Raw genomic sequence first — 72,089 nt, forward strand, 5'->3', positions numbered from 1 at the left:
GCTGACGGCACACCCAGCAGAAACACATGCCTGGAAGTAAGGCCCTGATTTGCCGTGCAGAAGCGGAGGCGTGCAGCAGTTTCCATGAGCCGGTGGCCTGTGCTCTGCGTGCCTTTAACGGCAGCACGGTTCTCTGGACACCTAGGAGGCTAGCGTGGGCACCCTGTTGCCGGCAGGAGCACTGAGTACCCCCAGGCGCACCTGGGTCTGCTGAGCAACATCCAGTCCCGTAGCCCTTTAGAGCCCCTCTGTGCATGCCGAGCATAGGGAAACGCACTGCACTCTCTTTTGAAGCGTCTTAATTTCCTCAGCCCTCGGGCACGTTCACAAACACCGTTCTGGCCAGTCCCACACGGCGTAGAAGTCTTGGGCGTTGCCTTAGTCTGAGCCGCACTCAGAGTAACCCTCGGCTTCGCATTCCATCTAGGACCTCCTGCCTGAAATCACCGTGCCTCCTAGAGGAAGTCGGCTTGCGTTCTGACTGCACTTTCAGTCCTGTTCTTCCTGTGGCACTGCAGGCTTCTGAATAGCCACAGGCCCAGGGGAGCAGCTACGGCGTTCCTTGGTTGAGGCAGTTCGCCTGATGCAGAACACTCTACTTCGAGAAGCTGATTCAGGGAAAGACACACCGGGTAACCTGCGTCTCTTTGGACTTGTTAGAAACCACAGTGGGGTATGCTGAGTGTGCCCATGGAAAAGGGGGCCTGCTGGAACTAGCCTTGCTTTCCCATTTTGAAGGCTGCATTCATGCTGCCTTGAAGCTGCCTGACATCCCCTGCACTTGATACGCCTGTAAACCCTGTAGGAACGCTTCTGGGGAGAAAATGAATTTGCTGTCTAAACCAGGTGCTTCCGTGACTGCGGTGTGGTCAGCCTGACAAGCTCTAGCACTAAAAGGAAACTCAACGTGCGAACTTGCCTCCAGTTCAGGCCCTTAGTACCCATGTAGATACGGAGGCATGCAGCTCTTTCCATGAGTTCCTAGTCGCTCATATGCTTTATTATAAAGGAAGAACCACTTCTGAGGACTCCGAGTCCTCTCGTGTATGCATCATTTCCCCTCCAAGTTCACTGAGTACCTCCAGAGCCCTGTGCGCCGGCTGCGAAACTTCGAGGAGTCCCATTTGTTGATCCCTTGGAGGCCCTCTGTGCGTGCCGAGAGACGGGCAACACACTGTACGTTCCTTGAGGAGAGCTACATTTCCAGAGACCTCGACCGGCCTCAGGACAACATTGCTGCCGAGTGCCAAGTGCTCAGGAAGACTTTGTCATGGCCCTTGTGTGAGCTGCCATGTGCTAACACTCTGCTTGGAATGCTTCGAGGCCCTCGTACCTGGGGTCACTCTGCTCGAGGAGAAAGTCAGCATCTTGCCGTGCGGTGTCGCTGACGGCACACCCAGCAGAAACACATGCCTGGAAGTAAGGCCCTGATTTGCCGTGCAGAAGCGGAGGCGTGCAGCAGTTTCCATGAGCCGGTGGCCTGTGCTCTGCGTGCCTTTAACGGCAGCACGGTTCTCTGGACACCTAGGAGGCTAGCGTGGGCACCCTGTTGCCGGCAGGAACACTGAGTACCCCCAGGCGCACCTGGGTCTGCTGAGCAACATCCAGTCCCGTAGCCCTTTAGAGCCCCTCTGTGCATGCCGAGCATAGGGAAACGCACTGCACTCTCTTTTGAAGCGTCTTAATTTCCTCAGCCCTCGGGCACGTTCACAGACACCGTTCTGGCCAGTCCCACACGGCGTAGAAGTCTTGGGCGTTGCCTTAGTCTGAGCCGCACTCAGAGTAACCCTCGGCTTCGCATTCCATCTAGGACCTCCTGCCTGAAATCACCGTGCCTCCTAGAGGAAGTCGGCTTGCGTTCTGACTGCACTTTCAGTCCTGTTCTTCCTGTGGCACTGCAGGCTTTTGAATAGCCACAGGCCCAGGGGAGCAGCTACGGCGTTCCTTGGTTGAGGCAGTTCGCCTGATGCAGAACACTCTACTTCGAGAAGCTGATTCAGGGAAAGACACACCGGGTAACCTGCGTCTCTTTGGACTTGTTAGAAACCACAGTGGGGTATGCTGAGTGTGCCCATGGAAAAGGGGGCCTGCTGGAACTAGCCTTGCTTTCCCATTTTGAAGGCTGCATTCATGCTGCCTTGAAGCTGCCTGACATCCCCTGCACTTGATACGCCTGTAAACCCTGTAGGAACGCTTCTGGGGAGAAAATGAATTTGCTGTCTAAACCAGGTGCTTCCGTGACTGCGGTGTGGTCAGCCTGACAAGCTCTAGCACTAAAAGGAAACCCAACGTGTGAACTTGCCTCCAGTTCAGGCCCTTAGTACCCATGTAGATACGGAGGCATGCAGCTCTTTCCATGAGTTCCTAGTCGCTCATATGCTTTATTATAAAGGAAGAACCACTTCTGAGGACTCCGAGTCCTCTCGTGTATGCATCATTTCCCCTCCAAGTTCACTGAGTACCTCCAGAGCCCTGTGCGCCGGCTGCGAAACTTCGAGGAGTCCCATTTGTTGATCCCTTGGAGGCCCTCTGTGCGTGCCGAGAGACGGGCAACACACTGTACGTTCCTTGAGGAGAGCTACATTTCCAGAGACCTCGACCGGCCTCAGGACAACATTGCTGCCGAGTGCCAAGTGCTCAGGAAGACTTTGTCATGGCCCTTGTGTGAGCTGCCATGTGCTAACACTCTGCTTTGAATGCTTCAAGGCCCTCGTACCTGGGGTCACTCTGCTCGAGGAGGAAGTCAGCATCTTGCCGTGCGGTGTCGCTGACGGCACACCCAGCAGAAACACATGCCTGGAAGTAAGGCCCTGATTTGCCGTGCAGAAGCGGAGGCGTGCAGCAGTTTCCATGAGCCGGTGGCCTGTGCTCTGCGTGCCTTTAACGGCAGCACGGTTCTCTGGACACCTAGGAGGCTAGCGTGGGCACCCTGTTGCCGGCAGGAGCACTGAGTACCCCCAGGCGCACCTGGGTCTGCTGAGCAACATCCAGTCCCGTAGCCCTTTAGAGCCCCTCTGTGCATGCCGAGCATAGGGAAACGCACTGCACTCTCTTTTGAAGCGTCTTAATTTCCTCAGCCCTCGGGCACGTTCACAAACACCGTTCTGGCCAGTCCCACACGGCGTAGAAGTCTTGGGCGTTGCCTTAGTCTGAGCCGCACTCAGAGTAACCCTCGGCTTCGCATTCCATCTAGGACCTCCTGCCTGAAATCACCGTGCCTCCTAGAGGAAGTCGGCTTGCGTTCTGACTGCACTTTCAGTCCTGTTCTTCCTGTGGCACTGCAGGCTTCTGAATAGCCACAGGCCCAGGGGAGCAGCTACGGCGTTCCTTGGTTGAGGCAGTTCGCCTGATGCAGAACACTCTACTTCGAGAAGCTGATTCAGGGAAAGACACACCGGGTAACCTGCGTCTCTTTGGACTTGTTAGAAACCACAGTGGGGTATGCTGAGTGTGCCCATGGAAAAGGGGGCCTGCTGGAACTAGCCTTGCTTTCCCATTTTGAAGGCTGCATTCATGCTGCCTTGAAGCTGCCTGACATCCCCTGCACTTGATACGCCTGTAAACCCTGTAGGAACGCTTCTGGGGAGAAAATGAATTTGCTGTCTAAACCAGGTGCTTCCGTGACTGCGGTGTGGTCAGCCTGACAAGCTCTAGCACTAAAAGGAAACTCAACGTGCGAACTTGCCTCCAGTTCAGGCCCTTAGTACCCATGTAGATACGGAGGCATGCAGCTCTTTCCATGAGTTCCTAGTCGCTCATATGCTTTATTATAAAGGAAGAACCACTTCTGAGGACTCCGAGTCCTCTCGTGTATGCATCATTTCCCCTCCAAGTTCACTGAGTACCTCCAGAGCCCTGTGCGCCGGCTGCGAAACTTCGAGGAGTCCCATTTGTTGATCCCTTGGAGGCCCTCTGTGCGTGCCGAGAGACGGGCAACACACTGTACGTTCCTTGAGGAGAGCTACATTTCCAGAGACCTCGACCGGCCTCAGGACAACATTGCTGCCGAGTGCCAAGTGCTCAGGAAGACTTTGTCATGGCCCTTGTGTGAGCTGCCATGTGCTAACACTCTGCTTTGAATGCTTCGAGGCCCTCGTACCTGGGGTCACTCTGCTCGAGGAGGAAGTCAGCATCTTGCCGTGCGGTGTCGCTGACGGCACACCCAGCAGAAACACATGCCTGGAAGTAAGGCCCTGATTTGCCGTGCAGAAGCGGAGGCGTGCAGCAGTTTCCATGAGCCGGTGGCCTGTGCTCTGCGTGCCTTTAACGGCAGCACGGTTCTCTGGACACCTAGGAGGCTAGCGTGGGCACCCTGTTGCCGGCAGGAGCACTGAGTACCCCCAGGCGCACCTGGGTCTGCTGAGCAACATCCAGTCCCGTAGCCCTTTAGAGCCCCTCTGTGCATGCCGAGCATAGGGAAACGCACTGCACTCTCTTTTGAAGCGTCTTAATTTCCTCAGCCCTCGGGCACGTTCACAAACACCGTTCTGGCCAGTCCCACACGGCGTAGAAGTCTTGGGCGTTGCCTTAGTCTGAGCCGCACTCAGAGTAACCCTCGGCTTCGCATTCCATCTAGGACCTCCTGCCTGAAATCACCGTGCCTCCTAGAGGAAGTCGGCTTGCGTTCTGACTGCACTTTCAGTCCTGTTCTTCCTGTGGCACTGCAGGCTTCTGAATAGCCACAGGCCCAGGGGAGCAGCTACGGCGTTCCTTGGTTGAGGCAGTTCGCCTGATGCAGAACACTCTACTTCGAGAAGCTGATTCAGGGAAAGACACACCGGGTAACCTGCGTCTCTTTGGACTTGTTAGAAACCACAGTGGGGTATGCTGAGTGTGCCCATGGAAAAGGGGGCCTGCTGGAACTAGCCTTGCTTTCCCATTTTGAAGGCTGCATTCATGCTGCCTTGAAGCTGCCTGACATCCCCTGCACTTGATACGCCTGTAAACCCTGTAGGAACGCTTCTGGGGAGAAAATGAATTTGCTGTCTAAACCAGGTGCTTCCGTGACTGCGGTGTGGTCAGCCTGACAAGCTCTAGCACTAAAAGGAAACCCAACGTGTGAACTTGCCTCCAGTTCAGGCCCTTAGTACCCATGTAGATACGGAGGCATGCAGCTCTTTCCATGAGTTCCTAGTCGCTCATATGCTTTATTATAAAGGAAGAACCACTTCTGAGGACTCCGAGTCCTCTCGTGTATGCATCATTTCCCCTCCAAGTTCACTGAGTACCTCCAGAGCCCTGTGCGCCGGCTGCGAAACTTCGAGGAGTCCCATTTGTTGATCCCTTGGAGGCCCTCTGTGCGTGCCTAGAGACGGGCAACACACTGTACGTTCCTTGAGGAGAGCTACATTTCCAGAGACCTCGACCGGCCTCAGGACAACATTGCTGCCGAGTGCCAAGTGCTCAGGAAGACTTTGTCATGGCCCTTGTGTGAGCTGCCATGTGCTAACACTCTGCTTTGAATGCTTCGAGGCCCTCGTACCTGGGGTCACTCTGCTCGAGGAGAAAGTCAGCATCTTGCCGTGCGGTGTCGCTGACGGCACACCCAGCAGAAACACATGCCTGGAAGTAAGGCCCTGATTTGCCGTGCAGAAGCGGAGGCGTGCAGCAGTTTCCATGAGCCGGTGGCCTGTGCTCTGCGTGCCTTTAACGGCAGCACGGTTCTCTGGACACCTAGGAGGCTAGCGTGGGCACCCTGTTGCCGGCAGGAACACTGAGTACCCCCAGGCGCACCTGGGTCTGCTGAGCAACATCCAGTCCCGTAGCCCTTTAGAGCCCCTCTGTGCATGCCGAGCATAGGGAAACGCACTGCACTCTCTTTTGAAGCGTCTTAATTTCCTCAGCCCTCGGGCACGTTCACAGACACCGTTCTGGCCAGTCCCACACGGCGTAGAAGTCTTGGGCGTTGCCTTAGTCTGAGCCGCACTCAGAGTAACCCTCGGCTTCGCATTCCATCTAGGACCTCCTGCCTGAAATCACCGTGCCTCCTAGAGGAAGTCGGCTTGCGTTCTGACTGCACTTTCAGTCCTGTTCTTCCTGTGGCACTGCAGGCTTTTGAATAGCCACAGGCCCAGGGGAGCAGCTACGGCGTTCCTTGGTTGAGGCAGTTCGCCTGATGCAGAACACTCTACTTCGAGAAGCTGATTCAGGGAAAGACACACCGGGTAACCTGCGTCTCTTTGGACTTGTTAGAAACCACAGTGGGGTATGCTGAGTGTGCCCATGGAAAAGGGGGCCTGCTGGAACTAGCCTTGCTTTCCCATTTTGAAGGCTGCATTCATGCTGCCTTGAAGCTGCCTGACATCCCCTGCACTTGATACGCCTGTAAACCCTGTAGGAACGCTTCTGGGGAGAAAATGAATTTGCTGTCTAAACCAGGTGCTTCCGTGACTGCGGTGTGGTCAGCCTGACAAGCTCTAGCACTAAAAGGAAACCCAACGTGTGAACTTGCCTCCAGTTCAGGCCCTTAGTACCCATGTAGATACGGAGGCATGCAGCTCTTTCCATGAGTTCCTAGTCGCTCATATGCTTTATTATAAAGGAAGAACCACTTCTGAGGACTCCGAGTCCTCTCGTGTATGCATCATTTCCCCTCCAAGTTCACTGAGTACCTCCAGAGCCCTGTGCGCCGGCTGCGAAACTTCGAGGAGTCCCATTTGTTGATCCCTTGGAGGCCCTCTGTGCGTGCCTAGAGACGGGCAACACACTGTACGTTCCTTGAGGAGAGCTACATTTCCAGAGACCTCGACCGGCCTCAGGACAACATTGCTGTCGAGTGCCAAGTGCTCAGGAAGACTTTGTCATGGCCCTTGTGTGAGCTGCCATGTGATAACACTCTGCTTTGAATGCTTCGAGGCCCTCGTACCTGGAGTCACTCTGCTCGAGGAGAAAGTCAGCATCTTGCCATGCGGTGTCGCTGACGGCACACCCAGCAGAAACACATGCCTGGAAGTAAGGCCCTGATTTGCCGTGCAGAAGCGGAGGCGTGCAGCAGTTTCCATGAGCCGGTGGCCTGTGCTCTGCGTGCCTTTAACGGCAGCACGGTTCTCTGGACACCTAGGAGGCTAGCGTGGGCACCCTGTTGCCGGCAGGAGCACTGAGTACCCCCAGGCGCACCTGGGTCTGCTGAGCAACATCCAGTCCCGTAGCCCTTTAGAGCCCCTCTGTGCATGCCGAGCATAGGGAAACGCACTGCACTCTCTTTTGAAGCGTCTTAATTTCCTCAGCCCTCGGGCACGTTCACAGACACCGTTCTGGCCAGTCCCACATGGCGTAGAAGTCTTGGGCGTTGCCTTAGTCTGAGCCGCACTCAGAGTAACCCTCGGCTTCGCATTCCATCTAGGACCTCCTGCCTGAAATCACCGTGCCTCCTAGAGGAAGTCGGCTTGCGTTCTGACTGCACTTTCAGTCCTGTTCTTCCTGTGGCACTGCAGGCTTTTGAATAGCCACAGGCCCAGGGGAGCAGCTACGGCGTTCCTTGGTTGAGGCAGTTCGCCTGATGCAGAACACTCTACTTCGAGAAGCTGATTCAGGGAAAGACACACCGGGTAACCTGCGTCTCTTTGGACTTGTTAGAAACCACAGTGGGGTATGCTGAGTGTGCCCATGGAAAAGGGGGCCTGCTGGAACTAGCCTTGCTTTCCCATTTTGAAGGCTGCATTCATGCTGCCTTGAAGCTGCCTGACATCCCCTGCACTTGATACGCCTGTAAACCCTGTAGGAACGCTTCTGGGGAGAAAATGAATTTGCTGTCTAAACCAGGTGCTTCCGTGACTGCGGTGTGGTCAGCCTGACAAGCTCTAGCACTAAAAGGAAACCCAACGTGTGAACTTGCCTCCAGTTCAGGCCCTTAGTACCCATGTAGATACGGAGGCATGCAGCTCTTTCCATGAGTTCCTAGTCGCTCATATGCTTTATTATAAAGGAAGAACCACTTCTGAGGACTCCGAGTCCTCTCGTGTATGCATCATTTCCCCTCCAAGTTCACTGAGTACCTCCAGAGCCCTGTGCGCCGGCTGCGAAACTTCGAGGAGTCCCATTTGTTGATCCCTTGGAGGCCCTCTGTGCGTGCCTAGAGACGGGCAACACACTGTACGTTCCTTGAGGAGAGCTACATTTCCAGAGACCTCGACCGGCCTCAGGACAACATTGCTGCCGAGTGCCAAGTGCTCAGGAAGACTTTGTCATGGCCCTTGTGTGAGCTGCCATGTGCTAACACTCTGCTTTGAATGCTTCGAGGCCCTCGTACCTGGGGTCACTCTGCTCGAGGAGAAAGTCAGCATCTTGCCGTGCGGTGTCGCTGACGGCACACCCAGCAGAAACACATGCCTGGAAGTAAGGCCCTGATTTGCCGTGCAGAAGCGGAGGCGTGCAGCAGTTTCCATGAGCCGGTGGCCTGTGCTCTGCGTGCCTTTAACGGCAGCACGGTTCTCTGGACACCTAGGAGGCTAGCGTGGGCACCCTGTTGCCGGCAGGAACACTGAGTACCCCCAGGCGCACCTGGGTCTGCTGAGCAACATCCAGTCCCGTAGCCCTTTAGAGCCCCTCTGTGCATGCCGAGCATAGGGAAACGCACTGCACTCTCTTTTGAAGCGTCTTAATTTCCTCAGCCCTCGGGCACGTTCACAGACACCGTTCTGGCCAGTCCCACATGGCATAGAAGTCTTGGGCGTTGCCTTAGTCTGAGCCGCACTCAGAGTAACCCTCGGCTTCGCATTCCATCTAGGACCTCCTGCCTGAAATCACCGTGCCTCCTAGAGGAAGTCGGCTTGCGTTCTGACTGCACTTTCAGTCCTGTTCTTCCTGTGGCACTGCAGGCTTTTGAATAGCCACAGGCCCAGGGGAGCAGCTACGGCGTTCCTTGGTTGAGGCAGTTCGCCTGATGCAGAACACTCTACTTCGAGAAGCTGATTCAGGGAAAGACACACCGGGTAACCTGCGTCTCTTTGGACTTGTTAGAAACCACAGTGGGGTATGCTGAGTGTGCCCATGGAAAAGGGGGCCTGCTGGAACTAGCCTTGCTTTCCCATTTTGAAGGCTGCATTCATGCTGCCTTGAAGCTGCCTGACATCCCCTGCACTTGATACGCCTGTAAACCCTTTGAACGTTGACAAGGATTCAGTAAGTACAGCAAATAGATGGGACTGATCCTCAACTCTTTATGGCACTGTCTTCTCTGATTGCCTGATGCCCATATCAGACTGGTTTGAGTTTGAATATCGTGATAGACAGGGGGTAACCAAAGAGTATATATTTCAAATTAATGGGGATTCTTTCTGTGAAGTTGTTTGGATGACAGGATAGTAGAAATTTTAAAAATAACAACGGTAAATTCATCCTAGAAGTAAAGTTTAGACTGAGAACGAGTCAGTCACCAAAAAATTACCTAAAAAGGAGCTTCAAATAAGCAATAAATGAATAACTGAAATAAAATGCATTAATCTGTAGAACTCCAAATATTCATTTTGACTGAAGAAAAAATTTTAAAACTATGGGGAGATAGAGTTAAAGCCAGATCTATAACTTTCTCAAACCATGAAAATATCAAAACCAGGCATGAAGGAACATTTAAGAAAGATCCATGTCTAACTTCTGACCAGGGTTCTGGTCTAAGGCAATCTTCTGAATTTAACATTCATTCTTGATTCTGTATTATTGACAATTATCCTTCTCTCCACCTCTGTAACTTCTAGGAAATTGAGAGGACTCAAGGTTTGTTTGTTTGATTGATTTAACTATGTATATAATGCAAACAGTAGGCCTTTCTGGAACTGATTTAACTCTCCTTCCCCTGCTTTCTTTCTCTCCAAAGTACTTAGCAATGCTTGAAATTATATCTATCTATTTATTACACTTATATACTTATTTCTACTTATTTGTAAACCCCCTGAGAACTGGGATACTTTGGCTCTTTCATTCTTGGGCCTGTAACCCTAGCATGTAAAACAGTTCCTGGCATATAGTAGATACTCAAAAAATATTTATTGAATGAATTCAGAAAGTGACAAGTTATCAACTATTAGATACTTTTATTTTAAAAAAATTATCCATTTACCGTCACTCATGAGGATAAGTACAGGAAAAGAAATGTCTTTCTTCTCCCTTACATTTGTGACTCAATCTTTTGAGACAAGAATCCTTTGAGAATTTCATAAAAGCAATGGTTCTTTTCCCTAAAAACATACACTTTCTTGAACACACGCAAAAGTGTGCATGCAATTTCGACTTGTGGGTCATCCTTTTAGGGCAGAGGTCTGTGAATAGAGAGGACTGAATCCAGAGAGCCAAACTTGGATGGGAAATAAAATTACATCTCAGTATTCACAAATCTCTAACTAAAATCAGCACTTCCTTCCATTATGAATGTAGGCAACAAACCACAGTCGATCAGCAGTATAGTTTATTTGGTCCCCAATAGAAATCACAGGTCATTTCATATCATGTATATGCTGCAGATACCTCGAAATATCATTTATTCTCACCACTATCCTGGAGTTATAATATTTATTAGACCTACCACTCTATCTTGTTATTTAATGTGTTAAGAGCAGCATATATACTATTGTTTCACTACTTTTAAAAATATTCTGAAAACTCTTTCAATATATTTGTTCTCCTTTGTTTTTGTATATATTTTGACTTATTATACATTTTAAAACACTATTCCAAGAACATAAGTTTCTGCAGCTTGCCAAAGAGGTATACATGGGGGAGCAGGAGTGAGGTTAAGAAATACTGCTTTGGGGAACCACTGACCTCAAGTTAGGAACCTCTGCTTATTAGGTATAAACCTCAAGCTGAATTAGAAATCTTCAAACCTTACCAGACTCATGTTATAGTGTATCGCCTCCCAAACACATGCTTTTTAAAAACTAATTTTTTAATTTCAATTTACTTTTTAAAAATATGTGATATATATTCACATCTCAAAATTCCAAAAATATGTAGAACACAATTCAAACTTTTTCTCTTAACTCTGTCCCTCAGTCTACCACCCAGCTCCACTCCCAGAGGAAATTAAGTTATCTATTTCTTGTTCCAAATGATATTCTTACAAGTTTGGGAAATAAAATCTCCAAGTTACATACTATCATGGGAAATATAGACTATATATAGTATTTAGGAAATCTGTAAATTAAAAAAAAATTGCCTGGCTCTAGCACTTTTTTCCTTACCAATAAGACATCAGACTAAGGAGGGGGCATCTCTTTAAGGGTGGCCATAATACCTGTTTTTAGATTGATTGTTATGTGTTTTATTATTAATTTAGAAGTCATTTATGACTTGTCTATTCAAGATGAACTAAGGATATGACCAGAGACTGTCATGAAAAATTACTTTGAATGTTTTTTTCCAAAATCACTTATGTATTTAAAATGACTTTTTCTACAAATCAATAAAAAAAAATAGTAACAGAAAATTGGGCAAAGGACAGACAATTCAGAGATAAAATACAAATGTTCAGTAAACATATAAAGATATTTAAAGTTCACAAGTAATAAGAAAAGCTGAAATTCAGATGGGATCCCTTTTATTCACCCGTCAGTTTAGAAAAAAAAAAAAAAAAGGGAGAGGGCTTCCCTGGTGGCGCAGTGGTTGAGAGTCCGCCTGCCGATGCAGGAATCACAGGTTCGTGTCCCGGTCCGGGAAGATCCCACATGCTGCAGAGCGGCTGGGCCCATGAGCCATGGCCGCTGAGCCTGCGCATCCGGAGCCTGTGCTCCGCAACGGGAGAGGCCACAGCAGTGACAGGCCCGTGTACCGCAAAAAAAAAAAAAAAAAAAGGGAGAATATCCAGTGGTGGAAGGCTGTGGGGAAATGAATGTCATCACAGCATGATGACTGGAGTATAAGCTGGCAAAACATTTTTGAGGGCAATTAATATTTTATATCTAAATAGTCTTCACCCCAACAATCCCATTTGTAGATAACTATTCTATAGAAATAAATGACCAGGCTCACAAAAATGCATGTACAAGGATATTCATTGCAGCAATGCAAATAACAAGAAAACTGGACAAAATCTAAACATCCTTCAATAGGGGTATTATTAAACTGTGATACATTCATACTATGTAATATTATGCAGGACTTTAAATGAATGGGGTAACCCTCTATGTACTGGGAAGGAAAGAAATCTAAGACATATCATGAAATGAAGGAATCAAGTGGCAGGATATTCCTTATGCAAAAAAAAAAGATAAGAAAAACACACAAACCTATTTTGCTATCTGTAAATATGTATGTACTCAAACGTATGGAAAAGAGTCTGGAAGGATTAATACAAAACTCAAAGTAGTGGGTGGGGGATTAGGGCACAAGGAGGGTTTTCACTATATCTGTTATTTCATTGTTATATATTGAGAATATAATCATGTATTACTTGTAAAATGGAAAATAAGTTTAAATTGTCTCTACTGATTTTCAAGAGGTCCTACCAAATTTCATTTTTAAAATAAACACAGAATTTCAATCATTAGGTTGCTTTGGGATATGGAAGGGGAAATACCTTTTCTCACAGGTATTGACCTCAAAATTCTGGACCAAGAAGGATCTTACAAGGCAGTTAGCTTTTTGTATTCGTATTTGGGGAGAGTATACCCACAGCCTCTCAGCCCAGCGGTATGCCTTCCATATACTTTCATCAATGTAAGAAATAGAGTTTCCCTGGAAATTTCTGTGAAGAACCACAGCTCATATGCTTGAATAGGTAGGAAAAGAATGTAGAGAAGGAGGAAAAGAATCATGGCCACCTTGTGGGGAATATTCAAATGCAGAAAAGACCAGCTTTCTAATTCCCACAGCTCATCAGCTTCCCAGTGTGCATAATTAATAAAAACATACTGTGAGGCCACTGGCACAAACAATGAGGCATCTTCCTATCTGTCCAATTTCTTGGATACATAATGCCAATTACTTATTTTCCAAAATCACTTATGTGTCTAAAATGACTCCTACAAATCAATGAGAAAAATGGCAAACATTTATCAATATCAGCAAATAAATATAAAGAAATCCTATGCCAGGCAACAACAAAGCTTAGGCTCAGTGCCCTCAGAATCTCTCCAGGTGTTAAAAGGATATGGGCAATTAGAAAATAGAGGGACTAATACAAAAATATCTCTTAAACATATTGCATAGGGAAAAGCACAAGTCACTGAGCAAGGAGTAAAGTTATTACCTCATTAGGGGAACAAAATGCAAAGGAAAGAGATTGGAAGGAAGGACACACATCAAAACAGTAACAGGAGTTACCTTATTGGCGGTACGGAAGGTGGGGTGGAATTTTCACATTTTATCCTAAATACTTCGGTGACATGTCTTTTATTAAGCAGTGAGAATGTATCCATGAATTAGACATGTTTAAGAGAAGCTGTTAAATGCCTGAGGTTCAATTTCAACCACTAAAGCAGTAGATGACTTTGAATCTTAAATTTACCGTTGTCCTCTTCCCTCAGCAATAATGTAACTATTCAGTTTATAAGCACATTTCTCACGGGAGTCAGAAATAGGTCAAAATGGATACCTGTCTACCAATCTGACTGAGGGACATTTCCACTCAAACAGAGCCTTCTGGTTGCTTTATGCTCACCGATAGAAAACGCCTAAGACTGAACTCATCTCCCTCAAACTGACTCTGCTTCCCAAATGCTGTATTTCCACCTGTTATACCACCATCATTCTGCCCATCAACACAGGTGAGTTTTCTCTTTCCTGTACTACAATCCCCCAACTCTAGTCAATTACTACATCTTGTCAGTTTTTCCTCTGTAGTACTCTCAGGTTTTTCTTTCTACTACCATCACAACCACTCTAATTTGGCCCCTTCTCACTTCACTCCTAGAATTTGCTAAAGCATTCTATTTGGTCTCCCTGAATCAAGATGTCTTCTCTAGATCACTCTACATATGAAATTTAAAATAAGCCCCTTGTTTTAATCATTTGTCTCTCTTGCTTGAAAACTTGCAGTGATGAAAAATCTGAAAGTGAAATCAAGAAAACACTCTCATTTACCATTGCAACAAAAAGAATAAAATATCTAGGAATAAACCTACCTAATTAGACAAAAGTCCTGTATGCCGAAAATTATAAGACACTGATGAAAGAAATTAAAGATGATACAAATAGATGGAGAGATATACCATGTTCTTGGATTGGAAGAATCAACATTGTGAAAATGACTCTACTACCCAAAGCAATCTACAGATTCAGTGCAATCCCTATCAAACTACCACTGGCATTTTTCACAGACCTAGAACAAAAAATTTCAGAATTTGTATGGAAACACAAAAAACCCCAAATAGCCAAAGCAATCTTGAGAACGAAAAACGGAGCTGGAGGAATCAGGCTCCCTGACTTCAGACTATACTACAAAGCAACAGTAATCAAGACAGTAAGGTACTGGCACAAAAACAGAAAGATAGATCAATGGAACAGGACAGAAAGCCCAGAGAAAAACCCACACACATATGGTCACCTTATATTTGATAAAGGAGGCAGGAATGTACAGTGGAGGAAGGACAGCCTCTTCAATAAGTGGTGCTGGGAAACTGGACAGGTACATGTAAAAGTATGAGATTAGATCACTTCCTAACACCATACACAAAAATAAGTTCAAAATGGATTAAACACCTAAATATAAGACCAGAAACTATCAAACTCTTAGAGGAAAACATAGGCCGAACACTCTATGACATAAATCACAGCAAGATCCTTTTTGACCCACCTCCTAGAGTAATGGAAATAAAAACAAAAATAAACAAATGGGACCTAATGAAACTTCAAAGCTTTTGCACAGCAAAGGAAACCATAAACAAGACCAAAAGACAACCCTCAGAATGGGAGAAAATATTTGCAAATGAAGCAACTGACAAAGGATTAATCTCCAAAATTTACAAGCAGCTCATGCAGCTCAATAAGAAAAAAACAAACAACCCAATCCAAAAATGGGCAGAAGACCTAAATAGACATTTCTCCAAAGAAGATATACAGACTGCCAACAAACACATGAAAGAATGCTCAACATCATTAATCATTAGAGAAATGCAAATCAAAACTACAATGAGATATCGTCTCACACCAGTCAGAATGGCCATCATCAAAATATCTAGAAACAATAAATACTGGAGAGGGTCTGGAGAAGAGGGAACACTCTTGCACTGCTGTTGGGAATGTGAATTGGTACAGCCACTGTGGAGAACCGTATGGAGGTTCCTTAAAAAACTACAAATAGAACTACCATATGACCCAGCAATCCCACTACTGGGCATATACCCTGAGAAAACCAAAATTCAAAAAGAGTCATGTACCAAAATGTTAATTGCAGCTCTATTTACAATAGCCCGGAGATGGAAACAACCTAAGTGTCCATCCTCGGATGAATGGATAAAGAAGATGTGGCACATATATACAATGGAATATTACTCAGCCATAAAAAGAAACGAAATTGAGCTATTTGTAATGAGGTGGATAGACCTAGAGTCTGTCATACAGAGTGAAGTAAGTCAGAAAGAGAAAGACAAATACCATATGTTAACACATATATATGGAATTTAAGAAAAAAAATGTCATGAAGAACCTAGGGATAAGACAGGAATAAAGACACAGACCTACTGGAGAACGGACTTGAGGCTATGGGGAGGGGGAAGGGTAAGCTGTGACAAAGCGAGAGAGAGGCATGGACATATATACACTACCAAACGTAAGGTAGATAGCTAGTGGGAAGCAGCCTCATAGCACAGGGAGATCAGCTCGGTGCTTTGTGACCGCCTGGAGGGGTGGGATAGGGAGGGTGGGAGAGAGGAAGACGCAAGAGGGAAGAGATATGGGAACATATGTATATGTATAACTAATTCACTTTGTTATAAAGCAGAAACTAACACACCATTGTAAAGCAATTATACCCCAATAAGGATGTTTAAAAAAAAAATTTAATCGTCACAGTAACCTTATGTGATAGATATATTACCCCATTGTACAAATGAGGAAACTGAGGCACAGAGAAGTTACATAACTTGTCCTAACTCATCAAGCTAGTTAGAAGCAGTGCTGGAATATGAACTCATTTCTGACTCTAAAGCCTGTGTTTAACCTGAATGAAAAAAACAAAAATGGGGGATGTTTAAAACATCTGTTACTTTAACCTTAATTTTGAGAGCACTAAATATAGCTATACCTTTTCAGACTTCATCTACCCATCTGGAAAAGCCTCTATGAGAATTATATTTTCTCTTTTTATTTATTTATTTATTTCTCTTTTTACTTATTTTTTTCTTAATAATCTCCCATGATAAATATTTAATTGGCCTATGGTCATTGGGACTTTAGATATTTAAAAAAATATTGAAGGTAAATCAGTAAAAATGATGGGGGAAGGACATCTGAAAATTCATCCCTCCGTAGAAGCAACAATAACAAAATCAACAACAAAAACGGCAAAACTGGCAAAAATGGTCAGAATCAACTTTTTCTGAACTCTGGAAATTTAACCAACAGACTAGCAGCAAATTGGGCAACAATTTATTCAAAGAAAACAAATTAATTTCTGTAAGAACAATGAGATCTGTGTTCCTTTAACTTGTCCTTGAACTTTGTTCTCCATGCCAGTAGTAGCCTTGAAAAACAGCCCACATCCCTGGTACCAGAAGGAGCAGCATGGACTGAGAGGTCCTTCAAAGCCTCATTCCCAAAGAACTGTCATTGTTTTACATGTCTGTTGGTCCCCTGGAAGACCTCACTTGAAAGGATTGCCTTTGACCTGACTGAGAGCTGTCTAGTGAGAAAAGCCTCTCCTCAGGTGACATTTCTGGAAAATATTTTCAAGCAAATATTTTAACATGGCAGTTACATGAGGCAATGGATAACAGTTTGGGGCAAACAACAGCCCAACCGAAAAGCTTAAAAAGAAAAGCTGAGGAATGAGATGTCCACAGAGACTTTGAAATGTTCCAATGTATTCCTGGGAAACTGGAAGACCACAAGACATATTCCTGGGAATCTAGGAAAATAACTGTTAGCATTAATAAATGAGTTCAGCAAGGTTGTAGGATATAAGATCAATATTATTTCTACACACCAGCAATGAGTAATCCAGAAAAGAAATTAAGAAAACAATTCCTTGTGTAATAGCATCAAAACAAATAAAATACCTAGGAAAAAATTTAACCAAGTGCAAGATTCACACTGAAAAGCACAAAACTGTTGAAAGAACTTGAAGAAGCTCTAAATAAATATAAAGACATGCTGGATTCATGGACTGGAAGATAATTTTATTAAAATATCACTACTTCCCAAATCAACCTATGGTTCCATTGCAATTCCTATCAAAATCCCAGCTGACTTCTTTCCAGAAATTGCCGAGCTAATTCTAAAATTCATATGGCAATTCAAAGAAAAAGAATAACCAAAACAATGTTAGTAAAGAACAAAGTGGGAGGATTCACACATCCTGGTTTCAAAACTCAGTTCAAAGCTACTGAAATCACAGTGTGGTACTGGAATAAGAACAGACATATAAATCAATGGAAAAGAATTGACAGTATAGAAATAAACCCTCATGTTTATGATCTATTGATTTTCAACAGGGTGCCAAAACAATTCAATATGGAAATAACAGTCTTTTCAAATGATGCTGGGACAACTGTACATCCACACACGAAATAATGAAGCTGGACTCCTACACTACAAACCATATATTAAAATTAAGTCCAAATGGATCAAATATCTAAATGTAAGAGCTCAGCCTATAAAACTCTTAGAAGAAAACACAGGAGTAAATCTTTATCACTTTGCATTAGACAACAGTTTCTTAGATATGATACCAGAAGCACAAACAACCAAAGGAAAAATAGATGAATTGGATTTTATAAAAATTAAAAAGTTTCTGCTTCAAAGGACACTATGAAGAAAGTGAAAAAGCATGTAGAATGGGAGAAAATACTACAGGTGGGAAGAATAATATGCAGTTGGGAGAAGAAAAGTATAGTAATTTCTAGATGTGACAATCTCAAACTTTTGAACTATTACAAATAAAACAGCCACCATGAATCACCACAAAGGGCAGACCCAAGTTATTTTTGTTTTTAGCGTTTATGTTTTTCTAAATCTGAGAAGCTGCCAGGATTCTAGTACATAGCAAAAAGTGATGACAACACCCTCAAGTGTGTAAGCTTCTGTGTGTACATAGCTATCTAAGGGAAACCAATGCTAGTTGACTGGGGGAGCATTAGGGCAGCTCTGTGACCGCAGCTCAATTTGCCTTCATAGTGTGGCCACACATCCCTCACTGGTATTCACAACAATAGGGTAAATAATTCAATAGGGATAAGGCTTTGATTTTCCTCTTATTCTCTCTTAAGCTTATGTTCTTGGTATAATATTGATGTATCACAGAAAAGCCAGCATGTGAATGTGCTCTGTCTGGTTAAGTTATAAAGCCTTTCTACATTGTAGAGTCCTTCAGTTTTTAAAATCATGGAGCTTGTATTGTTAGAACCAATGAAGTGACTAAAAGCATTTTAAAAAATAAGCCATCAGTCTGGACCTGCATAGGTGAATGAAGGAGAAACACATTAAAGTCAGAAAAAAGAAGTATACTTAACATTTAGGATTATCAACACTGCTGGTTTTCCATAATATATTTCATTCCTGATTTTATATGAAAGAGATATGATTACTACCACCATTCAAAAAGTGGTACTTTATTAATTAATAAGCTCTTGGCTCATCTTTGAGGTAGATTTCGGATTTAAAATAGACTACCACACGGCTAACTACTTCACCTGATGTTTGTAAATAACATAGAGGCTTCATTCAAGAAACCTACTGACTTATAATTACCTGAAACCCAGTGATAAATCAATGTTTTGTGGGGCCTGAACCTCATCTACTTTGGGAAATCCTGTCTAATCAAAACATGCAAAGTTATGAATACAAAAATCGCTAGGACCCCTCTCAAGACCTTGCCAGGGACCTATGTAAGTGAGGAACCCTGAAGCCTAAGCTTCATTGTATTCATGATAAGTCCACCTCAGCTGGGGCCCTTTTCCAAACTTATTTAATGCAGGCAACTTATAAACACCCCAGTAATATGTCATTATAGGTAGTAAAATGACTTAACTCGAGGGTGGCATCTTCCCTTGGTGGCTTGCCTTTGGAAAGTGTTGCAAAAAAGTGTATATCTCACCATGGAAAATGTTTCCTGAAGCAAATTAGCTTTGTCTATTAGAAAGACTTAGTCCAAAACAAAGACTTACTACACTGTGACAATCTTTTGAAAGTAACTGTGAATGAGTTTTAGGAGTACAGTACTAATTTATTTCCAACACCAGATAGTTCTGATTCTTTCACTACCTTTTTCTGTCATTTAAGAGGAACACAAATTCCAAAGGAACAAGTTGGTGCCTCTTACATTAGAAATCTTTTCTAACCTACCACCCATTTTCTACTTCATCACCCCCCTCCCTCACCTTGTTATACTGCTGCATAGATGCTAGAATGGCTCATATATATGCTTTCCCATCAACATCCATCTTTCTCCTTCTAGTATGAAAGCTTCTTGGGGACAAAGTCCCTGCCCTATGCATCTTTGTATCCCCAGCAGTTAGTACAGTGCTGACACACAGTGGGCATGGCACTCAGTGAATGTTTTTGAATGAATTCATTAATTTTTAAACTGTGATTGATTGATTGATTTCCACAATGTATTTTCCTGTGTTGCCTACATAGCTATAGTGAAACTCTGATTCTTATAAGGAACTCTTGGTGTTATAGCATGTTTAGGAAATGTGGTTAGTTTAAGACATTGTATTGATGCTACTAAAACCTCCTGGTGAAGGGACTTCATGAGCCTGCTCTCCAGTGTGCTGGCAAAAGAAAAACTGACCCTTGGTGCTCTCTGCCCAAGGTAGGCATCAGCAAACTAACAAGGGAAAGGAAGGAGGCCGCTAAACATAGGCATCTGCAGGAATTGCTAATCCAGCTCCAGACACAGCCTCAACACCTTCATTAACCCAAAATGTGTGAACTATGTGAAACTGGATTTCTGAACCACAAGACAGGTAAGAGAGTCTTTTCCAAAGCCAGGTGTAGAAGAGCTCTTTACCTTGAGTCTAAAATCGCCTTCGGGCCTTTGAACGTACCCACTATCATTTCCTTGTGTCATGAGAAATCACAGAATTTTTGAGCTGAAGGGGTGTAAAACCCACACTTCTCATTGAAGAGTAGTCAGCAAAGAAAGTATATTGAATTAGGCTACAGCAATGTATTTTCTTTATATTTTCACACACAGCTGAACACAAACAATGTCTTTTTCCATGCCTAAAAAGTTCCCATTGGCCACAGAAAATTCACTTCAGAGATATATGCTTTTTGAAGAAGAATGTTCTGCGTGGCTGGGGAGAGCCCTGTGGTGGGTGTTCAGGAATTCTTTCTGCTTTACCATTTAAAAGAGCTAATAATGGTTGGGGAAACACCCACACCTTTTGCTCCCTGAAGAATTCGGTGCTAAACAGTTATTTGCAGCTCTGTGTTGCATACATTTTAAGCAGTTAGGAACTTTGCACATGAGCAGGAGTCAAAGATAAATTCAAAAGTGGAACTTCATGGACCATTCGCATATTGGAGAGGCATCAGTGGGATTCCATGACAATGCAAATTTGCGTGGTTTTGCTTGGTGCCTTTTATTGCCCGTGCCAAAGATCAGTATTATGGAAACCACAGCGTTTCATATATATGAGATACTCAAGTCTCTTGGCCTCTTTGTGCCTTAGTTTCCTCATGTGAAAAAAAAATAAATGGCTCTCAAGACAGATTTTCCAGAATTCATACTGGGCTTACACCCAGTTAACCTATGACTGCATGATGTTTCTACACACAGTTTTTTACATGCATTCATCTTCTATATCACTTAAAACTTGTGTAAAAACTGCATTCCATGCCAGGCCTGAAACATTCCAAAGCTCAGTTCTGTGAGTAAATTGCAGCCAAGGATACTACAAAAAAAGACACAAGCAAAAGAAAAAAGATATTCTTTCAGAACAGTTATCATTTGGCAATAATTCTAATTTATATATGATGAAACATAATATCACTACTCCCTCCATATTCTAAAGAAATCTCACTGTGGAAGATATTATGATTTATACTTTCATGATTATATATGTGGTACAGTAGATTCAAAATAGTAAATACTCATTAAATACTTGTGTTAAGTGATCTTTATTTCTCTAGAAAGGCGGCACTATTGACATTTTGGGCTGGATAATTCTTTGCTGTGGGAGGCTCTCCTGTACACTGTTGGATGTTTAGTAGCATCTCTGGCCTCTGTCCACTAGATGCCAGTAGCATATACAGTTCTGACAAGCAAAAATGTATCCAGACACTACCAAATGTCACCTGCTTGCAAAATCACGCTGCTTGAGAACCACTGCTCTATAATGATTCACTCTGATCTGTGTAATAATTCTCACATTAATCTTTGCTAGAGACAAAAAGGATTTGCTACAAAATTTTAGTAGTAGTTTTAATCATATTTCAAAATGAGTAACAAATTAATTTTATAAAAAATCAAGGTTTATAAAAATTCCAAATAAAATGAATTTATATTTGTAACTTACATAAATTGCAAAAAAGTAGTGGTTCAAATCTACATCTTTCGATAAACTGTCTTTTATTGCAGGATAAATCTCCAGGAAAAGAAAAAGGAAAATATTGCCTCAATTATCTATTAGATATCTAATTAGTAGGAATAACTAGTAGAGGTTAGAATGATAATAATAAAGAGGAAGCTTTTGTCTAAACTCCAAACCTTAGGAATTTTTATTTAAACCTTCCAGAGACCTTAACCCTGTCTTCACCTCTCTTAAGAGTCTCACCTTCAGGATCTTCATAAATTAAATATACAACTATAGAACTTGATAGATTTTGAAGGTAATCTTTCCTGAGCACAGAAGCATTGATTAGATTCCACCTTTTGTGGTCTCTTCAAATTGTAGATTATGAGTTCAAAGTTTTTATCTCTATATATCATTATAATTTCTAATATTAAAAGGAATATTCTTATATTTACACACTTCCCAGTATAGTTCTGTTTTGCTAGGCCAATTCATTAGAAGAAATAAAAGATACCCTTTCACACAACTTGAAAGGAAATTACTCCTCTCATTAATATATAGCTTTAATTCAGTAGTACACTTTCTATCATATTGACTTTTATTCAAAAATACCTACTCTTGACTATAGCTGACTATCTTATTTCCATTGATTCCAGCTTAGTCTCTCATTTCAACTGGTTGTGTATCACTGTCTTCTGACTAGTGTTTCCATCTCTACCCTCTCCTTTTCTAAGCCATCCTCCACGCGATCACCAGATTAACTCTCCAGAAGTGGTTCTCAAATACCAGCATCACTTGTGAACTTATTGAAGATACAAATACTCAGCCTTACTCTGGACCTCTTGAATCAGTAACTATGGGGCTGGAGCTTGTATTTTCACAAGCCCTCCAAGTGGTTGGCTCTGTTGCAGGCTAAAGCTTGTCCTAAAGCACTGCTGTGGTAGCTTGGCATGTTATACTTGGTTTGGCCTCCAAAGCCCAAGATGATCTGCCTCTCATCTCCTACTCTTCCCACTTGTACTCTACAGGTACTCAGAGAATTTTTCCTGTGTTTTGTCTTTCTCCCACGTTCCTTTTGCAAGCTTACTCTTCCCAACATGTCTGTCATTGATACCCAATGGCCCTTCGAGGTCCCATTTAAACAGCATTGCTCTAGTAACATCTTCCCTGATCCAATTTGAAGTCTTTTTTCCCTCATTTGTGCTGCAATCCCCACTGATAGCTCTCATTGCCCATATTCATTTCTTTCTTTAAATATAGCTATGTTTGCAACCCATTTCCTCTGAGCATAAACTCCTTCAAAGTATGGACTAGATCCTGCTTATGTGAATCGTTTATCATACTTAAAGCCAACACCTGGACATAAAGCAAACTCAAATATGTATAAAATCAAGAAATAGCTGGGGAGTGGATAGAATGAGGAAATGACTCTTTGAAAAGAAATGTAGTTTTATTACTTCATGGAGCCTCCACAGCACTTTGTCCTTGTGGTTTGAGCTTATATGTTTATTTTCCCTGTGAGATCATGAGTTGCTAAAAGGAATCCTGTCTTACCCATCTTCATGTTTACAGCACTAGGCACACTGCTTATTAGCATATTCTTTTTTCGCTTTTTTATTGATTGGCATTTTTTTTAAAGAATGAGAATACTTATGCTAACATGAAATAATCAGATTATAAATTATTTCATAGTAGAAGTAATGAAGGGCCTAGTCCACTGAGCAGTTATCTTATTTCTGTTTCTCCAAACTGTGTTTGTAAGGTTTGGAGCCCAGATGGCAGAGAAGAGACTACTATAAAGGTGATTGCCCCTTAAAACTTGGAAGGTTTGATAATTAAAAGAACTATTTTTAGGGTCATTTGAGGCTCTTTATACCCACTTCCCTTAAGCCTTTTATATTGGCAAGAAGAATCTATTTGCTACAGAGGGTCACTCATTGGCTTAATAAGGATTAATGGCATACACAGCTTTGGATGCCATGGACAAAGGACAAAAACTGAGCTTTTATAGCAGAAAACACAGTTTTCTCCTTATCCCTAAATAAAAAGAAATACTAGGCAAGCATTTCCTCTTTGATAAAGAAGCTGGAGAGGGAATTCCCTGGCAGTCCAGGGGTTAGGACTCAGCACTTCCACTGCTGGGGACCTGGGTTCAATCCCTGGTCGGGGAACTAAGATCCCTCAAGTCGTGTGGCGTGGCCCAAAAAACAAAACAAACAAACAAAAGAACCAGAAAAAAAAAAGGCTGGAGAGATTTTTATTAGGGGCATTTCTGATATGCTTATTTAATGTAAACATTTCTGAATATACCACTTAACCATCATCTTAAACATTCTTAATATTGGCATCACAATTCCTGCCTTGAAATCCTTAACAACAGTTTGTTTTTTTGGTAACTTAATGTGTTCTTGACAATACTGATTTTGTTTTTAAGATTTTTATTTTTTTTTGAAATAGACCATTTTTAAAGTCTTTATTGAATTTCTTACAATATTGCTTCTTTTTCTTTATGTTTTGTTTATTTGGCCATGAGGCATGTGGGATCTTAGCTCCCTTACCAGGGATCGAACCCACACACCCTGCATTGGAAGGCAAAGTCTTAACCACTAGACCAACAGGGAAGTCCCTTGACAATACTGTTTACATAATTCATCTGCTTGAATATTTAATATTTAAATGTTAATTTAATTTAGATTAAATTATCAATGCTATAAGTTAATGGCATTCATATTAATGTAATTGTTCTCTATTTTCTTTCCTGTAGGTGACAATTTGAGGTTAACTTTAATTTCTCTCATTTCACTAAACCAACTTTTTTAAACCTTTTCTGTAAAGGCCAGATAAGTAAATATTTTAGGCTTTGCAGGCCACATACAGTCTCTGTCGCATATTTTTCTTCATTTCTTTTTTTTCTCATTTACGGCCCTTTAAAAATCACTTTTAACTTATTGGCTGTATAAAAATGGACTGTGGGCCAGATTTGATCCATAGGTCATAAACAAAATATAAATACAGATGGAGACTATATGAACACTTATATAACAAAGTTCATATGGGAGTCTATAATTGCTCAGACCTCATTCCCACTTTTCCTCTACAACTAAAGTGTATTTTTCTATCTATACCTTGTCTGTATAATTAAAAAATTAAAAATGAATAGGAGATATTTAGCGCTAGTGATGGGCTGGGGCCCTACACAGACTTACAGAATTGTAGAATTTTATTGCTAGAAGAAATTAAAAAGATTATCTAACTTGAAGCCCTTACTTACTTTATAGATAATCTACTTTATAGATAAGAACTCATAAATAAATATGATTAACTTACAAATATCGGAGGGATAGCAAGCCTTCAAATGAGTCCTTATGTAATTCAGCCAAATAATTTTCGCTGAGAATTCTGAAAAATGAAAAGGTTATTTCTGGATCAAAATGCAAAATAACTACAACTATATACTACATAGGACTAACTCCAATATGTGGAGGAAAGCTGGGTAATGGTGCCACCTAAGCAACCTAATTCTTATTTAATTTAGGGATGGTGATTTCTGCTCTGTTTTCCTTTAAACCTTCTTTTCACTTCCTCCTTTGTGTCTATTTCTCTACATCATGCATGTGCGCACACACGCGCACACACACACACACAAACTCACAACCCACCCACTCTTTCCCCCAAATCATATAATTAATGCCTACTCTCTAGATCACGAAGTCTCTGTTATAAACCAGCTCTGGGTGGCACCAACGTTGCAGAGCTGCCCTTCCCTCCTCTCTTTCCCCAAACCCTATTGGGAAGTCCCACACAGCACTGTATCAGGGCAAATGAAGCCATCTGTTTTTACCCCCATTAAAATTTTTTGAAAACTAAAATGTGCATAAAATATACATAACTGTTCAATAATTCAATTGAACAACTGTTCAACTGTTTAATAATTACAAAACAGATCCCCACGTAACACCATTCATGTCAAGAAAGAATCCTGCCAGTATCCCAGAAGCCCCCCGTGTGCCATTTTCCAATCACAACCCTCTCTCTGGCTTCCAGGAGCAAACTACTATCCTTACTTTAATAATAATTTCCTTGCTTTTTAAATATAGTTTTGCCTTTTCTCTATCAGTCATAAACAACACAGTTTAGTCTTGCTTCTTCTTGAACTTTATATAAGTGGAATCATATTATATGTATTATATGCCACATTACTTCTTTCATTCAACATTATTTTGTAAAATTATTTTATTTTTGCCTGTAGTGTTGCATGTGTTTTGCCTGTAGTGTTGCATGTCCAACTAAATGAGGCTTCTGAGTATTTGAAAGTGGCTAATGTGACTAAGGAGTTGAATTTTTAATTTAATTAATTTCAATTATTTTGAAATTAAAATTTAAAAAAACTGATACTAAATGTAATTATTGGAGAATGTTTTGGTTAGCAACAATTTGTATATGTGATACTACTTTTTCGACTGTAAATTTTATGAAATCTAAATACCAATCAAGTATTTGTAATAAAATTTAGCAACCAAATTGTGATTTCCAAGAGTTAGTATGGGAAAAAAATCTAGATTCTCTCATTAATTTTTATATTGATTACATGTAGATATGGTAATACTTAGGATATTTTTAAATACTTAGTATTAAAAAAATTAGAATATCTTATTAATAATGTATATAATGATCACATGTTAATATTTTGGATATAAGGGTTAAGTAAAAGATAATATTTTTTCATCTGTTTCATTTTACTTTTATTTTTAAGTGGCTACCAGAAAATTTAAGATTACTTATGTGGCTTGCATTATGTTTCTGATGAAGTGTATGACTTCTAAGTATGATTATACCACATTTTAGTCATTCAACTGTTGGTGTATACTGAGATTTTTCTAGTTTTTATTTATTAAAAACAATACTGCTTTGAACGTTCTTGTATTTGTATCCTGATACATATTTGCCTGAGTTTGTCTAGGATGTAATAGGGATACAAAATTGTTTCCCAAGAAGTTGTGCTATTTCAATTTAGCAGATTAAAACATGTCAAGTCTCCACCCCTTCAACCTCCAACAAAATTCCTAAGAATGATAGAAAAGATATAGCTTAAAAAATCACAACCTTAGCTCGATGTGTGGGAGAAGCTACACAAATGCTCCCCTACCAGAAACATCCTGGATCTACCTACAGGGTGATCAGCTGGAATAGTGCGGTAGGAGCAGCCTACAGCACACATCAAACCCACATCTTCCCTCCTTGATCCAGGCAGCAAAATGTGTATTCTTCTGGGCAGGAGCAATTGGTGTTAGAAAGGGGGCAAGGTCCCAGAACGCTGGAAGAAAGTTATGCACTCCCTGACTAGCCACCAGAAGGCACCTTCCACCTCTGCCTTTTTCTCAAGGCAACCCATTGGGAGTAATAAGCCCCAAAAGCTCATTTCACTTCATCCCTAAAGCTGTGAAACAAAAGCAGCAGAATCTCCACTAGAAAGATGAATTACACTCAGGAATGACCAAACAATGTGAGAAAGCCTACTCCATTAAGGACAGAAAACAAAAACAAACATAAGACCTTATAGCCAATGAATAAGAGTTAACAAAGCACAAGACCTTAGGATAGCACAATTATTACCCTCAGGCAGATGTAAGCAGATAGTGCATCCATTAGTCAACTCAGGAATATACGAATGAAAAGTGTTAGCAATAATAATAATAATAAAAAACTCAGTGTATGAGCAGCAGAAATGACAGTTAAAGAATAAATTAGGAACCTGAGAGATCCAGCCAATGACTTCTCCAGAATGCAGAATCAAGGGAACAGGAACATTCACAGTCAAGCCTGACGCCTGGGTCTGCCTGAGGAATGTTAAGCCCTTTGCTTCCGCTGGTCTCACAATAAAGACTAGGAACATGCTGCGGGGAGGAGGGGGTGGTGTTTTGCACCTGTTTCTTATATCTGATAAGCAGGAAGGCACATAGCCAGTATCCCATGAGTGGAGTGAGGGAGTGGGAGAGAGAGGCAGTACAGAAGAAACTCTATAAGATGTCAAAGGTAGCTTTCTCTTGCCTGGAAGAATCCCCTTCCTTGCAGGTAATATTAACAGTGGTACATCCTTCAGGAGCCTTGGGGATCTGAGCACAAGCTATGTTGCCTTGTGAAGCTATTTCCATTGAGTTCTGCATTTAAAACGTCCTGCTTTTTACTCACAGTGTCTCTTGATCACATATTTATATTAATTCCATCTCATAGCTTAATTCCACCTCATAAATTAATTCTTTACTCATAGCTTATGAGAACTAAAATATTACTACCTGGAAACTCTGCAACTCAGTTATTAAGGTGGTTCATATTATACAGAATATAGTCACACACATTTTTAAAAGATCACTTAAACAAAAACAGAAAAGACTTCAATTACCACAAAGAACTCTTGGAGCCCTGAGCATGCTTCAGAGACCCTGACCTCAAATTGAAATTCACCATGTTAGAAGGAATCGCAGTGATAGTCAGAACACATGTTAGGGGGAATGGTCAACAGATGGTGCTAAGATTGATTGTTTTCTCACCTCTAAGTAGTGGTTTCATATTTCCATGGAAATGATGCAAAAAGAAAAAAAACAAATCAATATGTCCAAGGACATTTATGGTAACGCTTTTCATACCTTCCAAGGTAGGAAAAAACTCTACCCCCCCATATCTCATAACAAAACTGTAGGTATACATCAAAAATGATATACAAACGTCACAGGAAATGCTGGCATATGAAAAAAAGCTACACAAAAGTGGAACTCATATATGCTAATTATAACTTTGAACGTTGACAAGGATTCAGTAAGTACAGCAAAGAGATGGGGCTGCTCATCAACTCTTTATGGCAGTGTCTTCTCTGATTGGCTGATTCCCATATCACACTGGTTTGAGTTTGAATATCATGGTAGGACAGGGAGTAACCAAACAGTATGTATTTCAAATTAATGGGCTTTCTTTCTGTGAAGTTGTTTGGATGACAGGATAGAAGAAATTTTAAAAATAACAACGGTAAATTCAGCCTAGAAGTAAAGTTTAGACTGAGATTGAGTCAGTCACCAAAACATTACCCAAAAAGGAGCTTCAAATAAGAAATAGCTGAATAACTGAAATAAAATACATTAATCTGTAGAACTCTTTCTTCTTGATCGAAGAAAAAATTTTAAAACTATGGGGAATCAGAGTTAAAGCCAGATCTAAAACTTTCTCACACCAGGAAAATATCAAAAGCAGGCATGAAGGAACATTTAAGAAAGATCCATGTCTAACTTCTGACCAGGGTTCTTGTCTAAGGCAGTCTTCTGATTTTTACATTCATTTTTGATTCTGTATTATTGACAATTATCCTTCTCTCCACCTCTGTAACTTCTAGGAAATTGAGAGGGTTCAGGGTCTGTTTGATTGATTTAACCATATATATATATATAAAATGCAAACAATAGGCCTTTCTGGAACTGATTTACTCTCCTTCCCCTGCTTTCTTTCTCTCCAAAGTATTTAGCAATGCTTGAAATTATATCTATCTAGTTATTACACTTATATACTTATTTCTATATATTTGTAAATCCCCTGAGAACTGGGATACTTGGGCTCTTTCATTCCTGGGCCTGTAACCCTAGCATGTAAAACAGTTCTTGGCATATCGTAGATACTGGAAAAAAAATTATTGAATGAATTAAGAAAGTGACAAGTTATCAACTATCAGATACTTTTATTTAAAACAAATTATCAATTTATCGTCACTCATGAGGATAAGTACAGGAAAAAAAATGTCTTTCTTCTCCCTTACATTTGTGCCTCAATCTTTTGAGACAAGAATCTTTTGAGAATTTCATAAAAGCAATGGTTCTTTTCCCAAAATACTGCACTTTCTTGAACACACGCAAAAGTGTGCAGGCAATTTCGACTTGTGGATCATCCTTTTAGGGCAGAGGTCTGTGAATAAAGAGGACTGAACCCAGAGTGCCAAACTGGGATGGGAAATAAAATTACATCTCAGTTTTCACAAATCTCTAACTAAAATCAGCACTTGCTTCCGTTATGAATGTAGGCAACAAACCACAGTAGATCAGCAGTATAGTTTATTTGGTCCCCAATAGAAATCACAGGTCATTTCATATCACGTATATGCTGCAGATACCTTGAAATATCATTTATTCTCATCACTACCCTGGAGTTATAATATTTATTAGACCTACCACTATATCTTGTTATTTAGTGTGCTAAGAGAAGCATATTTATTACTATTTCACTAATTTTAAAAATATTCTGAAAACTATTTCAATATAGTTGGTTTTCTTTTTTTTCGATATATTTTGACTTATTATATATTTTAAAACACTATCCCAAGAACATAAGTTTCGATATATTTTGACTTATTATATATTTTAAAACACTATCCCAAGAACATAAGTTTCTGCAGCTTGCCAAAGATATATACACGGGGGAGCAGGAGGGAGGTTAAGAAATTCTGCTTTGCGGAACAACTGACCTCAAGTTAGGAGGTTATAAGGTATAAACCTCAAGCTGACTTAGATACCTTCAAACCTTACCAGACTCATGTTTTAGAGTATCGCCTCCCAAACTCATGCTTTTTAAAAATTAATTTTTAAATTTCAATTTATTTTTCAAAAATATGTAATATATATTCACATCTTAAAATTCCAAAAATACGTAGCACACAATTCAAACTTTTTCTCTTACCTCTGTCCCTCAATCTACCACCCACCTCCACTCCCAGAGGAAATTAAGTTATCTATTTCTTGTGCCAAATGACTTTCATTTTTCTTACAAGTTTGGGAAATAAAATCTCCAAGTTAGATACTATCACAGGAAATATAAACTACATATAGTATTTAGGAAATCTGTAAATTAAAAAAAAATTTCCTGATTCTAGCATTTTTTTCCTTACCAATATATATCAGACTAAGGGGTCACCTCTTTAAGGGTGGTCATAATACCTGTTTTTAGATTGACTGTTATGATTTTTTATTATTAATTCAGAAGTCATTTATGACTTGTATATTCAAGTTGAACTACGGATATGACCACAGACTGTCATGAAAAATTACTTTGAATGTTTTTTTCCAAAATCACTTATATATCTAAAATGACTTTTTCTACAAATCAATAAAAAAAATAGTAACAGAAAAATGGGCAAAGGACAGACAATTCTCAGATAAACTACAAATGTCCAGTAAACATATAAATATATTTAAGTTCACAAGTAATACGAAAAATTCAAATTCAGATGGAACCCCTTTTATTCACTCGTCAGATTAGCAAAAAAAAAAAAAAAAATGTAGAATATCCAGTGGTGGTGGAAGTGTGTGGGGAAATGAATGTCATCACAGCATGGTGACTGGAGTATAAGCTGGCACCACTTTTGTGAGGGCAATTAAAATTTTATGACTAAATAGTCTTCACTCAAACAATCCCATTTCTAGATAACTATTCTATAGAAATAAATGACAGGCTCACAAAAATGCATGTACAAGGATATTCATTGTAGCAATGTAAGTAACAAGAAAACTGGACAAAATCTAAACATCCTTCAATAGGGGCATTATTAAACTGTGATACATTCATACTATGGAATATTGTGCATGAGTTTAAATGAATGGGGTAACCCTCTATGTACTGGGAAGGAAAGAAATCTAAGACATATCATGAAATGAAGGAATCAAGTGGCAGACGTTACTTATGTAAAAAAAGATAAGAAAAACACACAAACCTATTTGCCTATCTGTAAATATGTATGTACACAAAAGTATGGAAAAGAGTCTGGAAGGATTAATACTAAACTTAAAGTAGTGGGTGGGGGATTAGGGCACAAGAAGGGTTTTCACTATACCTGTTATTTCATTGTTATATATTGAGAATATAATCATGTATTACTTGTATAATGCAAAATAAGTTTAAATTGTCTCTTACTGATTTTAAAGAGGTCCTGCCAAATTTCATTTTTAAAATAAACACAGAATTTCAATCATTAGGTTGCTTTGGGATATGGAAGGGGAAATACCTTTTCTCACAGGTATTGACCTCAAAATTCTGGACCAAGAAGGATCTTACAAGGCAGTTAGCTTTTTGTATTCATATTTGGGGAGAGTATACTCACAGCTTCTCAGCCCAGCGGTATGCCTTCCATATACTTTCATCAATGTAAGAAATAGAGTTTCCCTGGAAATTTCTGTGAAGAACCGCAGTTCATATGCTTGAATAGGTAGGAAAAGAATGTAGAGAAGGAGGAAAAGAATCATGGCCACCTTGTGGGGAATATTCAAATGCAGAAAAGACCAGATTTATAATTCCCACAGCTTATCAGCTTCCCAGTGTGCACAATTAATAAAAAACATACTGTGAGGCCACTGGCACAAACAATGAGGCATCTCCTCAGAACTTGAACTTCCTATCTGTCCAATTTCTTGGATACATAATGCCAATTACTTATTTTCCAAAATCACTTATGTGTCTAAAATGACTCCTACAAATCAATGAGAAAAATGGCAAACATTTATCAATATCAGCAAATAAATATAAAGAAACCCTATGCCAGGCAACACCAAAGCTTTGGCTCAGTGCCCTCAGAATCTTTCCAGGTGTTAGCAGGCTACGGGCAATTAGAAATTATAGTAACTAATACGAAAATATCTCTTAAACATATTGCATAGGGAAAAGCACAAGTCACTGAGCAAGGAGTAAATTTATTACCTCATTAGAGGAACAAAATACAAAGGAAAGAGATCGGAAGGAAGGACACACATCAAAAGAGTAACAGGAGTTACCGTATTGGTGGTAGGGAAGTTGGGGTGGAATTTTCACATTTCATCCTATATACTTCTGTCACGTTTCTTTTTTTAAACAGTGAGAATGTATCCATGAATTAGATATGTTTAAAAGAAGCTGTTAAAAGCCTGAGGTTCAGTTTGAACCACTAACTCAGTGGATGACTGAATCTTTGGCTTTAGCATTGTCCTCTTCCCTCAGCAACAATGTAACTATTCAGTTTATAAGCACATTTTTCATGGGAGTCAGAAATAGGTCAAAATGGATACCTGTTTGCCCATCTGCCTGAGGGACATTTCCACTCAAACAGAGCCTTCTGGTTGCTTTATGCTCACCAATAAAAGATGCCTAAGACTGAACTCATCTCCTTCAAACTGACTGTGCTTCCCAATTGCTGTATTTCCACCTGTTATACCACCATCATTCTGCCCATCAACACATGTGATTTTTCTTTTTCCTGTACTACAATCCCCCAACTCTAGTCAATTACTACATCTTGTCAGTTTTTCCTCTGTAGTACTCTCAGGATTTTCTTTCTACTTCCATCACAACCACATTAACTCAGCTCCTTCTCACTTCACTCCTAGATTTTGCTAAAGCATTCTATTTGGTCTCCGTGAATCAAGATTTCCTCTCTGATCGCTCTACATATGAAATCTAAAATAAGCCCCTTGTTTTAATCATTTGTCTCTCTTGCTTGAAAACATTCATTGGCTCCTCATATCTTACAGCATAACTTTCAAACCCCCATTGTCAGTAGTCAAGGGTTTTCATAATCCTATCTTTCATTGTTGCCTAACCCAATTCTTTACAGCCAAACTAATCTATTAAATTCTGATCATCCCTGCAGTCACACCGTTGCCTAGACTGTACTGCCTATTATTTCTCTGACAAATCACAGCCAATCTTTAAGTCCCAGCTGAAGATTTAGCTTATCCATGCAGCCTTCCGTGACCTCCATACCCCTGTGAGTACAGGTTCTGGTGAAATACAGCACCTATCTGTATTTCTTTTAATAATTATATATTACCTCCATTTTAAGGCATATCCCCTTTCTTCCCACTTGTCATTGTCATGTTCTGGAGACAATACCATATACTTCTGTGGCTCCCACAGTACTTAGCCCTGGGTTGGGCACAAAATGGGTGCTACATATAGGAAGCCAGGGAACAAAGATGAGTTCTAGATATAACTGAGGGATTGAATAACAATAATAGCTAACACTAAAATATATGATAGGCACTGATAGAAGAGCTCTACCTATATTAACTCATCTAAGTCTCCCAATGAGATTGTAGTCATTAGGAGAATTAGGAGTCATCCTATGAGACGATGACTACCATAATCCCCATTTTACAGATGAGGAAATTGAGTCATAAAGCTAATAAATGGCAGACCTATGTTAAAACCCAGGTAGTCTGGCTCCGGAATCTCTACTCTTAACCACTTTGTTGTATTACCACCAATGAGATGGGGAGAGGGACATGTTGCTGTAAAGAGGATGGAGTAAAGATGGGAGAAGAGTAGATGTTAAGGAATTAAATAATGGGGTAAAAAATAGAGAAGGAAAAAATAAGGGCAATTAAAAGTAAAAGACTGGAGGAGAGGGAAAAATAGTAAGAAGGAGAATGAAGATAAGGAATCATTGACAAACAAAAGGTGGAAACAGAAAGTCAGTCAATGTGGATTGGGGAGATAAGGAGGACCCAGGAAGACCTGAAGAAAGGCTGCCGTGTCAGGAAGGATGCAGAGAACAAACGAGGAAAGGGGATTCTTACATGATGTTGAAAGTGCCTATGTAGGCATTAGGCTCTGGCTCAGGCACTCTATGGAGCTTCTGCTTTGAGCTGAGACCGACACATGACAGCATCTCATTTTTGAAGGTACAGAGCTCACATATGCTGATGTTTGTGGTGGCATGCTGTTCTGGCTGCTTCTTTTCTGGGGTATATTTTACACCAGGAAGACCTGTGGATACTGAATACTGAGTTAAAGGAAAAAGAACTGTCTCAGATGGCCTTGGTTGCTGAGATATGTTAACTCTCAGGTCCACGCGTGGAACTGTAACTTGAGTCAGGTTTGGCTGTGCAAGTGTCATCTCAGGGTGTTTTAAGGGGGAGCTGTAGTCTGCTGTAGGGATGTAGAATGTCCAGCGTCCATAGTGGGTTCTGGAATTGTGGTTTGCTCTAGGTCCACATGATGAACAATGACGCTGGATGATGTTGAATACTGACCTTGATCTTTCCTTGTAGTTGGAACTGTCACCTGCTGCTGGAATGGAGATTGAACTACAACATGCTGAGGTGCCTCTGGAGGCTGATTTGGGGTCTCCTGCATGATTGGAGAAGGTAAAGTCTCCATATTGGATCCTACAATAACGGTAAGTTCCACATCCATAGGATGAATTGCGACTTGATTCAGGTTTGGCTGTTCAAGTGTCATCTCAGGGTGTTTTGGAGGGGGAGCTGTAGTCTGCTGTCAGGCTGTAGAATGTTCAGACTCTGTAGTAGGTTCTGGAGTTGTGGTAAGCTGCAGGTCTCTAAGTTTAACTGTGTTACTGGGTGATGTTGGATGCTCAGCATGATTCTGATCTGGTACTGGAACTGTCACCTCGGGATACAATGGAGACTGAGCTACAACTTCCTTAATGAGCTCTCATGGCTGAGCTTGGGTATGCTGCATGGTTGGAGAAGGTTCAACCTCCATACTGGATTCCAGAGTTAACGTAATTCCAGGTCCAAAGGTTGAACTGTGACACTGGGTGATGTTGGAGGCTCAGTGTGATCCTCATCTGGTGTTGGAACTATTGGGTTCTGATATACTGGAGGCCGAGTTACAAAAACTTCCTTAGGTGGCTCTGGGGGCTGGGTTAAGTTCTCCTGTATGGTTGGAGATGGTTCTTCCTCCTTAGTGGGTTCTGGCCTTATGGTCAGTTTAAGGGCCAAAGGTTGAATCGTGACCTCAGTGAAGGTTGGATGCTGAGCCTGAACTTGCTCTGGATTTGGATATGTCACCTCGGGGTATGTTGGTTGAGTTGGGGCTCCCTGCTGAACTGGAGAATGTTCAATTTCACAGGGTGTTGGATGATGATCTGAAACCTCTTGCTGGACTGACAAAGGTTCCAACTGCTCAGGGGACACTGTAGACTGAGCTGAGGTTTCTTGTTGGGGTGGAGAAGTTTCAACCTCCTTAGTGAACGCTGGAGTTACGATAAATGCAAGATCCATAGGTATAACAGTGACATCGGCCCCTGCAAAAGCTAAGCTTGATCCTGACCTCGAGGAGAAACTGTTGTCACATGATGCTCTGCAGAGAAAACTACAGTCACATTAGAGAGCTCTGGAGACTGAGTTGGAGAGGATTCAACCTCACCAGGAGACTCTGGATACTGAGCTGTGCCTTCCTGTTAAGGTGGAGAAGGTACAACGTCAGGAGCCTGTGGATGCTGATCTGGAATCTCCTGCTGTGTTATGGCAGGTATAACTTCTTCTCCAGGTTGCTCTGGATACTGAGCTGGGGGCTCCTCTTGTACTGAAATTTTATTATGTGTACCGGCTTCTGGAGATTGGGCTGGAGCTTCCTGTTGAACTGACAAAGGTTAAACCTCCTCAGGTGGCTGTGAAGGCAGCGTTGGGACCTCATGCTGTGTTGTAGAAAATTCTGCATTAATAAGGGGCACTGAGGGCTGAGCTGAAGGCTTGCGCTGATTTGGAGAAGGACCCACCTCTGGAGTGGTTCTTTTGTTATGGTAAGCTCCACATCTGCAGGTTTGACAGCGACACTGGATAAGTTTGAATGCTGAGCCTGAGGGTGACTTGGAGGTGAAACTGTCATTTCATCATGCTCTGGAGGTTGAGCTGGCTGTTCTTGTTGAGTTGGAGTAGGTTCCACCTCCCCTGAAGAAGGCTCTGGAGGCTGAGCTGGTTGCTCCTGCAGGGTTGCAAAAGGTTCTATCTCCACTGGAGACAGAGATTGGATCTACTGCTGGGCTGCCAAAGATTCTGCCCCATTAGGGGGCTCTGGTGACTGAGCTGAGGCTTCCTCCTTGGTTGCAGAAGTTTCAGCTTCTCCAAAAGCCTCTGAAAGCTGAGCTGGGGTCTTCTGCTGGGTTGCTGTTTGCAAGTCCTCAGGAGGCTCTGTAGGCTCAGAAGGCTGAGTCGGTTGTTCCTGTTCACTTGGAGAAGGCTCAGCTTCCACAAGAGGCTCTGGAGGCTGACCTGTGGTCTACTGCTGGGTTGGAGAAGGTTCTGTCTCCTCATTATGCTCAAGAGGTGGAGCCAGGGCCTCCTGCTGAGCTGTAGGAAATTCACCTTCTGTAGTGGACTCTGGAGTGTTGGTAAGTTCCAAATTCAGAGGTTGAAGTGTAACACTGGGCAAGTTTGAATGAGCGTAACGCTGAGCACCAGGTAGACATGCTACCTCATCACTCACTGGAGTTTGAAGTACATATATGTAGGGAACCCTGGAGCCTGAGCTGGGGCCTCTTGATGGAGTAGAGAAGGTTCAGCCTCCTCAGGGTGCTCTGCAGGCTGAGATGGGGTCTCCTGTGGACTGGAGAATGTTCAACCTCCTCGGGGCACTCTGGAGGCTGAGATGGGGCCTCCTGCTGGACTGGAGAAGGTTCAACCTCTTTAGTGACCTGTGGAGTTATGGTAAGTGCCAGATCCAGAGGTTTAACAGTTACATTGTACAAGTTTGACTGCTGAGTTTCATTTACTCCATGATGTGCTACTGGTTGAACTACAAACTCCTTAAGTGTCTCCAAAGGCTGGGCTAGGACCTCCTGAGGACTTGAAGTTTCTAGTACCTCAGAGGCCTCTGAAGGCTGAGATGGAGCCTCCTGCTGAAGTGGAAGTGGTTCTACTTCTTCATTGGGATCTGGATGCTGAGGCTGGGCCTCTGCCTGGGGTAAAAAAGATTCAACCTCCTCAGGGGTCTGTGGATGCTGAGCAGGGACCTCCTGCTGGGTAAAGATTCAGCCTCCTCAGTGAGCTCTGGATGATGAGCTTGGGTCTCCTGCTGGGATGGAGAAATTTCAGCTTCCTCAGGGGGCTCTGGAGGTACATCTGGGATCTCCCAAAAATCCCTAGGTATGCTCTCCTCAGGATAAAAGGCATCCATACTGGGATCTAAATAATCATCCGGCAACTGTTGTTCTAGACCCTGAGTGTTTTTATGAAATTGGCCTATAGTTCAAATAACAACTTTGGCAAGCTGTTGATGCTGAACTAGATCTTTCTTCAGGTTTGGTGGTGAAACAATAAACTTCATTGGTTTTGAGCTCTTACTACCTAGAGTTGGAACAAGTATTTCAAATGATTGGTGACCTTCAGTCTGATCTAGACCTATGTGTTTAGTCTTACTTTTGTGTCGAGAAAGCAGAACAAAGGGCTGATTTTGATCCCAGTCTAGCACTGGACCCGGCTCTGGGAGCTTTTGATGTTGGGTTTGCTAGTTATTCAGATCATGATGTGGAACAGCAAACTGATCTGTAGGCAGCTCTCCAACGTAATCCGTGTCCGGGTATGGAAACTCAGTCTCAGTCAACTCCTGATGAGGCGGGGCCAACATCTGGACTGGAGACGAGGACACCAAGTAATTAAAGCCCCCAGCTTCTACCAGGGGTGTAAGGGCATGGAGCAATTTGGGAGGGGGTTCTGAGGCGTGTGAAGACCAAGCCTCGGTCAGCCGCAGGGGGTTGGGTGTCACCTGCACGGGGTCCAGGGCCCACTCCGGAGGCTGAACTGCCTGGACTAGAAGCCACACTCGTTGCCATGTGAGGAGGAGACGTAGGGCGCAGATGCGACATAACATGCGGCGGCTCCCAGGCGCAGTGACCCAGGCCAGTGAGGAGCCGGAGTCACATCCTGCGTCCAAGCTTGAACCGCTATGCCAGCGCCAACGCGAGGGCTCACGTTAGCAACCGCGCACGCCTCCCCCGTCTAACGTCCCACCCATTATTTATGACATCTTTAGTTACACCACCGTTATTAGGTTTGTACGGAGATCCAATCCGCGCCACCAGAGTGGGTCTTTTTCCCAGAGTCCCCAGGGCGCAAGCCATCCTTCCCCTTACAAAGGAGACAATTACCTCCTGCCGGGACCCTCTTCCCAACCCCTCCCTGCCCTCCCTGGCCACAAACAATGAGGCGGGATTTGGGCTGCAGGCCCGAGTGACCCCAAACTCCAGTAGTCCAGGGGTGGAGGGGTGTTCGGAAGGATGCAGAGCTTCCCAAGGAAACCACAGGACGTGGCATTCTGGGAAATTCAAGAGTGCTAGTCCAGTCTGGCAATCTGAACTCTTCCTCCTCAAAGCTGAAGTCCGAGAGACATTCTTCCTCCCTTCCTCCCTCCCTGACAAGAAAAGTAGCTGACCTGCAAAATGAGCACCAGTTATGGTGGCGGGAGGGGAACACACCTTAAAATTGTTCTAAAATGTTGCCATTTCCTCCAAACTCTCAGTATTCACGTCTCATTATTCATTCACCACTCTGTTATTAGGGGTTACCACTGAATCAGTGATGACTCCACAACTTCCGTAGGAGGGGTTTGGGGCAGGTGAGCAATTTATTCTGGGAAAGAGAGTCTAAAACCAAGTGAATGACCCTTTATATTAGCATGGGAAAACTTCCCCCATCCCACCTTGTCTCAACAGAGCCATTAATCTAGAAAAAACTACAGTGTCACTTTTCAGAGGTCTACCCTGTGTGCACACATGGAGAAGACACTTAGAATGTTAAAGTCAGCATGTTAAGTAATTTTCTTGAAATACTGTAACTCGCACCCAGTTTACTTTCTTCACAGTCCTTTTCATAATCTATTTAATTTTAGTCCTTTTTAATTGTCTGGTACACCTTTAACACCTAAACTCCAAGAGAGAAGTAGATTCATCTTATTTCCAGTACCTAGCACATAATGGAACTGAATGGAATTTCTGAATGGAACTGATTCCAAGATTGGCCTCATTTAGGAATGGATCTGTTGTTATAATCAGGTTTCCGAAATCTTTAGTATCAATACGGAATCCTTTCCTCCTACATTACACAGGAAGCTAGACTTCTTAAAGCCCAAACATGGATAAGTTTGAAGTTTCCTTGACTTATTTAAATTGAATTAAAATAATTATTTTTTATGGGAAAAACTATCAAAATATCTACATTTTTCAGAACACAACCACCTTTTCTTTCTCTACTTTCTTCCCTTCAAAACAAGCTTTGCAACATTGGGGTGAGTTAAATAATCAGCAATCTAGCCCCAAATAAAGCTCTCAATGACATGAAACACATTTTTTGCTTCTTTTTAATAAAAATATTATATGCACTACATTAATGTTTTCTTTTAGAAATTACATTAAAAACTTAATCCCTAATTCGAGGCATCCATATAATTGATTTACAGAAAGGTTCTTCGGCAAAATATTTAACACAAGGTATATATGTGATTATGAGATTTGGGTTATACACCTTACTTGAAAGACATGAATAGTTTTTAAACTCTGTAGCATAATCACACTTAAGGCCATAGTTACTTTGTTCCCAAATTCCTGCAATTCTATTTGAGGGGAGTTCTAAAAGACCTGTGTCTTCTTCTGTGTCCACAACTGTAGACGTACACTGATGGCCCTCAATCCTGCTCTCCAAACTTCAAATAAGGGGCCAGAGACAAGGCTTGGGACTTGGAAAAGTCCTAGAAATTCCCTGCCTCAAAAGCAGTTTCAGAGTTTCACATTATCCTAAGGATGACAGAGCTGAGTAGACATGCCAAAGTCTTCCAAATCCTGCTGGTTATTTTGAATTATGGCTACACTGGCTGTGTACCCCTTGAGTTTTTATCTCCACATACTTGAATTAAATCCTGTACTTCCTCTTCGTTTCTAGCACCTGTGACCTCTTCACAGGGTCTCTCTTCCACAGCTATTTTACCATTTTCTGAAATAAAGTTAACAAGAATCAATTCAGAAATGTTCTTGTTCTAAAACTTCCTGTATACAATGGTAGCACCCAATAATTAGACATCCTTTTGATTTCTAAAAGCAGAAAATAAGAGCATTTTCCTAGAAGTTCCCTCATCTGACACTTCAGTTTTTATCATAATTATTTGTGAAAAAATATATAAGAAATATCAACTTTGTTTCAAAAACTTTTATGATCTTAGAAATAAGAACTAAGGAATAATGACATAGGAATTAAAGCTGTGGAAACAAAAATGTTCAATCACAATACAATTACATAGTAAGGTATGAGGTGGGGGTCAAAGTGAGTTCAAACCTGGGATACATACCACTGGACTATAATAGATACTTCGTATTAGAAGCAAGGCAAGTGCCTACTCCTTGGGAACAAAATTCTACCAGATACAATGAACAAAGCTTTGGAGACAGAGACAGAGAGAATTTGAACACTCCACTGGCAGCAACTGGCCCATGTACCTTTTGAACAATACAGCTTTCCTCAAGGCAAGCTAGAGCCACCAGGCTTTTTGGTCTAAAAACAAGTTTTGAGTACATATAAGGAATACCTTGGCATATTAGGAACAAACAACCCAGACATTTAGTTTGGTTCTTAAAGGTTGTTACCCAGATTTGACAGCTGATGGAGATTTTGCCTGATGACCAGGGAAGTCAAACTTCCTTGGAAGGATTGCCCAGGCTGGAAGGCCAAGACCAATCCAGGGTCAACTCTTACAAGCAAATAAGGTCTCAGACAACTTAGCTAGGATTTCTCAGTCTCTCAGCCTGCAGGGCTGTGAAGCAGGTGAGCAATTCTCTTCAGGGAATCTACTAATCATAAAGTTTCCTTTGGGCACTGCCTGTGACATTCTCACTGCTATATAACTCGATAGGGAACACAATCAACGCTCTTCAGTAGCATGACCACTTTCAAGGCTCACAAAAACGTAGCCGATTATTATATAAGAATCATATTCACCCAATATATCAGAAATGGAAGCTGAAATTAAATTGACTCCAAAAACATAATCTAATAAACTCTTCAACAAAAAAACAACAATAATATTAATAATAGTCAATATATATTGTCTGCTTACTATGTTTCAGGCATAGTTCTAAGCTTTTTACATTCATCATTTCATTTACTCTTACAATATCCCCCATTTGGTGGTAAGCTGAATTACTAACCCTATTTGCAGATAAAGAAATTGCAGCTTACAGATATTAAATACCTTCAAATGTCTCTGGCTAGAAAAAACTAAAATTGCGACAACAGCAACAAAACAATCTAAGACACAAAGTTAGGACTCAAACACAGGTGTCCAAGACTTATAATCACTACACTATTCTATATGATAAGCAAGCAATTGAGGAAGAACTGGATCAAACACATTCTGTATGAACTGAGGCAAGTCATTCTACATCTAAACACTGGGGACAATAATATTTGCTGTCGTTTTTCTCATAAATGCCATAAAGAACAAATTTAAGACTGCTGCTGTGAAAACATCTGGTGAATGAAAGAATATGCAATGTTTTAGATAACCATTATTTTCATCCAATTAACTTTTCAAATAAGTTTATTTGCTCACTGAAACTGAAGCACTTCAAGGACAATCAAAAAGGTCTTACCTAAAACTACTATCAGCAGTTTCTGGAATGCATCTGTCATAGCCTTCTGAATAGCAAGCTTCTGGGTTACCTTCCTTTTCATAAGGAATGATAATGACCCTAAATCCAACAAAAAAAGATGAATTTAAAATGCCTATCTGAATAACTGATTTCTAGGTTATATGTTTAAAACTAAAAATGCATCTGTGATTCTTAGATCATTATCTTAGTGATTAAGGGCAGGCACAACACTGGGGTGCGGTTGAATGTCTCTGTTGTAGGTATACCCTGGCATGGCACATTTTACTGCTCAGATCTATTCTCAAAGTTCCTATAATACTTGATGGTAAATGCAAACCAAGAACGTGGCACAACTTTCATAATACTCACAGATTTCAAATGGACAAGCTGAGGCTACACGGCTACAGACCCTGCTCTCCTGGGCATAAAGGGCTGGATTCATACAGTGAGATAGATTTGGTGGTAGTGCAGATGATCTGGCCTCTCCTCAACCATCACCCACTCAGGTGGATGGTGGAGCCTCCTCCACTCAATTCGCTAACAGCCCTGCCTCTGACTTAAAACCCTAAGCCCAAGTGCCATTGATTCTAAGAGAAAGCTCAGTACCAATAGGAATCCCCTTTCTAGGGATCTACGTTTACTTTTTCTGCTCAGGCCCTTCTATAGAAGGCAAAGGACTGAACATTTACACAAGAGTTTATTTCAATATTTTTTTTCCAACAGCAACAAAAAGTTACTTTAATATTCTTGTGTCCACAGTTAACAAAATCAGGTAAGCAGAGCCCCCTGTTAGATTTTAGCCTCGTTTACTTTTTGTCTGGATGTTTGAATCATTATACCTGGACCAAGAGAGTGGCACTGGGAATGGAGAGGAAGGGACATAAAGCAGACATGCTTTAAAGAAAGAATCCAAGAGAACTCAGCCCTAACTATTCACAGGAAATGGAGAAGAAGGGCAAATTAGAGTTGATTCCATACTTTCAAGCCAGGGTGACAAGGAATGGTGATCCATTGCCAAGACACTGAAGTGATGGGCACAGGGCGGTGAGCTATCGGGGGAAAGGAGTTTGGTGAGTTGTCCTGGAGAGCAGCTCTCATTTTCCTCCTCTCACCTCCAGGGCTGATGATGAATCTTCTGAGCCTGTGAACACCAATGTGGTCCTGCGGTATGATGGGCTGATCACCTGGGATGCACCAGCCATCACCAAAAGCTCCTGTGTGGTGGATGTCACCTACTTCCCCTTTGATAATCAGCAGTGCAACCTGACCTTTGGTTCCTGGACCTACAATGGCAATCAGGTGGATATATTCAATGCCCTGGACAGCAGAGACCTCTCCGACTTCATCAAAGATGTAGAGTGGGAGGTGCATGGCATGCCTGCTGTGAAGAATGTGATCTCCTATGGCTGCTGCTCTGAGCCTTACCCGGAGGTGACATTCACTCTCCTTCTAAAGTGGCGGTTCTCTTTCTATATCGTCAACCTCCTCATCCCATGTGTCCTCATATCTTTTCTGGCTCCCTTGAGTTTTTATCTCCCAGCAGCCTCTGGTGAAAAGGTCTCCCTGGGAGTGACCATACTGTTGGCCGTGACTGTATTTCAGCTCATGGTGGCAGAGATCATGCCAGCCTCAGAGAATGTCCCTCTGATACGTGAGTTCAAGTGTCTTACACTTTGAGTCAGCACTGTGGTAACTGGGGTTGTATCTGTATCTTTAAACTCCTAACAATGAGGTCAACTTCAGACTCAACACAGGCTGTCACATACTTGATTTGGTGTCTTCAGTTGGCATCTTTGAAAAGAGATGTGGCTGTTGGAAACAAAGCTGGTCTTGTTGTCTCCAGGTTTACCCAAAAGAGGAATGAGAGCAATATGGTATAGAGCAGTGGTTCTCAGAGTATGGTCTCTGGACCCACAGCATTAACATCATTTTATTTTATTTATTTATTTATTTTTTTGCTTGGGGAACATTATTTTATTTTTATTATTTTTTATTGGAGTATAATTGCTTTACAATGGTGTGTTAGCTTCTGCTTCACAAAAAAATGAATCAGTTATATATATACATATGTTCCCATATCTCTTCCCTCTTGCGTCTTCCTCTCTCCCACCCTCCCTATCCCACCCCTCCAGGCGGTCACAAAGCACAGAGCTGATCTCCCTGTGCTATGAGGCTGCTTCCCACTAGCTATCTACCTTATGTTTGGTAGTGTATATATGTCCATGCCTCTCTCTTGCTTTGTCACAGCTTACCCTTTCCCCTCCCCATATCCTCAAGTCCATTCTCTAGTAAGTCTCTGTCTTTATTCCTGTTTTACCCCTAGGTTCTTCATGACATTCTTTTTTCTTAACTTCCATATATATGTGTTAGCATACGGTATTTGTCTCTCTCTTTCTGACTTACTTCACTCTGTATGACAGACTCTAGGTCTATCCACCTCATTACAAATAGCTCAATTTCGTTTCTTTTTATGGCTGAGTAATATTCCATTGTATATATGTGCCACATCTTCTTTATCCATTCATCCGATGATGGACACTTAGGTTGTTTCCATCTCTGGGCTATTGTAAATACAGCTGCAATGAACATTTTGGTACATGACTTTTTTGAATTTTGGTTTTCTCAGGGTATATGCCCAGTAGTGGGATTGCTGGGTCATATGGTACTTCTATTTGTAGTTTTTCAAGGAAACTCCATACTTTTCTCCACAGTGGCTGTATCAATTTACATTCCTACCAACAGTGCAAGAGGGTTCCCTTCTCTCCACACCCTCTCCAGCATTTATTGTTTCTAGATTTTCTGATGACAGCCATTCTGACTGGTGTGAGATGATATCTCATTGGAGCTTTGATTTGCATTTCTCTAATGATTAGTGATGTTGAGCATACTTTCATGTGTCTGTTGGCAGTCTGTATATCTTCTTTGGAGAAATGTCTATTTAGGTCTTCTGCCCATTTTTGGATTGGGTTGTTTGTTTTTTTGTTATTAAGCTGCATAAGCTGCTTATAAATTTTGGACATTAATCCTTGGTCAGTTGCTTCATTTACAAATATTTTCTCCCATTCTGAGGGTTGTCTTTTGGTCTTCTTTATGGTTTCCTTCACTGTGCAGAAGCTTTGAAGTTTCATTAGGTCCCATTTGTTTATTTTTGTTTTTACTTCCATTTGTCTACAAGGTGGGTCAAAAAGGACCTTGTTGTGATTTATGTCATAGAGTGTTCTGCCTATGTTTTCCTCTAAGAGTTTGATAGTTTCTGGCCTTACATTTAGGTCTTTAATCCATTTTGAGCTTATTTTTGTGTATGGTGTTAGGGAGTGATCTAATCTCATACTTTTACATGTACCTGTCAAGTTTTTCTAGCACCACTTATTGAAGAGGCTGTCCTTCCTCCACTGTATATTCCTGCCTCCTTTATCAAAGATAAGGTGACCATATGTGCGTGTGTTTATCTCTGGGCTTGCGATCCTGTGCCATTGATCTATATTTCTGTTTTTGTGCCAGTACCATACTGTCTTGATTACTGTAGCTTTGTAGTATAGTCTGAAGCCAGGGAGCCTGATTCCTCCAGCTCCATTTTTCGTTCTCAAGATTGCTTTGGCTATTCTGGGTCTTTTGTGTTTCCATACAAATTGTGAAATTTTTTGTTCTAGTTCTGTGAAAAATGCCATTGGTAGTTTGATAGGGATTGCATTGAATCTGTAGATTGCTTTGGGTAGTAGAGTCATTTTCACAATGTTGATTCTTCCAATCCAAGAACATGGTATATCTCTCCATCTATTTGTATCATCTTTAATTTCTTTCATCAGTGTCTTATAATTTTCTGCATACAGGTCTTTTGTCTCCTTAGGTAGGTTTATTCCTAGATATTTTATTCTTTTTGTTGCAATGGTAAATGGGAGTGTTTTCTTGATTTCACTTTCAGATTTTTCATCATTAGTGTATAGGAATGCCAGAGATTTCTGTGCATTAATTTTGTATCCTTCTACTTTACCAAATTCATTGATTAGCTCTAGTAGTTTTCTGGTAGCATCTTTAGGATTCTCTATGTATAGTATCATGTCATCTGCAAACAATGACAGCTTTACTTCTTCTTTTCCAATTTGGATTCCTTTTATTTCCTTTTCTTCTCTGATTGCTGTGGCTAAAACTTCCAAAACTATGTTGAATAACAGTGTTGAGAGTGGGCAACCTTGTCTTTCTCCTGATCTTAGTGGAAATGCTTTCAGTTTTTTACCATATGGATGATGTTGCCTGTGTGTTTGTCATATATGGCCTTTATTATGTTGAGGAAAGTTCCCTCTATGCCTACTTTCTGAAGGCTTTTTATCATAAATGGGTGTTGAATTTTGTCAAAAGCTTTCTCTGCATCTATTGAGATGATCATATAGTTTTTCTCCTTCAATTTGTTAATATGGTGTATCATGTTGATTGATTTGCATATATTGAAGAATCCTTGCATTCCTGGAATAAATCCCACTTGATCATGGTGTATGATCCGTTTAATGTGCTGCTGGGTTCTGTTTGCTAGTATTTTGTTGAGTATTTTTGCATCTATGTTCATCAGTGATATTGGCCTGTAGGTTTCTTTCTTTGTGACATCCTTTTCTGGTTTTGGTATCAGGGTGATGGTGGCCTCGTAGAATGAGTTTAGGAGTGTTCCTCCCTCTCCTATATTTTTGAAGAGTTTGAGAAGGATAGGTGTTAGCTCTTCTCTAAATGTTTCATAGAATTCACCTGTGAAGCCATCTGGTCCTGGGCTTTTGTTTGTTGGAAGATTTTTAATCACAGTTTCAATTTCAGTGCTTGTGATTGGGCTGTTCATATTTTCTATTTCTTCCTCATTCAGTCTTGGCAGGTTGTGCATTTCTAAGAATTTGTCCATTTCTTCCAGGTTGTCCATTTTATTGGCATAGAGTTGCTTGTAGTACACTCTCATGATCTTTTGTATTTCTGCAGTGTCAGTTGTTACTTCTCCTTTTTCATTTCTAATTCTACTGATTTGAGTCTTGTCCCTTTTTTCCTTGATGAGTCTAGCTAATGGTTTATCAATTTTGTTTATCTTCTCAAAGAACCAGCTTTTAGTTTTATTGATCTTTGCTATCGTTTCCTTCATGTCTTTTTCATTTATTTCTGATCTGATTTTTATGATTTCTTTCCTTCTGCTAACTTTGGGGTTTTTTCTTCTTCTTTCTCTAATTGCTTTAGGTGCAAGGTTAGGTTGTTTATTCGAGATGTGTCATGTTTCTTAAGGTAGGATTGTATTGCTATAAACTTCCCTCTTAGAACTGCTTTTGCTGCATCCCATAGATTTTGGGTCGTCTTGTCTCCACTGTCATTTTTGTCTAGTTATACTTTGAATTCCTCCTTGATTTCTTCAGTGATCACTTCGTTATTAAGTAGTGTATTGTTTAGCCTCCATGTGTTTGTATTTTCTACAGATCTTTTCCTGTAATTGATATCTAGTCTCATATCGTTGTGTTTGGAAAAGATACTTGATACAATTTCAATTTTCTTAAATTTACCAAGGCTTGATTTGTGACCCAAGATATAATCTATCCTGGAGAATGTTCTGTGAGCACTAGAGAAAAATGTGTATTCTGTTGTTTTTGGATGGAATGTCCTATAAATATCAATTAAGTCCATCTTGTTTAATGTATCATTTAAAGCTTGTGTTTCCTTATTTATTTTCATTTTGGATGATCTGTCCATTGCTGAAAGTGGGGTGTTAAAGTCCCCTACTATGAATGTGTTACTGTCGATTTCTCCTTTTATGGCTGTTAGTATTTGCCTTATGTATTGAGGTGCTCCTATGTTGGGTGCATAAATATTTACAATTGTTATATCTTCTTGGATCGATCCCTTTATCATTATGTAGTGTTCTTTGTCTCTTCTAATAGTCTTTATTTTAAAGTCTGTTTTGTCTGATATGAGAATTGCTACTCCAGCTTTCTTTTGGTTTCCATTTGCATGGAATAACTTTTTCCATCCCCTCACTTTCAGTCTGTATGTGTCCCTAGGTCTGAAGTGGGTCTCTTGTAGGCAGCATATATATGGCTTTTGTTTTTGTATCCATTCAGCCAATCTGTGTCTTTTGGTGGGAGCATTTAAGGTAATTATTGACATGTATGTTCCTATTCCCATTTTATTAATTGTTTTGTTTTCATTATTGTAGGTCTTTTCCTCCTCTTGTGTTTCTTCCCTAGAGATGTTCCTTTAGCAGTTGTTGTGGAGCTGGTTTGGTGGTGCTGAACTCTTTGAGATTTTGCTTGTCTGTAAAGGTTTTAATTTCTCCATCAAATATGAATGAGATCCTTGCTGGGTAGAGTAATCTTGGTTGCAGGTTTTTCTCCTTCTTCCCTTTCTATATATCCTGCCACTCCCTTCTGGCTTGCAGAGTTTCTGCTGAAAGATCAGCTGTTAACCTTATGGGGATTCCCTTGTGTGTTATTTGTTGTTTTTCCCTTGCTGCTTTTAATATGCTTTCTTTGTATTTAATTTTTGACAGTTTGATTAATATGTGTCTTGGCATATTTCTCCTTGGATTTATCCTGTATGGGACTCTCTGTGCTTCCTGGATTTGATTAACTATTTCCTTTCCCATATTAGGGAAGTTTTCAACTATAATCTCTTCAAATATTTTCTCAGTCCCTTTCTTTTTCTCTTCTTCTTCTGGAACCCCTATAATTCGAATGTTGGTGTGTTTAATGTTGTCCCAGAGCTCTCTAAGACTGTCCTCAGTTCTTTTCATTCTTTTTTCTTTATTCTGCTCTCCAGTAGTTATTTCCACTATTTTATCTTCCAGGTCACTTTTCCGTTCTTCTGCCTCAGTTATTCTGTTATTGATCCCATCTAGAGAATTTTTAATTTCATTTATTGTGTTGTTCATTGTTGTTTGTTTCATCTTTAGTTCTTTTAGGTCTTTGTTAAACGTTTCTTGTATTTTGTCTATTCTATTTCCAAGATTTTGGATCATCTTTACTACCATTATTCTGATTTTTTTTCAGGTAGACTGCCTATTTCCTCTTCATTTGTTAGGTCTGGTGAGTTTTTATCTTGCTCCTTCATCTGCAGTGTGTTTTTCTGTCTTCTCATTTTGCTTATCTTACTGTGTTTGAGGTCTCCTTTTTGCAGTCTACAGGTTCGTAGTTCCTGTTGTTTTTGGTGTCTGTCCCCAGTGGCTAATGTTGGTTCCGTGGGTTGTGTAGGCTTCCTGGTGGAGGGGAGTAGTGCCTGTGTTCTGGTGGATGAGGCTGGATCTTGTCTTTCTGGTGGGCAGGTCCACGTCTTGTGGTTTGTTTTGGGGTGTCTGTCGACTTATTATGATTTTGGGCAGCCTCTCTGCTAATGGGTGGTGTTGTGTTCCTGTCTTGCTAGTTGTTTGGCATAGGATGTCCAGCACTGTAGCTTGCTGGTCGTTGAGTAAAGCTGGGTGCTTGTGTTGAGATGGAGTTCTCTGGGAGATTTTCACCATTTGATATTATGTGCAGCTGGGAGGTCTCTTGTGGACCAGTGTCCTGAAGTTGGCTCTCCCACCTCAGAGGCACAGCACTAACTCCTGGCTGGAGCACCAAGAGCCTTTCATCCACACGGCTCAGAAGAAAAGGGAGAAAAAGTAGAAAGAAAGAATTAGTAGAAGTAGAAAGAAAGAAAGAAAGAAGGGAGGGAGGGAGGGCGGGAGGGAGGGAGGGAGGAAGGAAGGAAGGAAAGAAGGAGGGAAGGATGGAAAATAAGATGATAAATAAAATAAATTAAGATAAAATACAATAATATTATTAAAATAAACTAAATAATTACTAAGTGGGAAAAAAAACGGATGGATTGAACCCTGGAACAAATGGTGGAAGCAAAGCTATACAGACAAAATCTCACACAGAAACATACACATACACACTCACAAATAGAGGAAAAGGGGGAAAAAAATCATAAATCCTGCTCTCAAAGTCCATCTCCTCAATTTGGATGATTCGTTGTCTAAAGGAGGGAAGGAAAGAAAGAAAGAATGAAGATAAAGTAAAATAAAATAAAGTTATTTAAAAAAAATAATTATAAAGGAAAAATTTAAAAGAAACAAAAACAGATGGATAGAACCCTAGGAAAATGGTGGAAGCAAAGCTATACAGACAAAATCTCACACAGAAGCATACACATACACAGTCACAAAAAAGGAAAAGGGGAAAAAATAATAAATCCTGCTCTCAAAGTCCACCTCCTTAATTTGGGATGATTCTTTGTCTATTCATGTGTTCCACAGATGCAGGGTACATCAAGTTGATTGTGGAGCTTTAATCCGCTGCTACTGAGGCTGCTGGGAGAGATTTCCCTTTCTCTTCTTTGTTGTCACAGCTCCCAGGGGCTCAGCTTTGGATTTGGCCCCGCCTCTGCGTGTAGATCTCCGGAGGGCGTCTGTTCTTTGCTCAGACAGGATGGGGTTAAAGGAGCCGTTGATTCGGAGGCTCTGGCTCACTCATGCCGGGGGGTAGGGAGGGTCACGGAGTGCAGGGCAAGCCTGCGGCGGCAGAGGCCGGCATGACGTTGCACCAGCCTGAGGCACGCCATGCATTCTCCCAGGGGAGTTGTTCCTGGATCATGGGACCCTGGCAGTGGCGGGCTGCACAGGCTCCCAGGAAGGGGGGTGTGGATAGTGACCTGTGCTCACACACAGGCTTCTTGGTGGCGGCAGCAGCAGCCTTACCGTCTCATGTCTGTCTCTGGGGTCCGCGCTTTTAGCCTCGGCTCGCGCCCGCCTCTGGAACTCCTTTAAGCAGCGTTCTTAATCCCCTCTCCTCGCGCATCAGGAAACAAAGAGCGAAGAAAAAGTCTCTAGCCTCTTCGGCAGGTCCAGACTTTTCCATGGACTCCCTCCCAGCCAGCCGTGGCGCACTAACCCCCTTCAGGCTGTGTTCACGCCGCCAACACCAGTCCTCTCCCTGCGCTCCGACCGAAGCCCGAGCCTCAGCTCCCAGCCCCGCTCGCTGCGGCGGGGGAGCAGACAAGCCTCTTGGGCTGGTGAGTGCCAGTCGGCACCGATCCTCTATGCGGGAATCTATCCGCTTTGCCCTCCACACTCCTGTTGCTGTCCTCTGCTCTGCGGCTCCGAAGCTCCCCTGCTCTGCCACTCGCAGTCTCTGCTCACGAAGGGGCTTCCTAGTGTGTGGAAACCTTTCCTCCTTCACAGCTCCCTCCCACTGGTGCAAGTCCTGTCCCTATCCTTTTGTCTCTGTTTATTCTTTTTTCTTTTGCCCTACCCAGGTACGTGGGGAGGTTTCTTGCCTTTTTGGAGGTCTGAGGTCTTCTGCCAGTGTTCAGTAGGTGTTCTGTAGGAGTTGTTCCACGTGTAGATGTATTTCTGGTGTATCTGTGGGGAGGAAGGTGATCTCCACATCTTACTCTTCCACTATCTTCCCGGAAGTCATCTATTTCAATCTTTAGACAATGATTTTTTTGGGATAACTGAAGGCCAGAAGACATCTGTATTTGAAGGACTATTTAGCACAAATTATTAACCAAAAAAAAACCTAACTAATTTTCCCTCCTCCTAAGCTTCTTGGCAGTCAGTCAGTTCTAAAATTCTAAAGTTTATGGTGGTGTCAGGTATTGCCTAAGATAAAAACCTATATTGTCAGGCAGAAAAATTTTGCCCAGGGTTTTAGTTGCTTAGCAAAGGTGATGATGTTTGAAAAGTTGAGTTTCAGAAAGAAAGGAAAAAAGAGAAATCCCACTCCCTCACCTGGGCACACACACACATACCTTCCTCCAACTTATCCAAAGGTTCCTCAGCCATGCCACCTCCAGAACTCCTGCACTCATGGGAGGGGAACACCACCCCTAATCACAGAAGAACTTCAGGCTTTGCTTCGGAAGTCATGTCACAATATCTTCATTTTCCCTTTCTTCAAGGTTAGAAATATCCTGAAGCTCTTAGGATTTTGAATTAAAGCCTAGACTTCAACATATTCTGTTGTTATAAATAAAAAATAAACTCCAGCAATCCCAGGTAATAGTTTAGGTATTCTATAGCTTCAAAAGCAAGTGAGACTTGCAAATGAATGACTAGATATGGACAACTATTTTTTATTATATACCATACAAATACTGGAGAAAACTATGAACACCACCATCCAAGTCATTGAGATTATCACTAATTCTAGGTGGCAGGCCAATGCTCAGATACTTCCATGTGGAAGCCTCTCACACATCCTCCCCATAGCCCTGTTCTATTCTTCTCTCTAAAGTCTAGGAGTTCAATGTTGAAAGGAGTCTGGTTAGTCAAAGAAAATCTACAGAGTTTACCCTGATGATCCTTTTTGACCACCCATGGAAACCAAAGTAGTAATTTGACAATTCTTGGCATCTGGAGCTGTTTAGGGCAAGTGTATTATGTTCAACCGTCTTATGTCTAGTGCCAAAATGAACCTAAAGACATAAAAGACCTAAAATTATCACAACCCTACATAGAGACTTATTTTGGATATACCTGAGATTTATCAATACCAATTTCATAGAGTGGTTGTGAAGATTAAGTAGGACATTTTAAGCAATGAGTTCACAGTGAGCCCTAAATAAATGTTATTTATTACTTTTAAGTCAGTACTTTCTGCATCATTTCCAGGGCCCCTGATTAACCGGAAGGTTCCCTGACCTCTGGTGGTGAAAGTGATGATGAAAGCAACCAAAGAAGCCCAGCAGAAGCCTATTATGGGGCTGGGGGTAAGCAAAGGAAGTGAACTGTTTTAGTTGTCTCATCCTGTAGCTCCTGCTTGAGAATATGACCTGAAGAGGAGATAAGATGGGCCTGCCACTGAATTAGGACCTTAATCTGTAGCACCCCCTCCCCATGTTACTAATGCCTGTTAGAAGAGGGAAGACATATACGTCTATAAATGTAAATAAAGTAACCAAAAGAATTAGAGGTTCATCTGCATTAACAAGCTTCTTTGAAAGTGCAAATATTTCCAGTCTTAACTCCCTAAGTCATTTACATATTACTGTGGATTTTTTACATCACTAGTTCTTTCTTAAATGTCTATTTCCACTTTGAACAGGGTGTAGTATATAAATATAGTCATAAAATTCAAATAATACAAATAAAGTGAAAGCATTGTTACTTCTTTATTGATTTGTTTGTGCATCTTCCTCTGTCACTAGTTTATGAACTCCTTAAGTGCTTGAAGGAACCATATATTATTCTTTCCTTATTACCAGAAACAAGCATAGATCTTGGCATATAATAGAGGAGTGATGGTCTGGTGACTGAGTGAATGAATGGGCACATAAGAAAATGAAATTACTTTCTCCAACTGAAGCTACTTGCTGGGAAGGAGAAATGAAGACTAATTTTTAAATATTGAGTGTCACATGGGAGGCTAGGCTCTGTATGTTGAGTCATAATGGAGCTGTCCTGGACAATTATGAAGCTTCAGAAGGGCTCTGAGCTCCTGAGTAGTAGAGACAGCTGACATCTGGGATAACCTTGCCACAGTTCTTGCTGGCAAACATTTCCCTTCATGCTACTGAGAAAAACTCAGATACATTAGGCCTTTCCTTCATTTTATTTTAAGAAGTTATTCTCTTTTCTGTATTTTTTAAAAATGCAGGGGAAAAAAGATAAGAAATATGTATACCTGCCAATGAGTTAAAGAACACAGATTTGGAACTTCCCTGCTGCTGCAGTGGTTAAGACTCCATGCTCCCAATGCAGGGGGCCCGGGTTCAATCCCTAGTCAAGGAACTAGGTCTCACATGCATGCTGAAACTAAGAGTTCATACGCCACAGTTAAGGAGGCTGTGAGCCACAACGAAAGGAGCCTGCCTGCTGCAACTAAGACCCGGTGCAACCAAATAAATAAATAAATAAAATTTAAAAAGAACACATAATTAAAGTAGATAACAATTTCGGGGGTGTGGGTACTAAACTAAGGCTCTGCATTAAATAAAGAAATCTAATACGAATGTCCTTTCCTCTCAACACTACAGTGACTTGTAGAAATTTTTCTTCATTATTTTATTAGTGATGGGCTTTATGCTGTGAAAATCTCAGAACCTAAGCTTATGCAATGGTCTTAATGTCCAATATAAGAAAAGAATTCATTACTCACAACTGATACCACGTAACTGTTTCATAATCTTTCCAGGATCATCTGTAATATCTGAGTGGTTATGTGAAATGGTTGCAGGGTCCGCAAATTAAGGAATGTCTGACACAAAATCATTTCAATCCCAGGGAGTACAGCCAGGATTGAAGAGGGTGTTAAACAGGGTACAGAAGTGGGAGGTAGTGTACCTGGAGTCACATCTGAGGAGAGTTCTCAGATTCAATAAAGGTGAAATTAGTGAGTAAAGAAATATGGGTGAGAATAAGCAGCAAGGTCAGTAGGAAGTAGCCAGAGCAAGAAGCCAATCAGAGAAGACACACAATTATAAAGTGAAAGGTCTGGGAAATCTAAGCCTCACTCACTTATTCAGAGGAAGTGAAAAGGTCCTTGAAAAAGGAATGGTGGCTGAATGGAGGCACATAATGAAATGTTCATTCTGGGGAAGTAAAATTGGATGGCATATTGATATGGAATAAGTTTTCTACAGTGCATTAAAGAATATTTTAATGATCCTCTGGAAGCTGAAGGGGGTTCTGAATAGGCAGTTTGAGAGTGATGATGATGATGAAGCCTCCTTTATGTTACATCTGACAAAAGTTTGGCAAGCTCAGGACTTCCCTGGTGGCAGAGTTGTTAAGAGTCTGCCTTCCAATGCAGGGGACACGAGTTCGATCCCTGGTCCATGAAGATCCCACATGCCGCAGAGCAGCTAAGCCCATGTGCCACAACTACTGAGCCTGTGCTCTAGAGCCCGTGAACCACAACTACTGAAGCCCACATGCCTAGAACCCGTGTTCCACAACAAGAGAAGCCGTCGCGATGAGAAGCCCACGCACCGCAATGAAGAGCAACCCCCACTCACCGCAACTAGAGAAAGCCGGGGCGCAGCAACAAGACCCAATGCAGCCAAAAATTAATTAATTAATTAAAAAAAATTTTTGTCAACCTCACACATTTAAAATCCACATAAAAGTAAATATAAGGAAGACTCTTGTGAAGATTTCTTAAATTAAGGGGCAGCATAAAATGACATGGGGTTTAACATCAGTCAACTTTGCATTTGGCCTCTAGTTTCCACATTTGCTGTCATGAACTTTAAGTAAGTCACTTAACCATCCTGATTTCGAGTTTCTTCATCTAAAAAAAAGAAAGAAAGAACTGGAGAACTGGGGGATCAGTGGAGCAGTGCATCTGAGAGCATTCTGTACAGCACAGTGCTGTACAAACGCTGGCCATTTCCCCCCCCCCCCCGGGATCTTAGTTCCCTGACCAGGGATTGAACCCGGGCCCTCAGCAGTGAAAGTGCAGCGTCCTAACCAGTGGACCGCCAGGGAATTCCCGATGGCCAATTAGCTTTAAATTCAGCACTTCATCCCAGTAGAGCGACGAATTCCACATTTGGACCCACCTTCACTGGAGATGTGTGAAAAAGCTGCTTCTGGTTGCATGCCTTTTGGGCTCTGTGGGCATCCCTTGCTGAATAAAACTTAATGATGGCATAGAACCCAGGACCAGCCACTGCTGCGTTTGCGAAGACTTGGACCGACTACAGAAGGCCAAAGTGGGAGAAGACTGTGAACAGAGAATGCTGTAGGCTGGTCCCACGCTAAGTAAGTGCAGGAAATTTCACGCCCGGGAAACCAAACCACCCTTTCCCTTATATTCTGCCAGCCCTTCGGCACAGGTAACTGTGGTAAGCCTGCAACTCCAAACACTTCTCATTTCATGAACAAGTTTCCCTCTGAAATCCTTAGCTCCGAGAAGCATTAGGAGGCGATGCCGTCAGTTGGGATCTATCTCTCAAAAATCTATGGGGGCGAGCTGGCTGCTCAGGTCAGCTCTAGAAGTAAGATTCCTCTCAGCGGAGACCACAGGCAGATGAGGTACCGAAGCAGTCCCAGTTACTGGGGCGCGGGGCGGCTTCCTCCACCCCTCCCTCTGCCCCGGCTCGGCTCACTTGCAAGGTCTCGGCCGTGGGTCCAGATCACAGCTCCCACACCAGCAAGGTTTTGTCACCACCGATGGCAACCACAAAAGGTACCAAATCCACCATCCTACCTTCACCCCGCATGTGCGGCTCGGGGCACAAGCGGACTGCGCCTGCGCACACGAGCCCACGCTTTTTAAAAAGTTAGTGCCAATAAATCTAATATATAGAAAAATAGTTGAAAGCCCCTGAGTGTTTTGTGGATAGAAAAGCTTGAGATTCAGAGCAAATACAGAGCTGGACAGTCTAAGAATAAACTATCTCTCCCATCCATTAGAAGGGCTAGGTAGCAGCTTCTGGTTATGGAACCAGAAACTCTCAGGTGCCAAATAGGACATGAAACAGTAACACTTTTACTATTTATAAAATTGCAGAAACAAACAAAATAAACAATAATATATTTACACCTGTCCTATAAGACAAAGGGTACTTAAGACCTAATGAATATAAAATCAGTTTACAAACTATGATGCACTATATGAATAAGTTCTCATTTGCAAAGAGCACAGCATGGGATATGTGGCCATTAATGATAATTCCCTTCTCCTTTCCATTCCTTTCTCTTGTTCCTTTATGTATGTGGATCAGTTACATTATTAAGCTAACAATGTAACTGAGCTATTATTAGCTTAATAATGTAACCAATAGTCTAATTTTTAGCAAGGGGGTAGTTCTTAGAAACTTAGGGAACTGGAACTCGGAATGAATGAATTAAAATAATGCAATTACATCATTAATTTTAAAATTTATCATCATTGATTAAAAATTAAAATAAAAATTAAATTAAAAATTTATTATCCCGCAACTGAGACTCACCACAACGTGTGACGTCTGTCAAGCATTCACCGTCACAACTCAGCTTGACTGTCTTACAGACAACCTCAATAGTATTTTTATTTATTTATTTTATTTTTTAATTTTTATTTTATTTTATTTTTTTTGGTGGTACGCGGGCCTCTCACTGCTGTGGCTTCTCCCGTTGCGGAGCACAGGCTCCGGACATGCAGGATCAGCGGCCATGGCTCACGGGCCCAGCCGCTCCGCGGCATGTGGGTTCCTCCCAGACCGGGTAACAAACCCCCGTCCCCTGCATCGGCAGACGGACTCAACCACTGCGCCACCAGGGAAGCCCTGTCCATAACTTTTTAAAATTGAAGTATAATTGGTATGTAACATTATATTATTTTCAGGTATATCAAATAATGATTCAGTATTTGTATATATTGCAATCTGATCACAGAAAGTCAGCCTGACAAGCAGAATCTTGGCGTAGAAGTCTTGGGCGTTGCCTTAGTCTGAGCCGCACTCAGAGTAACCCTCGGCTTCGCATTCCATCTAGGACCTCCTGCCTGAAATCACCGTGCCTCCTAGAGGAAGTCGGCTTGCGTTCTGACTGCACTTTCAGTCCTGTTCTTCCTGTGGCACTGCAGGCTTTTGAATAGCCACAGGCCCAGGGGAGCAGCTACGGCGTTCCTTGGTTGAGGCAGTTCGCCTGATGCAGAACACTCTACTTCGAGAAGCTGATTCAGGGAAAGACACACCGGGTAACCTGCGTCTCTTTGGACTTGTTAGAAACCACAGTGGGGTATGCTGAGTGTGCCCATGGAAAAGGGGGCCTGCTGGAACTAGCCTTGCTTTCCCATTTTGAAGGCTGCATTCATGCTGCCTTGAAGCTGCCTGACATCCCCTGCACTTGATACGCCTGTAAACCCTGTAGGAACGCTTCTGGGGAGAAAATGAATTTGCTGTCTAAACCAGGTGCTTCCGTGACTGCGGTGTGGTCAGCCTGACAAGCTCTAGCACTAAAAGGAAACCCAACGTGTGAACTTGCCTCCAGTTCAGGCCCTTAGTACCCATGTAGATACGGAGGCATGCAGCTCTTTCCATGAGTTCCTAGTCGCTCATATGCTTTATTATAAAGGAAGAACCACTTCTGAGGACTCCGAGTCCTCTCGTGTATGCATCATTTCCCCTCCAAGTTCACTGAGTACCTCCAGAGCCCTGTGCGCCGGCTGCGAAACTTCGAGGAGTCCCATTTGTTGATCCCTTGGAGGCCCTCTGTGCGTGCCTAGAGACGGGCAACACACTGTACGTTCCTTGAGGAGAGCTACATTTCCAGAGACCTCGACCGGCCTCAGGACAACATTGCTGCCGAGTGCCAAGTGCTCAGGAAGACTTTGTCATGGCCCTTGTGTGAGCTGCCATGTGATAACACTCTGCTTTGAATGCTTCGAGGCCCTCGTACCTGGAGTCACTCTGCTCGAGGAGAAAGTCAGCATCTTGCCATGCGGTGTCGCTGACGGCACACCCAGCAGAAACACATGCCTGGAAGTAAGGCCCTGATTTGCCGTGCAGAAGCGGAGGCGTGCAGCAGTTTCCATGAGCCGGTGGCCTGTGCTCTGCGTGCCTTTAACGGCAGCACGGTTCTCTGGACACCTAGGAGGCTAGCGTGGGCACCCTGTTGCCGGCAGGAACACTGAGTACCCCCAGGCGCACCTGGGTCTGCTGAGCAACATCCAGTCCCGTAGCCCTTTAGAGCCCCTCTGTGCATGCCGAGCATAGGGAAACGCACTGCACTCTCTTTTGAAGCGTCTTAATTTCCTCAGCCCTCGGGCACGTTCACAAACACCGTTCTGGCCAGTCCCCCATGGCGTAGAAGTCTTGGGCGTTGCCTTAGTCTGAGCCGCACTCAGAGTAACCCTCGGCTTCGCATTCCATCTAGGACCTCCTGCCTGAAATCACCGTGCCTCCTAGAGGAAGTCGGCTTGCGTTCTGACTGCACTTTCAGTCCTGTTCTTCCTGTGGCACTGCAGGCTTTTGAATAGCCACAGGCCCAGGGGAGCAGCTACGGCGTTCCTTGGTTGAGGCAGTTCGCCTGATGCAGAACACTCTACTTCGAGAAGCTGATTCAGGGAAAGACACACCGGGTAACCTGCGTCTCTTTGGACTTGTTAGAAACCACAGTGGGGTATGCTGAGTGTGCCCATGGAAAAGGGGGCCTGCTGGAACTAGCCTTGCTTTCCCATTTTGAAGGTTGCATTCATGCTGCCTTGAAGCTGCCTGACATCCCCTGCACTTGATACGCCTGTAAACCCTGTAGGAACGCTTCTGGGGAGAAAATGAATTTGCTGTCTAAACCAGGTGCTTCCGTGACTGCGGTGTGGTCAGCCTGACAAGCTCTAGCACTAAAAGGAAACTCAACGTGTGAACTTGCCTCCAGTTCAGGCCCTTAGTACCCATGTAGATACGGAGGCATGCAGCTCTTTCCATGAGTTCCTAGTCGCTCATATGCTTTATTATAAAGGAAGAACCACTTCTGAGGACTCCGAGTCCTCTCGTGTATGCATCATTTCCCCTCCAAGTTCACTGAGTACCTCCAGAGCCCTGTGCGCCGGCTGCGAAACTTCGAGGAGTCCCATTTGTTGATCCCTTGGAGGCCCTCTGTGCGTGCCTAGAGACGGGCAACACACTGTACGTTCCTTGAGGAGAGCTACATTTCCAGAGACCTCGACCGGCCTCAGGACAACATTGCTGCCGAGTGCCAAGTGCTCAGGAAGACTTTGTCATGGCCCTCGTGTGAGCTGCCATGTGCTAACACTCTGCTTTGAATGCTTCGAGGCCCTCGTACCTGGGGTCACTCTGCTCGAGGAGAAAGTCAGCATCTTGCCGTGCGGTGTCGCTGACGGCACACCCAGCAGAAACACATGCCTGGAAGTAAGGCCCTGATTTGCCGTGCAGAAGCGGAGGCGTGCAGCAGTTTCCATGAGCCGGTGGCCTGTGCTCTGCGTGCCTTTAACGGCAGCACGGTTCTCTGGACACCTAGGAGGCTAGCGTGGGCACCCTGTTGCCGGCAGGAACACTGAGTACCCCCAGGCGCACCTGGGTCTGCTGAGCAACATCCAGTCCCGTAGCCCTTTAGAGCCCCTCTGTGCATGCCGAGCATAGGGAAACGCACTGCACTCTCTTTTGAAGCGTCTTAATTTCCTCAGCCCTCGGGCACGTTCACAAACACCGTTCTGGCCAGTCCCACACGGCGTAGAAGTCTCGGGCGTTGCCTTAGTCTGAGCCGCACTCAGAGTAACCCTCGGCTTCGCATTCCATCTAGGACCTCCTGCCTGAAATCACCGTGCCTCCTAGAGGAAGTCGGCTTGCGTTCTGACTGCACTTTCAGTCCTGTTCTTCCTGTGGCACTGCAGGCTTTTGAATAGCCACAGGTCCAGGGGAGCAGCTACGGCGTTCCTTGGTTGAGGCAGTTCGCCTGATGCAGAACACTCTACTTCGAGAAGCTGATTCAGGGAAAGACACACCGGGTAACCTGCGTCTCTTTGGACTTGTTAGAAACCACAGTGGGGTATGCTGAGTGTGCCCATGGAAAAGGGGGCCTGCTGGAACTAGCCTTGCTTTCCCATTTTGAAGGCTGCATTCATGCTGCCTTGAAGCTGCCTGACATCCCCTGCACTTGATACGCCTGTAAACCCTGTAGGAACGCTTCTGGGGAGAAAATGAATTTGCAGTCTAAACCAGGTGCTTCCGTGACTGCGGTGTGGTCAGCCTGACAAGCTCTAGCACTAAAAGGAAACTCAACGTGTGAACTTGCCTCCAGTTCAGGCCCTTAGTACCCATGTAGATACGGAGGCATGCAGCTCTTTCCATGAGTTCCTAGTCGCTCATATGCTTTATTATAAAGGAAGAACCACTTCTGAGGACTCCGAGTCCTCTCGTGTATGCATCATTTCCCCTCCAAGTTCACTGAGTACCTCCAGAGCCCTGTGCGCCGGCTGCGAAACTTCGAGGAGTCCCATTTGTTGATCCCTTGGAGGCCCTCTGTGCGTGCCTAGAGACGGGCAACACACTGTACGTTCCTTGAGGAGAGCTACATTTCCAGAGACCTCGACCGGCCTCAGGACAACATTGCTGCCGAGTGCCAAGTGCTCAGGAAGACTTTGTCATGGCCCTCGTGTGAGCTGCCATGTGATAACACTCTGCTTTGAATGCTTCGAGGCCCTCGTACCTGGGGTCACTCTGCTCGAGGAGAAAGTCAGCATCTTGCCATGCGGTGTCGCTGACGGCACACCCAGCAGAAACACATGCCTGGAAGTAAGGCCCTGATTTGCCGTGCAGAAGCGGAGGCGTGCAGCAGTTTCCATGAGCCGGTGGCCTGTGCTCTGCGTGCCTTTAACGGCAGCACGGTTCTCTGGACACCTAGGAGGCTAGCGTGGGCACCCTGTTGCCGGCAGGAACACTGAGTACCCCCAGGCGCACCTGGGTCTGCTGAGCAACATCCAGTCCCGTAGCCCTTTAGAGCCCCTCTGTGCATGCCGAGCATAGGGAAACGCACTGCACTCTCTTTTGAAGCGTCTTAATTTCCTCAGCCCTCGGGCACGTTCACAGACACCGTTCTGGCCAGTCCCCCATGGCGTAGAAGTCTTGGGCGTTGCCTTAGTCTGAGCCGCACTCAGAGTAACCCTCGGCTTCGCATTCCATCTAGGACCTCCTGCCTGAAATCACCGTGCCTCCTAGAGGAAGTCGGCTTGCGTTCTGACTGCACTTTCAGTCCTGTTCTTCCTGTGGCACTGCAGGCTTTTGAATAGCCACAGGCCCAGGGGAGCAGCTACGGCGTTCCTTGGTTGAGGCAGTTCGCCTGATGCAGAACACTCTACTTCGAGAAGCTGATTCAGGGAAAGACACACCGGGTAACCTGCGTCTCTTTGGACTTGTTAGAAACCACAGTGGGGTATGCTGAGTGTGCCCATGGAAAAGGGGGCCTGCTGGAACTAGCCTTGCTTTCCCATTTTGAAGGCTGCATTCATGCTGCCTTGAAGCTGCCTGACATCCCCTGCACTTGATACGCCTGTAAACCCTGTAGGAACGCTTCTGGGGAGAAAATGAATTTGCTGTCTAAACCAGGTGCTTCCGTGACTGCGGTGTGGTCAGCCTGACAAGCTCTAGCACTAAAAGGAAACCCAACGTGTGAACTTGCCTCCAGTTCAGGCCCTTAGTACCCATGTAGATACGGAGGCAGGCAGCTCTTTCCATGAGTTCCTAGTCGCTCATATGCTTTATTATAAAGGAAGAACCACTTCTGAGGACTCCGAGTCCTCTCGTGTATGCATCATTTCCCCTCCAAGTTCACTGAGTACCTCCAGAGCCCTGTGCGCCGGCTGCGAAACTTCGAGGAGTCCCATTTGTTGATCCCTTGGAGGCCCTCTGTGCGTGCCTAGAGACGGGCAACACACTGTACGTTCCTTGAGGAGAGCTACATTTCCAGAGACCTCGACCGGCCTCAGGACAACATTGCTGCCGAGTGCCAAGTGCTCGGGAAGACTTTGTCATGGCCCTTGTGTGAGCTGCCATGTGATAACACTCTGCTTTGAATGCTTCGAGGCCCTCGTACCTGGAGTCACTCTGCTCGAGGAGAAAGTCAGCATCTTGCCATGCGGTGTCGCTGACGGCACACCCAGCAGAAACACATGCCTGGAAGTAAGGCCCTGATTTGCCGTGCAGAAGCGGAGGCGTGCAGCAGTTTCCATGAGCCGGTGGCCTGTGCTCTGCGTGCCTTTAACGGCAGCACGGTTCTCTGGACACCTAGGAGGCTAGCGTGGGCACCCTGTTGCCGGCAGGAACACTGAGTACCCCCAGGCGCACCTGGGTCTGCTGAGCAACATCCAGTCCCGTAGCCCTTTAGAGCCCCTCTGTGCATGCCGAGCATAGGGAAACGCACTGCACTCTCTTTTGAAGCGTCTTAATTTCCTCAGCCCTCGGGCACGTTCACAAACACCGTTCTGGCCAGTCCCCCATGGCGTAGAAGTCTTGGGCGTTGCCTTAGTCTGAGCCGCACTCAGAGTAACCCTCGGCTTCGCATTCCATCTAGGACCTCCTGCCTGAAATCACCGTGCCTCCTAGAGGAAGTCGGCTTGCGTTCTGACTGCACTTTCAGTCCTGTTCTTCCTGTGGCACTGCAGGCTTTTGAATAGCCACAGGCCCAGGGGAGCAGCTACGGCGTTCCTTGGTTGAGGCAGTTCGCCTGATGCAGAACACTCTACTTCGAGAAGCTGATTCAGGGAAAGACACACCGGGTAACCTGCGTCTCTTTGGACTTGTTAGAAACCACAGTGGGGTATGCTGAGTGTGCCCATGGAAAAGGGGGCCTGCTGGAACTAGCCTTGCTTTCCCATTTTGAAGGCTGCATTCATGCTGCCTTGAAGCTGCCTGACATCCCCTGCACTTGATACGCCTGTAAACCCTGTAGGAACGCTTCTGGGGAGAAAATGAATTTGCTGTCTAAACCAGGTGCTTCCGTGACTGCGGTGTGGTCAGCCTGACAAGCTCTAGCACTAAAAGGAAACTCAACGTGTGAACTTGCCTCCAGTTCAGGCCCTTAGTACCCATGTAGATACGGAGGCATGCAGCTCTTTCCATGAGTTCCTAGTCGCTCATATGCTTTATTATAAAGGAAGAACCACTTCTGAGGACTCCGAGTCCTCTCGTGTATGCATCATTTCCCCTCCAAGTTCACTGAGTACCTCCAGAGCCCTGTGCGCCGGCTGCGAAACTTCGAGGAGTCCCATTTGTTGATCCCTTGGAGGCCCTCTGTGCGTGCCGAGAGACGGGCAACACACTGTACGTTCCTTGAGGAGAGCTACATTTCCAGAGACCTCGACCGGCCTCAGGACAACATTGCTGCCGAGTGCCAAGTGCTCGGGAAGACTGTCATGGCCCTTGTGTGAGCTGCCATGTGATAACACTCTGCTTTGAATGCTTCGAGGCCCTCGTACCTGGGGTCACTCTGCTCGAGGAGAAAGTCAGCATCTTGCCGTGCGGTGTCGCTGACGGCACACCCAGCAGAAACACATGCCTGGAAGTAAGGCCCTGATTTGCCGTGCAGAAGCGGAGGCGTGCAGCAGTTTCCATGAGCCGGTGGCCTGTGCTCTGCGTGCCTTTAACGGCAGCACGGTTCTCTGGACACCTAGGAGGCTAGCGTGGGCACCCTGTTGCCGGCAGGAACACTGAGTACCCCCAGGCGCACCTGGGTCTGCTGAGCAACATCCAGTCCCGTAGCCCTTTAGAGCCCCTCTGTGCATGCCGAGCATAGGGAAACGCACTGCACTCTCTTTTGAAGCGTCTTAATTTCCTCAGCCCTCGGGCACGTTCACAAACACCGTTCTGGCCAGTCCCACACGGCGTAGAAGTCTCGGGCGTTGCCTTAGTCTGAGCCGCACTCAGAGTAACCCTCGGCTTCGCATTCCATCTAGGACCTCCTGCCTGAAATCACCGTGCCTCCTAGAGGAAGTCGGCTTGCGTTCTGACTGCACTTTCAGTCCTGTTCTTCCTGTGGCACTGCAGGCTTTTGAATAGCCACAGGCCCAGGGGAGCAGCTACGGCGTTCCTTGGTTGAGGCAGTTCGCCTGATGCAGAACACTCTACTTCGAGAAGCTGATTCAGGGAAAGACACACCGGGTAACCTGCGTCTCTTTGGACTTGTTAGAAACCACAGTGGGGTATGCTGAGTGTGCCCATGGAAAAGGGGGCCTGCTGGAACTAGCCTTGCTTTCCCATTTTGAAGGCTGCATTCATGCTGCCTTGAAGCTGCCTGACATCCCCTGCACTTGATACGCCTGTAAACCCTGTAGGAACGCTTCTGGGGAGAAAATGAATTTGCAGTCTAAACCAGGTGCTTCCGTGACTGCGGTGTGGTCAGCCTGACAAGCTCTAGCACTAAAAGGAAACTCAACGTGTGAACTTGCCTCCAGTTCAGGCCCTTAGTACCCATGTAGATACGGAGGCATGCAGCTCTTTCCATGAGTTCCTAGTCGCTCATATGCTTTATTATAAAGGAAGAACCACTTCTGAGGACTCCGAGTCCTCTCGTGTATGCATCATTTCCCCTCCAAGTTCACTGAGTACCTCCAGAGCCCTGTGCGCCGGCTGCGAAACTTCGAGGAGTCCCATTTGTTGATCCCTTGGAGGCCCTCTGTGCGTGCCTAGAGACGGGCAACACACTGTACGTTCCTTGAGGAGAGCTACATTTCCAGAGACCTCGACCGGCCTCAGGACAACATTGCTGCCGAGTGCCAAGTGCTCAGGAAGACTTTGTCATGGCCCTCGTGTGAGCTGCCATGTGATAACACTCTGCTTTGAATGCTTCGAGGCCCTCGTACCTGGGGTCACTCTGCTCGAGGAGAAAGTCAGCATCTTGCCATGCGGTGTCGCTGACGGCACACCCAGCAGAAACACATGCCTGGAAGTAAGGCCCTGATTTGCCGTGCAGAAGCGGAGGCGTGCAGCAGTTTCCATGAGCCGGTGGCCTGTGCTCTGCGTGCCTTTAACGGCAGCACGGTTCTCTGGACACCTAGGAGGCTAGCGTGGGCACCCTGTTGCCGGCAGGAACACTGAGTACCCCCAGGCGCACCTGGGTCTGCTGAGCAACATCCAGTCCCGTAGCCCTTTAGAGCCCCTCTGTGCATGCCGAGCATAGGGAAACGCACTGCACTCTCTTTTGAAGCGTCTTAATTTCCTCAGCCCTCGGGCACGTTCACAGACACCGTTCTGGCCAGTCCCCCATGGCGTAGAAGTCTTGGGCGTTGCCTTAGTCTGAGCCGCACTCAGAGTAACCCTCGGCTTCGCATTCCATCTAGGACCTCCTGCCTGAAATCACCGTGCCTCCTAGAGGAAGTCGGCTTGCGTTCTGACTGCACTTTCAGTCCTGTTCTTCCTGTGGCACTGCAGGCTTTTGAATAGCCACAGGCCCAGGGGAGCAGCTACGGCGTTCCTTGGTTGAGGCAGTTCGCCTGATGCAGAACACTCTACTTCGAGAAGCTGATTCAGGGAAAGACACACCGGGTAACCTGCGTCTCTTTGGACTTGTTAGAAACCACAGTGGGGTATGCTGAGTGTGCCCATGGAAAAGGGGGCCTGCTGGAACTAGCCTTGCTTTCCCATTTTGAAGGCTGCATTCATGCTGCCTTGAAGCTGCCTGACATCCCCTGCACTTGATACGCCTGTAAACCCTGTAGGAACGCTTCTGGGGAGAAAATGAATTTGCTGTCTAAACCAGGTGCTTCCGTGACTGCGGTGTGGTCAGCCTGACAAGCTCTAGCACTAAAAGGAAACCCAACGTGTGAACTTGCCTCCAGTTCAGGCCCTTAGTACCCATGTAGATACGGAGGCAGGCAGCTCTTTCCATGAGTTCCTAGTCGCTCATATGCTTTATTATAAAGGAAGAACCACTTCTGAGGACTCCGAGTCCTCTCGTGTATGCATCATTTCCCCTCCAAGTTCACTGAGTACCTCCAGAGCCCTGTGCGCCGGCTGCGAAACTTCGAGGAGTCCCATTTGTTGATCCCTTGGAGGCCCTCTGTGCGTGCCTAGAGACGGGCAACACACTGTACGTTCCTTGAGGAGAGCTACATTTCCAGAGACCTCGACCGGCCTCAGGACAACATTGCTGCCGAGTGCCAAGTGCTCGGGAAGACTTTGTCATGGCCCTTGTGTGAGCTGCCATGTGCTAACACTCTGCTTTGAATGCTTCGAGGCCCTCGTACCTGGGGTCACTCTGCTCGAGGAGAAAGTCAGCATCTTGCCATGCGGTGTCGCTGACGGCACACCCAGCAGAAACACATGCCTGGAAGTAAGGCCCTGATTTGCCGTGCAGAAGCGGAGGCGTGCAGCAGTTTCCATGAGCCGGTGGCCTGTGCTCTGCGTGCCTTTAACGGCAGCACGGTTCTCTGGACACCTAGGAGGCTAGCGTGGGCACCCTGTTGCCGGCAGGAGCACTGAGTACCCCCAGGCGCACCTGGGTCTGCTGAGCAACATCCAGTCCCGTAGCCCTTTAGAGCCCCTCTGTGCATGCCGAGCATAGGGAAACGCACTGCACTCTCTTTTGAAGCGTCTTAATTTCCTCAGCCCTCGGGCACGTTCACAGACACCGTTCTGGCCAGTCCCACACGGCGTAGAAGTCTCGGGCGTTGCCTTAGTCTGAGCCGCACTCAGAGTAACCCTCGGCTTCGCATTCCATCTAGGACCTCCTGCCTGAAATCACCGTGCCTCCTAGAGGAAGTCGGCTTGCGTTCTGACTGCACTTTCAGTCCTGTTCTTCCTGTGGCACTGCAGGCTTTTGAATAGCCACAGGCCCAGGGGAGCAGCTACGGCGTTCCTTGGTTGAGGCAGTTCGCCTGATGCAGAACACTCTACTTCGAGAAGCTGATTCAGGGAAAGACACACCGGGTAACCTGCGTCTCTTTGGACTTGTTAGAAACCACAGTGGGGTATGCTGAGTGTGCCCATGGAAAAGGGGGCCTGCTGGAACTAGCCTTGCTTTCCCATTTTGAAGGCTGCATTCATGCTGCCTTGAAGCTGCCTGACATCCCCTGCACTTGATACGCCTGTAAACCCTGTAGGAACGCTTCTGGGGAGAAAATGAATTTGCTGTCTAAACCAGGTGCTTCCGTGACTGCGGTGTGGTCAGCCTGACAAGCTCTAGCACTAAAAGGAAACTCAACGTGCGAACTTGCCTCCAGTTCAGGCCCTTAGTACCCATGTAGATACGGAGGCATGCAGCTCTTTCCATGAGTTCCTAGTCGCTCATATGCTTTATTATAAAGGAAGAACCACTTCTGAGGACTCCGAGTCCTCTCGTGTATGCATCATTTCCCCTCCAAGTTCACTGAGTACCTCCAGAGCCCTGTGCGCCGGCTGCGAAACTTCGAGGAGTCCCATTTGTTGATCCCTTGGAGGCCCTCTGTGCGTGCCTAGAGACGGGCAACACACTGTACGTTCCTTGAGGAGAGCTACATTTCCAGAGACCTCGACCGGCCTCAGGACAACATTGCTGCCGAGTGCCAAGTGCTCGGGAAGACTTTGTCATGGCCCTTGTGTGAGCTGCCATGTGCTAACACTCTGCTTTGAATGCTTCGAGGCCCTCGTACCTGGGGTCACTCTGCTCGAGGAGAAAGTCAGCATCTTGCCGTGCGGTGTCGCTGACGGCACACCCAGCAGAAACACATGCCTGGAAGTAAGGCCCTGATTTGCCGTGCAGAAGCGGAGGCGTGCAGCAGTTTCCATGAGCCGGTGGCCTGTGCTCTGCGTGCCTTTAACGGCAGCACGGTTCTCTGGACACCTAGGAGGCTAGCGTGGGCACCCTGTTGCCGGCAGGAACACTGAGTACCCCCAGGCGCACCTGGGTCTGCTGAGCAACATCCAGTCCCGTAGCCCTTTAGAGCCCCTCTGTGCATGCCGAGCATAGGGAAACGCACTGCACTCTCTTTTGAAGCGTCTTAATTTCCTCAGCCCTCGGGCACGTTCACAGACACCGTTCTGGCCAGTCCCACACGGCGTAGAAGTCTTGGGCGTTGCCTTAGTCTGAGCCGCACTCAGAGTAACCCTCGGCTTCGCATTCCATCTAGGACCTCCTGCCTGAAATCACCGTGCCTCCTAGAGGAAGTCGGCTTGCGTTCTGACTGCACTTTCAGTCCTGTTCTTCCTGTGGCACTGCAGGCTTTTGAATAGCCACAGGCCCAGGGGAGCAGCTACGGCGTTCCTTGGTTGAGGCAGTTCGCCTGATGCAGAACACTCTACTTCGAGAAGCTGATTCAGGGAAAGACACACCGGGTAACCTGCGTCTCTTTGGACTTGTTAGAAACCACAGTGGGGTATGCTGAGTGTGCCCATGGAAAAGGGGGCCTGCTGGAACTAGCCTTGCTTTCCCATTTTGAAGGCTGCATTCATGCTGCCTTGAAGCTGCCTGACATCCCCTGCACTTGATACGCCTGTAAACCCTGTAGGAACGCTTCTGGGGAGAAAATGAATTTGCTGTCTAAACCAGGTGCTTCCGTGACTGCGGTGTGGTCAGCCTGACAAGCTCTAGCACTAAAAGGAAACTCAACGTGTGAACTTGCCTCCAGTTCAGGCCCTTAGTACCCATGTAGATACGGAGGCATGCAGCTCTTTCCATGAGTTCCTAGTCGCTCATATGCTTTATTATAAAGGAAGAACCACTTCTGAGGACTCCGAGTCCTCTCGTGTATGCATCATTTCCCCTCCAAGTTCACTGAGTACCTCCAGAGCCCTGTGCGCCGGCTGCGAAACTTCGAGGAGTCCCATTTGTTGATCCCTTGGAGGCCCTCTGTGCGTGCCGAGAGACGGGCAACACACTGTACGTTCCTTGAGGAGAGCTACATTTCCAGAGACCTCGACCGGCCTCAGGACAACATTGTTGCCGAGTGCCAAGTGCTCGGGAAGACTTTGTCATGGCCCTTGTGTGAGCTGCCATGTGATAACACTCTGCTTTGAATGCTTCGAGGCCCTCGTACCTGGGGTCACTCTGCTCGAGGAGAAAGTCAGCATCTTGCCGTGCGGTGTCGCTGACGGCACACCCAGCAGAAACACATGCCTGGAAGTAAGGCCCTGATTTGCCGTGCAGAAGCGGAGGCGTGCAGCAGTTTCCATGAGCCGGTGGCCTGTGCTCTGCGTGCCTTTAACGGCAGCACGGTTCTCTGGACACCTAGGAGGCTAGCGTGGGCACCCTGTTGCCGGCAGGAGCACTGAGTAGCCCCAGGCGCACCTGGGTCTGCTGAGCAACATCCAGTCCCGTAGCCCTTTAGAGCCCCTCTGTGCATGCCGAGCATAGGGAAACGCACTGCACTCTCTTTTGAAGCGTCTTAATTTCCTCAGCCCTCGGGCACGTTCACAGACACCGTTCTGGCCAGTCCCACACGGCGTAGAAGTCTCGGGCGTTGCCTTAGTCTGAGCCGCACTCAGAGTAACCCTCGGCTTCGCATTCCATCTAGGACCTCCTGCCTGAAATCACCGTGCCTCCTAGAGGAAGTCGGCTTGCGTTCTGACTGCACTTTCAGTCCTGTTCTTCCTGTGGCACTGCAGGCTTTTGAATAGCCACAGGCCCAGGGGAGCAGCTACGGCGTTCCTTGGTTGAGGCAGTTCGCCTGATGCAGAACACTCTACTTCGAGAAGCTGATTCAGGGAAAGACACACCGGGTAACCTGCGTCTCTTTGGACTTGTTAGAAACCACAGTGGGGTATGCTGAGTGTGCCCATGGAAAAGGGGGCCTGCTGGAACTAGCCTTGCTTTCCCATTTTGAAGGCTGCATTCATGCTGCCTTGAAGCTGCCTGACATCCCCTGCACTTGATACGCCTGTAAACCCTGTAGGAACGCTTCTGGGGAGAAAATGAATTTGCTGTCTAAACCAGGTGCTTCCGTGACTGCGGTGTGGTCAGCCTGACAAGCTCTAGCACTAAAAGGAAACTCAACGTGTGAACTTGCCTCCAGTTCAGGCCCTTAGTACCCATGTAGATACGGAGGCATGCAGCTCTTTCCATGAGTTCCTAGTCGCTCATATGCTTTATTATAAAGGAAGAACCACTTCTGAGGACTCCGAGTCCTCTCGTGTATGCATCATTTCCCCTCCAAGTTCACTGAGTACCTCCAGAGCCCTGTGCGCCGGCTGCGAAACTTCGAGGAGTCCCATTTGTTGATCCCTTGGAGGCCCTCTGTGCGTGCCGAGAGACGGGCAACACACTGTACGTTCCTTGAGGAGAGCTACATTTCCAGAGACCTCGACCGGCCTCAGGACAACATTGTTGCCGAGTGCCAAGTGCTCGGGAAGACTTTGTCATGGCCCTTGTGTGAGCTGCCATGTGATAACACTCTGCTTTGAATGCTTCGAGGCCCTCGTACCTGGGGTCACTCTGCTCGAGGAGAAAGTCAGCATCTTGCCGTGCGGTGTCGCTGACGGCACACCCAGCAGAAACACATGCCTGGAAGTAAGGCCCTGATTTGCCGTGCAGAAGCGGAGGCGTGCAGCAGTTTCCATGAGCCGGTGGCCTGTGCTCTGCGTGCCTTTAACGGCAGCACGGTTCTCTGGACACCTAGGAGGCTAGCGTGGGCACCCTGTTGCCGGCAGGAGCACTGAGTAGCCCCAGGCGCACCTGGGTCTGCTGAGCAACATCCAGTCCCGTAGCCCTTTAGAGCCCCTCTGTGCATGCCGAGCATAGGGAAACGCACTGCACTCTCTTTTGAAGCGTCTTAACTTCCTCAGCCCTCGGGCACGTTCACAGACACCGTTCTGGCCAGTCCCACACGGCGTAGAAGTCTTGGGCGTTGCCTTAGTCTGAGCCGCACTCAGAGTAACCCTCGGCTTCGCATTCCATCTAGGACCTCCTGCCTGAAATCACCGTGCCTCCTAGAGGAAGTCGGCTTGCGTTCTGACTGCACTTTCAGTCCTGTTCTTCCTGTGGCACTGCAGGCTTTTGAATAGCCACAGGCCCAGGGGAGCAGCTACGGCGTTCCTTGGTTGAGGCAGTTCGCCTGATGCAGAACACTCTACTTCGAGAAGCTGATTCAGGGAAAGACACACCGGGTAACCTGCGTCTCTTTGGACTTGTTAGAAACCACAGTGGGGTATGCTGAGTGTGCCCATGGAAAAGGGGGCCTGCTGGAACTAGCCTTGCTTTCCCATTTTGAAGGCTGCATTCATGCTGCCTTGAAGCTGCCTGACATCCCCTGCACTTGATACGCCTGTAAACCCTGTAGGAACGCTTCTGGGGAGAAAATGAATTTGCTGTCTAAACCAGGTGCTTCCGTGACTGCGGTGTGGTCAGCCTGACAAGCTCTAGCACTAAAAGGAAACTCAACGTGTGAACTTGCCTCCAGTTCAGGCCCTTAGTACCCATGTAGATACGGAGGCATGCAGCTCTTTCCATGAGTTCCTAGTCGCTCATATGCTTTATTATAAAGGAAGAACCACTTCTGAGGACTCCGAGTCCTCTCGTGTATGCATCATTTCCCCTCCAAGTTCACTGAGTACCTCCAGAGCCCTGTGCGCCGGCTGCGAAACTTCGAGGAGTCCCATTTGTTGATCCCTTGGAGGCCCTCTGTGCGTGCCTAGAGACGGGCAACACACTGTACGTTCCTTGAGGAGAGCTACATTTCCAGAGACCTCGACCGGCCTCAGGACAACATTGCTGCCGAGTGCCAAGTGCTCGGGAAGACTTTGTCATGGCCCTTGTG

General features: G+C 44.4%; 1 pseudogene; it reads right to left on the reverse strand.

Moving 5' to 3' along the window:
• Nucleotides 1–24,684: 24,684 nt before the first annotated feature.
• Nucleotides 24,685–56,133, reverse strand: LOC125962026 (RAD52 motif-containing protein 1-like; annotated as a pseudogene).
• Nucleotides 56,134–72,089: the final 15,956 nt, after the last annotated feature.

The sequence above is a fragment of the Orcinus orca genome, chromosome 19, assembly GCF_937001465.1.
Source record: "Orcinus orca chromosome 19, mOrcOrc1.1, whole genome shotgun sequence".
Classification (NCBI taxonomy): domain Eukaryota; kingdom Metazoa; phylum Chordata; class Mammalia; order Artiodactyla; family Delphinidae; genus Orcinus; species Orcinus orca.